Source organism: Macaca fascicularis, chromosome X, assembly GCF_037993035.2.
Source record: "Macaca fascicularis isolate 582-1 chromosome X, T2T-MFA8v1.1".
NCBI classification, from domain to species: Eukaryota; Metazoa; Chordata; class Mammalia; order Primates; family Cercopithecidae; genus Macaca; species Macaca fascicularis.
In genome coordinates, this window is record NC_088395.1 from 100,083,281 (window position 1) to 100,155,369 (window position 72,089).

General features: G+C 37.1%; 1 long non-coding RNA gene across 1 annotated transcript; it reads right to left on the reverse strand.

Moving 5' to 3' along the window:
• Positions 1–20,637: 20,637 nt before the first annotated feature.
• Positions 20,638–44,978, reverse strand: LOC135969048 (uncharacterized). Its single transcript, XR_010584113.2, has 3 exons — positions 44,630–44,978; positions 22,445–22,572; positions 20,638–21,528 (listed from the first exon to the last, which is right to left on the reverse strand). It is a non-coding gene; the product is annotated as an uncharacterized lncRNA (long non-coding RNA).
• Positions 44,979–72,089: the final 27,111 nt, after the last annotated feature.

Genomic DNA, 72,089 nt, shown 5'->3' on the forward strand with positions numbered 1-72,089 from the left:
GCTTGTATCCCCAATACTCAGCAGCTTATATACCTGAATCTCAGCAGCTTGCATCCTCGACCACTTGCATCAGCTGCTTCTGTTGCCCTGCCCGCTGAAATATTTTTATGGCCACAGGATAGGAGTGGGGTGGGCCAAAAAGGCAATCATTTGGGTGGAAAAACAAGGTTAAATGTTTTCACTTAGGGCCGAGGTTCCAGGTGTGATGGGGTTTAGCTGGAAGCCCAGCCCTTCAGGGTCAGCTGTTTTCACTTAGGACCAATGTTCCAGACTTGATGGTGGGGGTGGGAGGAGATTTAGCCGGGAGCCCAGCTGTTCTGTATCAGGTAGGCAGGTATGAAAGTGACTTATATATGTAAATAGGTTGCTGTTATTTTCTTCTAAAGTTTAAGTTGTCTAGCTTCAGTTTGTAGGGCTTTATGAAAACACAGCTTAGTTTTCAGTGACTCCAAATTAGAAAAAATGGGGGTGGGGAAAAAGGAAAAGAAATTGAAAACATTATTTTGAAGACTTGTAACCCCGCCAAAAAAAGAAATTGGTCCAAACTGTAGAAAATAATAAAAATTGAAAAACGTTAGGCAAGACTAGAATTTAACAACAGGTATACTATAGTTTTTGAAACATAATTTCTCTCTCTCCAGTTTCCCATTTTTACTAAAGACAAATCATGGTAGCACTGATTTACTTTATTATACTACACCTGATTATTTGTATACTGTGCAGCAAGAATAATTATTTTTTACAAAGGCTTTTAAATTGGCTTTGATGGAACTTTATTCCATAGAAGAAATCTCAGATAAGACATTGTTAAAGCCAAGCCCAGCTATGGATTTGTGCCATCAAATACCTATGTGTTGGATGAATTTCTCTCTTCTTAAGGTCCCAAGATAAACTTGGGGCTCATGAGCCTGTCAGAAAATGACATTTTTTACTTACCACAGGTTAGGAACCCTGTATGGGAACTGTGTAGACAAAGGTATGAGGTCATTTTTCCCAAGGGGCTTTTATTTTCTCCATAAGTCAAATTGGATTCCTTAAAGAAAAGCACACCATTCCAGTCAAAGTCTTGGTAAAATTACCAGTTTCTCCAATTGTGTCCTATTACAAATAAAAACATATTCTTACTGTACTTATGCAAATCTGTATTGCCATAAGTTAAGAATACTCACGTATAGTTTTCAAGTTCTAGAGAAATTAGGTAGAAATATTCTCCAAATTGTATTCATGGGAGTATACTAAATAGTTTAAAGCTCTCAATAGCTCAAAAGAAGTTTGCTTGACTCTGAAAAAAAAAAAAAAAAAAAAAAAAAAAAACAGAAACAAATAATCATTTTAAGCAAAAAGTCAAAAAAATTACTTCAGCCTTCTATTAGTTCATACAGTTAATTCCTGTTCTGCTTGATATTCATGAATATTTCAGCTCTCCATGAGTCCTCAAAGTTTTTCCTCTATTTTGATGTCACAATCTCCAAAGTTATCAGAAACCTGCATTCAAGAGCACATGTCACAGTTTTATAGCTGATTATACAACTACCATCTACAGAGGACTAAAAGAAGAAAACAATTATCTGTGGATGACAAAAAGTTTCAGGGAAGTCATAGTCAAAGACAATATTGACAAGGAATTTTGTTACCTCTTTGGCACAAAATAACATAACAATTTTAATTATTACTGATAATGTACACTAACTTATAAGAGAATTATAGGAGTTTCCTATAATTTTAGAGCACATACCAATAACATATTTTTATTTAATTATTTATTTTTATTTTCCCATAAGTTATTGGGGTACATGTGGTATTTGGTTACATTAGTAAGTTTTTTGGTGGTGATTTGTAAGATTTTGGTTCACCCATCACCCAAGCAGTATACACTACACCATATTTGTAGTCTTCTATCCCTCCCCCCCTGACTTCTTCCCCCCAAATCCCCAAATTCCATTTCATTATTCTTTATCTTTAATTTTATTTTTATTTTATTTTATTATTATTTTTTTTTTGAGACAGAGTTTTGCTCTTGTTGCCCAGGCTGGAGTTCAATGGTGTGAATCTTGGTTCACTGGTTCAAATGATTCTCCTGCCTCAGCCTCCCAAGTAGCTGGAATTACAGGTGCCCACCACAATGCCCAGCTAATTTTTTTTTGTATTTTTAGTAGACACGGGGTATCACCATGTTGCCCAGGCTGGCCTTGAACTCCTGACCTCAGGTGATCCACCTGCCTTGGCCTTCCAAATTGCTGGGATTACAGGCATAAGCCACTGCACCCGGCCTATTGCATTATTTTTGTGCCTTTGTGTCCTCATAGCTTAGCTCCCACATATTATTGAAAATATACAATTTTTTTTTTCATTTCTGAGTTACTTCGCTTAGAATAATAATTTCCAAACTCATCCAGGTCACTGCAAATACTGTTCATTCATTCATTTTTATGGCTGTGTCATATTCCATCACATATATATATCTATATGATAGTATATCATTATATATATATTCTATATATGATATATAAATATTTATAAATATGCATATCATATTGATATATATTTATATATAAATATATATTTATATATTTATATATAAATATATATTTATAAATATTTATATATTTATATATCAAATTATATCAATTGATATATTTATATATATTTTATTTATATATTATATAAAAATATATTTTATTTATATGTTATATTATATATATTTATATATAATATATATTTATAAATATAAATTTATATAAAATATATCAATATATAAATTTATATATTTATATATTTATAAATTTATATATAAATATACATCAATATATAAACTAAAAGTTCTACTTTTAGTTCTTTAAGGAAACTCCCATGATTTTGCAACTGTGAATTGTGCTGCTACAAACATGTGTGTGCAAGTATCTTTCAAGTAATGATACCCAGTAGTAGGATAGCTGGGTCAAATGGTAGTTCTGCTTTTAGTTTTCGAAGGAAACTCCACACTGTATTTCATAGTGGCTGTACTAGTTTACATTTCCACCAACATTGTAGAAGTGTTCCCTGTTCACCACATCCACATCAGCATCTACTGTTTTTTAATTTTTTACCTTGGCCATTCTTGCAGGAGTGAGTGAGGTGGTATCACATTGTGGTTTTCATTTGCATTTTCCTAATCATTAGTGATGATGAGCATTTTTTCATATATTTGTTGGCCATTTGTATATCTTCTTTTGAGGATTGTCTATCCATGTCCTTAGAGCACTTTTTGATGGGAAAGATTGTTTATTCTTACTGATTTGTTTGAGCTTGTCGTAGATGCTGGATATCGTCCTTTTTCAGATGTATAGATTGTGAAGATTTTTCTCCCACCCTGTGGGTTGTCTGTTTACTCTGCTGACTGTTCCTTTTACCATGCAAAGGCTGTTTAGTTTAATTATGTCCCGGTTATTTTTTTATTTATTTATTTATTTATTTTTTTGAGACGGAGTCTCGCTCTGTCGCCCAGGCTGGAGTGCAGTGCGCGATCTCGGCTCACTGCAAGCTCCGCCTCCCGGGTTCACGCCATTCTCCTGCCTCAGCCTCCCGAGTAGCTGGGACTACAGGCGCCCACAACCGCGCCCGGCTAATTTTTTGTATTTTTTTAGTAGAGACGGGGTTTCACCGTGGTCTCGATCTCCTGACCTTGTGATCCGCCCGCCTCGGCCTCCCAAAGCGCTGGGATTACAGGCGTGAGCCACCGCACCCGGCCATATTTATGTTTGTTTTTATTGCATATGCTTTTGGGTTCTTGATCATAAAATCCTTGCCTAGGCCAACATCTGGAACAGCTTTTCTAATGTTACCTTTTAGAATTGTTACAGTTTCAGGTCTTAGGTTTAAGTCCTTAATTTATCTTGAGTTGATTTTTATATAAGGTGAGAGATGAAAATCCAGTTTCATTCTCCTACATGTGGCTAGCCAAATATCCCAGCACCATTTTTTGGAAAGGGTGTCCTTACCCCACTTTATGGTTTTGTTTGCATTGTCAAAGATCACTTAGCTGTAAGTATTTGGGTTTATTTCTGGGTTCTCTATTCAATTCCATTAGTCTATGTGCCTATTTTTGTACCAGTGCCATGCTCTTTTGTACCAGTGCCATGTACCAGTGCCACTCTTTTGTACCAGTGCCATGTACCAGTGCCATGCTCTATGGCCTTATACTATAGTTTGAAATCAGGTAGTGTGATGCCTCCAGATTTTTTATTTTTGCTTGGTATTGCTTTGGCTGTGCAGGCTGTTTTTTGGTTCCATATAAATTTTAGAATTGTTTTCTCTAATTTTGTGAAGAATGATGGTGGTATCACCAATAACATATTTATACAAATACAACCCCAAAAAACCCAAACACCATTTCATATTTGACAATGCTTCCTGTATAATTTATATGCCACATAAGCCAAATTACATCGGTTTTTTGACTTCAGGAAACCTAATATCTTAAAGGATTAATTAGGTCAGAAAAAGACATAATGAATAATCTGATTTTGGAAAGTTTGTCAAATATCAAAGTTTTAAAACATTTGATATCACAGGTCATTGTAAAATAAGTCATTCATTTGACCAAGGTGATAACTCAAGGATTTCAAAACAAGGCAAAATCCTTTATTATTTGAGAGAGGAGAAACAATATTCATAACAGTAAGCTCAAATAAAAACAGGATAAAAGCCAGCTAGATTTGTTTTTCTAAATTTTATATACAATCTATAAAATTTTAATCTTGACCATAAGATATAACTTCCAAAAGGTGGTTATAACTTTTATAACCTTTATTAAGGAGTTGGCTAATCCTTCAAGAAAACCTTGTTAATCTGACACAAGATGCCCATATGCTGGTGTTACATCAGTATGCCTTTGACCTTAATGATTAATTTATGGAGAAACTGAACTTATTTTATCTCTCAAATTCAGCCCTTACAATCTCACATGCCTAACTGTTCCATAGTAGTCCCTGGGCCTTGAGGAGAAGAATAGCTTTAATTTCTGGTCGTGTGTCTCAGGAATGCAGTTTCATTGGCATCTTCTACTGAGCCTGAAGATGAGGCTTTAATTGCTGTCAGCGTTTAAGATTTAGGAGTACTTGGCGTCCTTTTTAGACCCAGGAATCATAGACCTGTAACTTAATGCCACAGGGACTTTAAAAGCACATACAGAAAAAATAAATGGATGTAGTAACCTTAACTTAAAAAAAGTCACTGTTTTATTCCTAAGCGTATCAAAATTTAATAGTAATGGCATAGAAATTATTTTGATAAAGTGTAAAATCTGTTAGTCCAATTAAAAGGAAACGACCTTCTACACTACACAGAATATTATGTTGTAAGAAAATATTTCTTTTATACCTTTAATAAAATATTGTTAACATCAGGCCACAGCAAACAGAACTCGAGGAAAAGACTTATATGCACTAAAAATGAGTTTAAAGAGAGCATTACTATTTTGCATTCTTTAAAAGAGGAGAAAAAGCAAAAATGGCAACATGCAATAAAAGTTGAACTTTTGGTTAAAAAATTGAAATCTCATAATTTATTAAGAGTAAATCAATTTCTTAAGAAAATTTCATTGCTTTAACCAATTATTTAATGTATAATTGCTTTTCTTTTATACATCAAGCCCAATCTCTTGAAAGACCACTATAATTTTCCTTTATAGACAACTTGATCATATAAAAGAGTTTTTGTTCTTTTTTCTTTTTTGTAAATGCTCTTACTGCTATTTATACAAATCATTCATGACATGCTTGAACTTTCTGGTTTGCCCTGAACATCCCTCTTTCTTAAACAACCAGTCACTTTATTCTAGGACTAAATTTACATACAAAATTGTTTTTTCATTATTTCTCTTTAAACTTTCTTATCAACAAAACCCTTCTTTATTTTTATAACTTTCTTAAATCTCTCTTATTTCCTGTTTCCTTTTACCTTGTTTTATATGTGACCTTTAAGCAAGATTTATGTTAGAGAAAAATTGTTCATCTTTAAAAAGAACACACTTTTTTCTTAGAAAGAATGTTTTCCTACAATATTTTTATTGAAAAATACCCAAATAATCAAATATCCATTATTTAATTTGATATAACTTTAGATTCCAAATTATAACAAGTTTGTATACAAGTATTTATTCCATTATATTTGCCTATTTATTTTAATTATTTACCTAGATTATTTATTAAAACTGTGATAGTCATCATTTACAATTATAGAACCACCGTTGCCAAAATTATAGCTGAGATAGTAGAAAAGATCTGACCTAACTGACTCCATGTTGCTTCTAACCTCAAAGCTGTCCTTGTTCATTCCCAGGTGTAGGCCGAACTAACTTGGGAGGAATTTAGTTTATAGTTTAGGTTTGAAATAAAGATGATAACAGTCCTTTCCTAAAACAAAGCTCCTTACTACATGTGGACTAAACTGCCTAAAGCCACAGGATTAAAAGTTATGGTAATCTTACTAAATTGAAAATACAGCTATTGTCATTAAACCAATATCAGTGTCTTCTTTTTAAACATTACTAAAGCACATGTTATGCTGTTTTGCGCTGGGTTTATAGTTCTGTAACCTCTATGCCAAATTTTGACACCTTATAATATTTGGCAGGGATAAGTATAAAATTGCTTGATTAATAAATGCAAACAAAAATATATGCTGGTAATTCTTAAGACATTTCTATTATTACTTTACAAATATTTTAAACCTAGCTTATTTATTAAACATTTTACTAAAGTTATGTAAACTTGAAAAAGCATTTAACTATTACTTTCTTTTTTCTAATAAAATATTTGATTCAAGCCATTTTCTTTTCTTAAGCCAATTAATTAGAATTCATGTATATATTTTCAGTAGTGGAACATTGTGTACACAACACATAAATACATAGATCTATTAGGCATGCCAATAGAAGTACATCTCATAGATTCATAAAGATCTTTTTCTGTCTATCTTGGACTTTGAAATTCGTTTATTTATTTATTTATTTATTTACTTATTTTTTTGAGATGGAGTATCGCTCTGTCCCCCAAGCTGGAGAGCAGTGGCGCGATCTCCACTCACTGCAACTCCTCCTCCATTCGTGCCATTCTCCTGCCTCAGCCTCTCGAGTAGCTGGGACTACAGGCGCCCGCCACCCCGCCAGGCTAAGTTTTTGTATTTTTAGTAGAGATGGGGTTTCACCGTGTTAGCCAGGATGGTCTTGATCTCCTCACCTCGTGATCCACCTGACTCAGCCTCCCAAAGTGCTGGGATTACAGGCGTGAGCCATGGTGCCTGGCCCTGGAATTTCAAATTCTTAATAACCTGTTTCACTACCCTAAGCAGTTGTCAGCTAAATAGCTTTAAATTTGCATATAAAGAAAAAAACTCAGGTAAAAATCCAATTGCAAAATTTGCAACATAAAGTATGGAGAGAAAAAGCCTGGGGTGCTAGAGGAATATTAAAACTGATGTAGTTGCCTATTAAGCATAAAATTATAGAAATTGTAAAGGCATTTTAAATACACACACACACACACACACACACACACACACACAAAGATCCTATAGTTTTTACTTCAGAACTTTAGCGGTGAGATAAATACAAATTCCCCAGCTTGAAAAAAAACCCTGTTGGTTCCAAATAGTGGTTTTTATCTTAGCAGAAAAATAACAGCACATGTAAATCAGGCAGAAAAGAACAAAGAGAAAAAGAGAACTTAGGAACTGTATAGTTTGCAGGTCAAACTTAGGGCTCTTTTTCCTTAATGTCAATGTGCATAAAGATCATGTTATTTCAATTTTACATAAACTCTGGCAAGTAGAGGTGCAATAAAATGTACAGAGTGCTTGAAAGGGGGTATCATCCTTATCTTCTCTTCATTCTCAGATTATTTGTTTCCCACCTTTTTTCTTAAAAGGAAGAACTGAGTTGTGGCTAGGGTTTTTGTGTGGTGGATTGATGTGTCCTGCTTGTGGACAGGACTCCACAGTGTGTCACCACTGAGTCATTTCCACCCTCTTACATGTCTCAGTTTCCCTCCAGAAGTCTATGTCCTCTGAGATGGCTCAAAACACTGGGCGATCAGCCCTTACATGTGTTTCTTGGAGGAGCCTTTTTAAAATCAAATTTGTGGGGATGTCCCTGTAGGACTGCTGCATGTCACAGGGGTTCAAGTCCCCAGATGCTCCCACAAGGCTCCTGGTCACCCAGCAGCACCTTTCAGCTGGGAGAAGCAATATATCCTTTCTCTTCAGAGCTGAGAAAACCGAGTCTCTCATTTACCTATGAAAACAACAGTTCAGTTCCTCATGCAAGTGTGCACAGACAAGCCCAATCAAGATTAATTTTGGGAGAAAAAGCAATAGAGGAGACCCATTAGAATGCATCTCCACACTAGAATTAGGATCCTTAAACAACAACTTCCGAGGAGGAAAAAATAAAAATAAAAACAGCCGAGACCACTTCCTGTAAAATGCTCACAGCCACCCCTAACCTTGTAGCTCTTGTATGCCATTACACAGGCCAGGGTCAAATCCTCTTATAATACAAGGTCACCTCTGGTACCCCCCAAATCATAGAGGTCAGGTCATGCAATAAAATAAAACTAGCTTTAGACCTAAGAAGAACCTGCCCATGGCTCTTGAAACTCCACAAAGAAAACAGAACAGGCCAAAAGGGGTGAGAGGCACGTTTGCTTTAAATTCTTTAAAGGGGTTCAAGTCATTGAAAGTCTTCTCTAGATTTTTTTGGTACTGCAGATGGCAAAGGGAGAAGGAGGTATAGGTTGGAAGAAAAGTAAACAAAATAACTTTTTTTTTTTTTTGAGACGGAGTGTCGCTCTTTCGCCTAGGCTGGAGTGCAGTGGGGGAATCTCGGCTCACTGCAAGCTCCCTTTCCGCGTTCACACCATTCTCCTGCCTCAGCCTCCTGAGTAGCTGGGACTACAGGCGCCCGCCACTACGCCCGGCTAATTTTTGTGTTTTTAGTAGAGGGATTTCACCTTGTTAGCCAGGATGGTCTCAATCTCCTGACCTCGTGATCTGCCCGCCTCTTGGCCTCCCAAAGTGCTGGGATTACAGGCATGAGCCACCGCGCCCGGCCAAGAACTTTTTTTTTAAGAGAGGAAAAAAACACAGAAATCAAAGTACATGTGTTTTATTTTGTTTTGTTTTGTTCCCTCTTTTGCAGCTGCGAGGAATTTTGCCAAATTAGAGAGGATTTGTTACCCATAATTTGGAATTCTCATTCAGATTTGATCAAGTCAGGTAGAGTTGGTCAAATCTAATGTGAGAAAGACCGGAACAAATAACAACAGGAAACCCCAACAGTATGATCACTGGGCGCTCTATTTGTAAGGAGAAATTAAGACCAGCTGGTTGTTAACTTTAGCCAAGGCAAAATCCCAATTCAGCTACTTACTTGAAAATGGGTCTCAGGATGAAGTCTTTCTCTACCATCCTAGAAACAAACAAACAAACAAACAAAAAATGTCAAACTTGGCTTCTCTGTTGGGAGTGAGCTCAAACTCCATGAAGGAATTTTCTGCCTTTCATCATCATGGAAGGAGAAAATCTTGTCTGCCTTCTGGGAAGTAAGTAAAACTCCAAAAAGGGAGTTGTACAGCAAAATAAACTTTATATCTCAACCCAATTTTGGGAAATATGGCGGGGGGTGCTCCCAGACCTCAGCAAATTGTCCTGTTGGTTTTAGCCATAAAGTGAGCTCATGCTGGTACCAAGAACCAATAGGAGATTTGTCAAAGGTCAGGGACACCTTTACTCAGAAGCCCTTCATGGTTACCAAAATCTGATAACCCTGAATATCTGAGACAGGTCTCAGTTAATTTAGAAGTTTATTTCACCAAAGTTGAGGATGCGTGCCTGTGACACAGCCTCTGGAGGTCCTGATGACGTGGACCCAAGGTGGTTAGAGCACCGTTTGGTTTTACACATTTTAGGGAGACATGAGACATCAATCAACATATATAAGATGAACATTGGTTTGGTCTGGAAAGGTTGGATAACTCAAAGCAAAGTCGGGATGACTCAAAGTCAAACGGTTGTACTCTTCTGAGTTCCCGATTAACCGCTCCAAAAAGAGGCAAATAGATATGCATTTATCTCAGTGAGCAGAGGGGTGACTTTTCATATAATGAGAGGCAGGTTTGCCCTAAGCAGATCCTAGCTTGACGTTTCCCTTTAGCTTACTGATTTGGGGGCCCTGATACTTATTTTTCTTCCACAATAGCAATGTAAGATGTTAACAGTAGAGAAAACTGAGTAGAAAACATATGGAGTCCCTTTGTTTTACCATTGCAATTTTTCCGTGAATCTAAAATTAAAAACATGTATTCGTTTAAAAAGGAGGCAGTGCAGATTCAACGCTCCCCATGTCATGAGTTATACATTTGTCAGTGGTAATTGTAGCCAGGAGACAAACACTTCTTCATATTTAATCCTGATCATTTTTCAATATTAGCTAGTGAATTCAGTATGATTTAGAAGAAAATGCTAACTTTGTTCAGGGTTTTAAGGAATACTGAAAAAATACAATTTTACTGGTTTGTCTCTGATTTTCTAGTTTCTATGTTTGTGTTTATCCATAATAAAAATATGCACGTGATGATGAGTATGTTCTATTTTAAAAATAATCTGGAAGGAGAGTTCTGTGCTATCATAAGAGCATTTAATATATATCTGGCCCATGTGGCCAGAAAGCTTACATAAATTGTTGCATTATTTTAAAGTTCTCCATGGACCTCCATGGAGGTGGGTGTTACCATCATCACTGTGGAGATAAAGAGAATGAAGCCTCAGAAAGGTTTCGGTGCTGTGGTAGTCTGATAAATAGTCCCACACTTCCCCCACCACCCCCACCACATATATCTGGTCTTAATCCCTGGAATTGGTCAATGTTACTTTACTGAGTACTTGTAGATAGGATTAGGATTCTTAAAATCTTGCTCTTTTCCAGCTGGAACCATGGAGGGTGTTGAAATACGGAGGGTGTTGAAAAGAGGAAGAAAAGGTTCCTTCTGTGCCAGAAACCCTTAACAATAAGTAAAAGGAATTTTTTGTAGTTGAAGATCAAGCTCCAGAGAAAAATATTGGCCCAAAAGATGCTTTGAAAGGCAAGGAGAACAAAAGCAAGCATGCTTTGTCTGTGAAAAAATGAATTACTATCACAATGACTATAGGCAGATGTACAGAACTGAAATATGAATGGCTAGGATGTCAAGAAAAGCTGGAAACTTCCATGTACCTGCTGAATCCAAACTGGCATTTGTCGTCAGGGTTAGAATTATTAATGGTGTGAGCCCAAAGGTCCAAAAGGTGTTGCAGCTTCTCTGCTTATGTCACATATTCAATGGAACTTTTGTTTAGCTCAACAAGTCTTCAGTTAACATGCTGAGGATTGTAGAACCATAGGGTTACCTAAACCTGAAATCAGTAAGTAAACTAATCTACAAGCATAGCTATGGCAAAATCAGTAAGAAGCAAACTGTCGTGACAGATAACACTTTGATTGCTCAATGTCTCAGTAAATAGGGCGCCATCTGCAGGAAGGATTTGACTCATGGCATCTATAATTTTGGAAAATGCTTCAAAGAAGCAAATAACTTCCTGTGGCCCTTCAAATTATCCTCTCCAGAGGTGAAAAAAAAGACACATTTTGTAGATGGTGGAGATGCTGGCAACAGGGCACACCAGAACAGCAGGTTTATTAGAAAGATAAACTAAAGTGTTTACCATGATTATTTTTGTAACCTGGTCAGTTAATAAACAGTAATTGCTTTCAAACTGAAAAAGAAAAATATTTTGAAGATCTTGAGAAGGAGAGATAATCTTGTATTATCCAGGTGGGCTCTAAATTCAATCACAAATAGAAGAGAAGACAAGGTGACCACAGAGGCACAGATTTAAGTGGTTCAGCCGCAAGCTGAGGAATACTGGTAGTCACCAGAAGCTGGAAGTCAACAAAGCAGGTTCTCCCCTAAAGAAAAACAGCTCTGCCAAAATATGAATTATAGCCCAGTGATATTAATTTCAAACCTCCAAACTCCAGAATTGTGAGATAATAAATTTCTTTTTTTTTTTTTTTTTTTTTTTTTTTGCTTTAAGCCATGAAATTCATTACAGCAGCCATAGGAAATTAATACAAGGGCCTCTTCCCAAATTCACACAGTGAGCAAATGATGAAGCTGGTTTCTCAACCAGGCTTTCTGTCTCCAGAGCCTATGTGCCTAATTACTATGCTATACTCCTTCTTATGGTAGCTAAAGGCATAATATATTAAGTGGTAAACAACTTGGCTACATAGAAAAGCTAGGGTCCATGTGATATTTTACTTACTCTCAGGACCCCTGTGTTACTCATATTGTTTAACAAGTAGGTACTGCTTTAAAGTGCAAAGAAAATACATTGCCAAGAGGAAAAACTTTTTAAGAAATTGCCAGAAAGAGATTTCAATTTTTACCTACTCCCAGTGCTTTCCGATTTTCATATTGTATTACTGTATATCTACTAATTAGTAACAAGAGAGCAGTTTTTTTTTTTTCTTTTGCCTATAGGTATGTGAAGCACATTAAGTCAAAATGTCAACTTTTTTCCTACTAGAAACCTGTACTTGGAATTTTATATGTATAAACATCACATTTGCTCCCAGAAAATAATGCAGGTAAAGATTAAGTTTTTTCATTTAAAAATAGTTCAATAGGTCATCTTTTAATTAAATAAAAAATATTTCATTGAATACAAATATTGTTGGCTGACTCTCATGAGTTTATATAAAAAATTAGCAAATTCCTCCAAAATTTATTTGAATCTGTTGTGTTTAAAATACTTAAATCTGGCTGGGAGCAGTGGCTTACACCTGTAATCCTGGTGCTTTGGGAAACTGAGTTAAGAGGGTTGTTTGAGACCAGTTCAAGACAAACCTGGGCAACATTGTGAGACCCTGTCTCTACAAAAAATACAAACTAGCCAGATATGGTGACAGGCACCTGTAATCCCACCTACTCAGCAGTCTGAGGCAGGAGGATTGCTGGAACCCAGGAGTTCGAGTTTGCAGTGAGCCGTGATTTCACAACTCAACTCACTCCAGAGTGAGATCCTGTCTGTTATAAAATATATATTACTTTAAATTATATTCTGCATTATAAATATTTTAATTATATATTATAAATACTATATTGTTAATATATTTATATATACTTAAAAATACTTAAATCTTGTTACTTTAATCATTACCACTTCATAATTACATAGTATTTTCTAAATTTTACAGACATTTTACATGTTCTTATGGCTTGAATATTTGTCCTGTCCAAAATTTATGCTGAAATGTAATTGCCATTATAACGGTATTAAGAGTTGGGATCTTTAAGAGATTATTAGACCATGAGGTCAAATCCCATCCTCATATGTGTAGGATTAATGCTTTTAGAAAAGTGTGATCTTGGCCCCCCTTTTTTTTCTCTATGCTTGTCTACCTTACTCTATGTGAGTACACAGAGATCCTCTCCCCTGAAGGACACAGCAAGAAGGCCCTCAGAAGATGCTGGCACCCTGATCTTGGACTTCCTTGCTTCCAGAACTGTGAGAAAATAAAATTGTGTTCTTTATAAATTATCCACTCTCAGCTCTTCTATCATAGTAGCAAAAATCGACTGAGACACATATCTTATTTGATCCTCACAACAAACTTTTAGGTAAGCAGTGAAGACAAAATACATTTATTTTAGTCTATTTTTCACATATACCTATCTACTTTTTATGGGTAATGTAAGACTAATAAAATTTAAGTTATGTGTCCAGGTCATATGGTTATTATGATACAAAATTGGGACTATAACTCAGGTCTTCTGAATCCTAAAACAGTTCTGTTTTTATCACTATGAAAACGACTGCCTTAAGATAATAAAACACTGATTAGCCAGACCCGAGGAATTGTAATTCTTAGTAATCGCATTTTAATTCTGTTCTCCAGTTCCTATAGGAGGAAGAGGAATACTGATAACTAGAAAATAAAGATATAAACCACAATAAAATATTCTCTAGTAGATGCTGAGATCTAAAAGTTACATCTTCAGACCAAGTCTCTTAAAACAGTTTTATTTACAAGTAAAATAAAGTCATTTTTATAAATGATTTATTTTAAGAATAATGCCTGAAGGTCCTGAAAGATTCTCAATCACCAAAGAATGAATTACCTTCACCAGACTACCATTACCGAGGCAGCAAAGTGGACTAACACAACTAAAACATGTTTAAAATGTTTTCAGCAGAGGAATGAAACATAACTGTTTCATTTTAAATACTCACGTAGGCAAAAGCTATGTAAACCAGAATGCTCATTTTCCAGCATTTTGTTACATTGAAATTTTACTATAATACTTTTCACATAGTATCCCAAATTTATCAAAATCTTAATGGCAGACAGTTGGGAATGACTACTAATTTCTTTAAAGATGCTATGTCCAAATACAGTCACATTCAAAAGTGCTGGGGACAAGGATTTCAACATATGATTTTGTAGAGAGGCACAACCCATAACAGCTTCCAAACTTTTAGACAAAATTAAGTAATAAATTTCAAATGAATTTGAATATGCTTGGTTCATTATGAACTGAGGTCTGAAGTATTTGCCTTACAGTTGTAAATTAGCAGTGCTAATTATAATTTTTTTTAATTTCTATATCAAATAATACTGCACCTCCATTTATGTTATCCCTATTTAACCTCTTAATATGAAATAAATTCAGATTTATAAAAATTTTCCAATAGTCTACCACATTCCCAGGTACCCTTCATTTAGCTTCCTCCATTGTTCACATCTCACATAATAATAGTACAATAATAGAAACCAAAAAATTAACATCTACTTAACACAACTAAATTACAGATATACCTCATTTTATTGTGATTCACAGATATTGTGTCTATTACAATTTGAAGGTGTTTGGCAACCCTGCATCTAGCAAGTCTATCTGGACCATTTTGCCAGCAACGTGTGTTCACTTCATGTCTCTGTGTCACATTTTGATAATTCTCACATGTATCAAACTTCTTCATTATTATTCTATCTATTATCACGATCTATGATCAGTTTTTTTGATGTTACTATTGTAATTGTCTTGAGCTACTACAAACCGTGCTCATATAAGATGGTGAATTTAATTGGTAAATGTTGTGTGGATTCTGAGTGCTCCACTCACGGGCTGTTCCCCCATCTCTTTCCCTGTCTTTGGGTCTCCTATTTCCTGAGACACAACAGTACTAAAATTAGGCCAGTTAATAACCATACAATGGTCTGAAAATGTTCAAGTGAAAGGAAGAGTTGCACATCGCTCACTTTAAATAAAAAACCAGAAATGACTAAGGCATGATTTCGGCCTATGTAGGTTTTGACATGCCTTCCTCACTTGACATGTGGGCATGTCAAAGGCCACATATGCCGAAAGTAAGGTCTCTGGCACCAAACAGCCAAGTTGTGAATGCAAAGGAAAAGTTCTTGAAGGAAATTAAAAGTGCTACTCTAATGAACACACAAATGATAAGAAAGCAAAACATTCTTATTGCTGTATGGAGAAAGTCTTAGTAGTCTGAATAGATCAAACCAGCCACAACATTATCTTAAACCAAAGCCTAATCCAGAGAAAGGGCCTAACACTCTTCAATTATATAAAGGCTGAGAATGGTTAGAATGACTCAGAAGAAAAATTTGAAGCTAGCAGAGGTTGATTCATGAGGTTTAATGTAAGTAGCCCTCCTCATAACATAAAAATGCAAGGTGAAAGCACAAGTGCTAACTGAGAAGCTACAGGTTATCCAGGAAATCTAGCTAAGATAGTTGATGAAGGTGACTACACTAAACAACACATTTTTAATGTAGATAAAGCAGCCTTATATTGTAAGATGTCATCTAGGACTTTTTTAGCTGAAGAGAAGTCAATGCCTGGTTTCAAAGCGTTAAAAAGCAGTCTGACTCTATTGTTAGGGGCTAATGCAGCTTGTAACTTTAAGTGGAAGTCAATGCTCAATTATCATTATGAAAATTGTAGGGTCCTTAACAGTAATATTAAATATACTCTTCCTGTGTTCTCTAAGTGGGACAACATAGACTGAATGACAGCACATCTATTTACAGCATGATTTACTGAACATTTTAAGCCCACTTTTGAGACCTACTGTTCAGAAAAAAAGAGTCCTTTCAAGGTATTACTGCTCATTGACAATGAATCCATTTATCTAACAGCTCTGATGAAGATATACAAGGAGATTAAAGAAAATTTATTTGTTTACATGCCTGATAACACAATATTCATTCTGCAGCCCATGGATCAAGGAGTAATTTCAAGGCAAAAAAATGTATTTAAGAAATACATTTCATAAGACTATAGCTGCCATAGATTGTAAATTTTCAAATGGAAAAGTAAATTGCAAACCTGGTAAGGATTCATTATTCTGGATGTCATTAAAAACATTTGTGATTTATGGGAGCAAGTCAAAATATCAACATTATGAGGAGTTTGGAAGAAGGTGTTTCCAACCCTTCTAGGTGACTTTGAGGGGTTGAAGACTTAAGCAGAGGAAGTCATTGCAGATGTGGCAAAAATAACAAGAGGACTAGAATGGAGCCTGAAGATGTGACTGCATTGCTGCAATCTCATGATAAAACTTGAATAGATGAGGAGTTGCTTCTTATGGATGACCAAAGAAAGTGAGATGAGATCTACTCCTGGTGAAGATGCTGTAAATATTGTTAAAGTGATGACAAAATATTTAAAATATTATATAAACTTAGCTGCTACAGCAACCACAGGGTTTGAGATGATTGGCTCCAATTTTGACAGACATTCCACTGTGGGTAAAATGCTGTCAAATAGCATCTCATGATACAGATGAATTTTTCGTTAGAAGAAGAGTCCATTGATGTTGAAAATGTTATTGTTGTCTTATTTTAAGAAATTGCCTCAGCCACCCCAACCTAGAGCAACTACCACTCTGATCAGCCAGCAGCCATCAACACTGAGGTAAGACCATCTACTAGCAAAAATATTACAACTCATTAAAGTCTCAGATGATTATTAGCATTTTTAGCAATCAAGTATTTTTAAGTTATGTTATGTACATTGTTGTTTTACATAGTGCTATTGCACATTTAATAGACTCTAGTTAATATGGTTTGACTGTGTCCCCACCCAAATATCATCTTGAATTCTGACTTTCATAATTCCCACATGTTGTGGAAGGCACCTGGTGGAAAATAATGGAATCATGAGGGTGAATTCTCCCATACTGTTCTCATGGTAGTGAATAAGTCTCACAAGGTATGATGGTTTTATAAGGGGTTTCCCCTTTTGCTTGGCATGCATAGTTTCTTGCCTGATGCCATGTAAGATGTACCTTTTGCCTTCCGCCATGATTGTGAGGGCTTCCCAGCCACATGGAACTGTTAGTCCATTAAACCTTTTTTTTTTTTTTTAAATAAATTACCCAGTCTCAGGTATGCATTTATCAGCAGAGTGAGAACAGACTAATACCGCAAATTAGTACCAGTAGGGTGGGGTGCTACTGTAAAAACATGAAAAAATTTGAAAGTGAGTTTGGAACTGGGTAACATGCAGAGGTTGGAACAGTTTGGAGGGCTTAGAAGAAGACAAAAAAATGTAGGAAAGATTGGAACTTCCTAGAGACTTGTTGAATGAGTTTGACCAAATGCTGATAATGATATAAACAGTGAAATCCAGGCTGAGGTTGTCTCAAATGTAGATGGAGAACTTGTTGGGAACTGGAGTAAAAGTTACTCTTGCTATGTTGTTCTTGCTTTGTTTTTCTGGTGGCATTTTGTCCCTGCCCTAGAAATTTGTGGAACATTCAACTTGAGGGAGATGATTTAGGCTCTCTGGCAGAAGAAATTTCTAAGCAGCAAAGCATTCAAGAAATGACTTTGATGTTGTGAAAAGAATTCAGCTTTAAAAGGGAAACAGAACATAAAAATGTGGAAAATTTGCAGCCTGATGATGTGATAGCAAAAGGAAAATCCATTTTCAGTAGAGAAATTTAAGCTGGATGCAAAAATTTGCATAGGTAATGAGGAGCCAAATGTTAATCGCCAAGACAATGGGGAAAATGTCTCCAGGTCATGTCAGAGACTTTTGTGGCAGTGCCTCCCATTACATGCCCAGAGGTCTAGGAGAAAAAAATGGTTTCATAGGTGAGGCCCAGTGCCCCCCTGTGGTGTGCAGCCTAGGGACTTGGTGCCCTGTGTCGCCGCTGCTCGAGCCATGGCTAAAAGGGGCCAAGGTACAACTTGAGCCATAGTTTTAGAGGGTGCAACCCCCAAGCCTTGGCAGCTTTCACGTGGTGTTGAGCCAGCAGGTACACAGAAGTTAAGAATTGAGGTTTGGGAATGAACCTCTGCCTAAGTTTCAGAGGATGTATGGAAATGCCTAGATGTCCCAGCAGAATTTTGATGCAGGGGCAGGGCCCTCATGGAGAACCTCTGTTAGGGCAGTGCAGAAGGAAAATTTGGGGTTGAAGCTCCCACACAGAGTCCCTACTGGGACGCTGCCTAGTGGAGCTGTGAGAAGAGGGCCACCATCTTTCAGACACCAGAATAGTAGATCCATCAACAGCTTGCACTGTGAACCTGGAAAAGCTGCAGACGCTTAATACCAGTCTGTGAAAGCAGCTTGGAGAGAGGCTGTACTCTACAAAGCTGCAGAGGAAGAGCTGCCCACGGCCATGGGAACCCACCTCTTGCATCAGCATGACCTGGATATGAGACATGGAGTCAAAGGAGATCATTTTGGAGCTTTAAGATTTGACTGCCTCACTTGATTTTGGACTAGCATGGGGCCTTTAACCCCTTCATTTTGGCCAATTTCTTTTATTTGGAATTGGCGTATCTATCTGATGCCTGTACCTCTATTGTATCTATGAAGTAACTAACTTGTTTTTGATTTACAGTCTCATAGGCTGAAGGGACTTGCCTTGTCTTATATAAGACTTTGGACTATGGACTTTTGAGTCAATGCTGAAATGAGTTAAGACTTTGGGGAACTTTTGGGAAGGCATAATTGGTTTTGAAATGTAAGGACATGAGATTTGGGAGGGGCCAGGCCTGGAATGATATGATTTGTCCATGTACTCATCTAAATCTCATCTTGAATTGGAGCACCCATAATTCCCACATGTTGTGGGAGGGATCTGGTGGGACATAATTGAATCTTGGGTACAGTTCCCCCATAGTGTTCTTGTGGTAGGGAATAAGTCTCACAAGATCTGATGGTTTAAAAAGGGGTTTCCTCTTTCACTTGGCTCTCATTCTCTCTTGCCTGCTTCCATGTAAATCATGCCTTTTGCCTTCTGCCATTGTTGTGAGGCCTCCCCAGCCATGTGAAACTGTGTGTCAATGAAACCTCTTCTTCTTTATAAATTACCCAGTCTTGGGTATTCCTTTATCAGCAGCATGAGAACAAACTAATACAATATTATAGTGTAAGAATAACTATTATATGCACTTGGAAACAAAAAAAAATTGTGTAACAAACTTTACTGTAATATCCACTTTATTGCAGTGGGGGGTCTGGAACTGAACCTGCAATATATTTGAGGTATGTTTGTACAGACTTTATTCAGATTTCACCAAGTCTTCCATTAAAGTTATTTTCCTGTTCCAGAATATAATCCAGGATCCCACATTGCAATTAGTTATTAAGTCTCCTTGGTCTCCTCTAGTCTGGCACAGCTCCTCAGTCTTTCTTTCTCTTTATGAGCTGGAATCTTTTGAAAAGTACTAACCAGTTATTTTAAAGAATGCTTCTCATTTTATATTTTCCTGATTTTTCCATATGATTCAATTCCAATTACATATTTTGTACAAGAATGCAAAAGTAAAGAGTCTGTGCCCCTTTTCATGAACCTTACCAGTAAGTGGGTACATGGTGTCCCTATGTCTCATCACTGGTGCTGTTAACTTTTATCTCTTGATCAAGGACTTACTATTTGCCAGGCATTGAAACAAACACATTGCATAGATCATTTTGCTTAGTCTTCACAATCCTATACATTAAACACTATTACTACACACAGTTCATATTTAATGAAACTGAGCCTTTTAGGGGTTGAGGAACTTGCCCAATTACACAGTTTGTAAATAGTGACAGCTAATAAACTTTGATTCTGAGCAGTCTAGCTTTTGAACCTCCCCTCTTAATTTCTATGTATACTGCCTCCCTACACTTAAAAAGTGGGTTTGCCCTTTGTTTAAAACTCATACCATTAAGTTACTACTATTATTTCCCCTACAGCTCATCACTACATACATTACTACTAGTCAGTCATGAGTTATGGTATCTGCAAGTCCTTCTCTCTCAACTCAAAGAGGCATAACAGGTTGAAATTGGGTTTTGAGAATGTTTCACAAGACCCTTAAGTGAACTCAAATGTTTGTCTATGTGCATCTGTGCACTTTAATGCAATCCATATATAAATATATAAATGCACATATTTCTGTTATCAGTGGTACATATCTGGGTTACTGGCAGCAAATCCTTATGGGTCTGCAACAACCTCAATTCTTGCCTCCTCAGAAGAAAGAATTCAGTTGAAGGGCATAAGGGAAAAAATCAGACCAAAGCAAGCTTCAGAGCAGGAACAGAATTTTATTAAAAACTTCTTTCCTTGCTTTAGAGCAGGAAAGAAAAGAAAGTACACTTGGAAGAGACCTGAGCAGGTGACTAGAAGGACAAGTGCTGGGTTTGACCTTTTGAATTAGAGTTTTATATGTTAGCATATCTCTGGGGTCTTGCATCCCTTTTCCCATTTTTATTCCCTTAGGGTGGGCCACCCACTGTGTGGTGGCCTAACACTTGGAAGGTGAACATGCGCAGTGTGTTTAAAAAATTATACACGTGCCCACCAAAGACATTCTTCTCTTTCTGGTGGAATGCCCCCAGTCATACTCTGCCATTTTGTCTCCTAGTATTCATGCTCGAGCTCACTTGTCCAACTCCTGAAAGCTGCCAATTACTAGTTACAGTTGTTTCTAGTCTATATAGGGAGACTTCCTTTCCCTGGTGCTGACTGTAACCAGTTATTATTTTAGAGAGACAGTTAACAACAGCCTGACCATCACCTGACATTCACCTGACTTTCCTGGTGGGGGAGTAGGGGGCCCATCTGCTGCCCCACTCATGGCTAACTACCGACTGTAATATTTTTTCTCCAAGAGTCCAAGACCCCAAATTTTTGGTGTGAATGAATGAAGGCCAGTGTTCTGTAACTACTCCCTGCTGACAGAGAAGCAATGGTGGTGGTTCTGTGGGTCTTGGCCTCTTGCTAGCTGTCAAGGCAGGAGGATGGCTCTTTGGGTTGGTGAAAATGGTATCCAGCCAGGTCCAAGGAAGAAAGGGGTAGGATTTCACCTCTGTCCTATCTCACCAATAGGCAGTCCAAGGATTCCCTATAGAAGGATGTCTCTTGAATATTGAGAGGACAGTATTCCTCACTGAGTATCATCTGGAGCTTGATGCCCTGAAGATGAGAGGAGATAAATCAGGTTATTAGATTTAGAAGAATGTTAAAATGCAAAAGGGGGATGAGGGCAGTTCTAAAAATCCCAAGGCTGCCAACACATCAAGGTAGCTGATGGCTACAGTCATGCCTAATAAGACACTGGGTGCATGGGGTTGCTAGCCACTTCCTGTGTGCCCAGAATTAGAATATTGATCCAGATTTTTACATTACACATCCCTTTTGTTCATTCTGAGTTGCAGCCAGAGATCACTGGCTGGTTCACAGGAATAATCAGGGTTAGTCTAAAATGCAGACAAAAACTTAAAACCTGCTGAGACTAGAGTCTAATAACAGGTGTGCCATAATTTTTGAAATATAATTTGTCTCTCTCTAGTCCTCATTTATTATTGAAAACAAATTATAGGACGGATTTGTTTGTAAAATAAACTTTAGTCTCATTATACTTGGCCTGATTATTTATATAAAATGCAGCAAGAATAATTATTTTTCATGTAGGCTTTTAAAATTTGCTTTGATGGAAACTTGTTCCATGAGAAGTCTCAAATAAGATTTCTTTAAAGTCAAGCCCAGCCATGAATGTGTACCCTCAAGTATGTATGAGTTGGGTAAATTCTTCTCTTCTTGAGGTTTCAAGGTAAGTTGGGGCTTCTGGGCCTGTTAGAACGTGACATTCTTTACTTACCATAGGTCAGGTTACCCTGTACAGAGACTGTGGAGACAATATGAGGCCGGTTTTCCCAAGGGGCTTTTATTGGCTTTGTAAGTCAAGTTTAATTCCTTAAAGGAAAGCATGCCATTCCAGTCAAAGCCTTTGAAAGATAACCAGTTTCTCCAATTGTGTCCTGTTTCAAAAGAAAACATTCTTATTGCACTTAGGAAAACAACTAGATTCCCATAAGTTAAGAATACTCACAAATATTTTCCACATTCTAGAGAAATCAGGTAGAGAAGAACGTATGTGCTCCAAAGTTTGTCCACAGGAGTATACTATACTCAATTGTTAAAAGCTATAAATAACTCAAAGGAAAAGTTTTCTTGGCTCTGGAAAAAAAAAAAAAAAAAAGAATCAACATCATTTTAAGCAAAAAGCCAAAAAAAGATTACTTTAGTCTCCTATTAGTTTAGTCCATTCAGTTAACCCCAGTTCTTCTTGATATTCACTAACATTTTAGCTCTCCATGTAAAATAAGTGAATCCTGAAAGTTTCATTTATTTTAATGTCATAATATCCAAAGTTATCAGCAACTTGCATCCAAAAGCACCTGTCAAACTCCTATAGCTGATTATAAACCATCTTTTGAAGAGGATTAAAACAAGGCAACAATTGTCAGTGAATGATAAAAAATCTTAGGGCAGCCACAATTAAAGACACAATTGACATGAAAATTTGTTACCTCTGTGGCACACAACAATTTTATATAACAATTATAATTATGAATAACATAAAATTAAGTGATATCAGAATTTCATACTTTTGGAACACATACCAATAACATTTATACAAATACAGCCCAAAGAAAGCCAAACACCATTTCATATTTGACAATGCTTCCTATATGATTTTTATACAAAATAAACCAAATATGTAATTTTTGGACTTTAGAGGACACAATATCTAAAAGATTAATTAAGTTAGAAAAAATATATAATTTATAATTCTGTTTTGGAAAATTTATCAAATATCAAAGGTTTAAAAACCTTAATATTATAAAATCAAATCCCAGGTTACCATAAGTCATTTACTTAGCCAAAACAATAACTTAGAAATTTTTTTAAGGCAAAATCCTATACTCATTAAGAGGGAAGCCAGCTTTCCAAACAACCTGTCTCTTTTTTCCTCTTCTTTTTCCTATAGTTTACTCAAAAGGCAAACAAAAATCTTCCATTATTTCTTAATATTACACGAAAATCTTGTTCAAGAGAGAAAATCAAATTTTACATTTGCATTAGTATACTTTTGATGTTAAATCCAATTTTTAATAAAACCTTGCAAGCAAATCTATTCAGTTTAAAGCAGTTTGATTATAAGGTAAGATTCTTATAAACCTTTTATACCCCTTTACAATATTTTGTTAAAGAGTAGGACAGAGTTTTAAGAAAACTGTGTTGTGTGTTTATTCTGATATTTACTATACGAATAAACTGAATAATGCCCCTTTAACTTTAGCCAATATGTTCACAAACAGAATTTCTTTTACATGACTAATTTGTTTCTTATAAACCTTCCATAACATGTCCACCCCTTCAGGTTTATCCTATCGAACTTCAAACAATCCTTAACCCTTTTAATCTAGGCAAAACAATCCACAGTCCCATGACTTCTCATAATCTTTATCAAAAACTTTACTTTTCTCACATACCTTGTGTGTAAAACTGTTTCTTCAGTAGTCTCAATTACATGTTAGAATATCAACTCAGCAACTTTTATTTTCAGTGAAAAACATGGTAAGTAAACGATTTTAGTTATGTACCACCCATGGAGCCTAGGACACCAGACAGAAGTGTCAATAAGGTCTGACTCTTTCCCGCATAGCCAGAGGCTATGGCTAACTCCATATGTCCTAGGCTTTACCTAGAATCTAATGGCTCTAAAGCAGGTAAGTTGAACAATTGTCAAGTTAAAGAAGCAGTTTATAACATTACAGCATTTGGCAAACCTAATATTTGACCTGATTTAGACCAAATGTCTAAATGTTGAAGACATTTCTTTTTACCAATAATTTTTAAAACTGTCTTTATTGGCTAAACCTCAACTGTGAAAAGCTATGAATTTTACATGAGCTAAAGTTATGTGAACTAAAGGCATTACAGTTCTTATTTTTCTAATGATATTTGATTTAAGTGCTTATTATTTTGTAAACCAATTAATTAGAACTCCTTTATGTAAACAACGGACACAACACATATAAATACATAGACGGACAGAAGATTCAATAGTTGTAAGATTTTTCATTTGCCAGTTTTTAAGTTTCCTAATTGTATTACTGGCTTTAGGCTGGAGCCCTTTGAGAAACAGGGCTGGGAAAACATGCAGTTTCCAGAACCTGATAAGCACAGCTGGAAGACAAAACAGATCTCCAAACATTGAGGGTCCTTTTTATACCAGATCCTAGATCCCCAAAAGGAGAATCAGCACATTTTGTACGGGAGTCTTATCTCTCAATGGGAGGTGGGGTGTCTCTACATCCTCCAGGTGGCCAAGAGCATGCTTTTCTAATCTAAATGCCAAAGAACCGAGTATCCCCCATAACTGCCGTTAGTCATCCATAAAAGCATATTTCCTACTTAGTTATTACCACAATTCTGTCATAATGCTAAGTAATTTCTGATACTCCCGAAAGCCAAAAACATCAGTCAGCACAATGCAAAATATAACAGAGCCATAGGTTTTGAGAAGAATCTATCCACTTTTAATTTCTGGAGTTCCATGAGGAAAACAGAGGTTTTTCCCTGAACTGGGTCTGTGGTACCTCCTCTGTCTTTCCCAAGGAGTCCCAAGCTGTTAGAAATTATTTTGGGTCCTCTCGTGTGTGCATCAAGAGTGGCAATAAGATGAAATGGAAAAAAAATTAAGTCAACTGAGAAGAAAAAAAACTCCTTTATTCAGAAAAGTAAGATTCAAGAAGAGAAAAAACAAAGGCCTTTTAAGTATATGTATAGCTGGTATATCTGCTTTTAATGAAGCTGACTTTTTTTTTTTTTTTTTCCTTTTGAGATGGAGTCTCGCTCTGTCGCCCAGGCTGGAGTGCGGTGGCACAATCTCGGCTCACTGCAAGCTCCGCCTCCCGGGTACACACCATTCTCCTGCCTCAGCCTCCCGAGTAGCTGGGACTACAGGGGCTCCCCACCACGCCCGGCTAATTTTTTGTATTCTTAGTAGAGACGGGGTTTCACCACATTAGCCAGGATGGTTTCTATCTCCTGACCTCGTGATCCGCCCACCTCCGCCTCGCAAAGTGCTGGGATTACAGGCGCCAGCCCCCGCACCCGGCCAATCAAGCTGACTTTTAACCATAGAGCTCTTAAAAAAGAAGTCGTTTTAAATCTCTTGTTACCCAACTTTAGCCAGGCCAAAAATGGCCAATATTTCTGACCTTTGAACTTTACCAAAAGTTGCCTCACATATGAAACCAATAAGCCTTGACTAAGGTTATGACTTAACCATGAATGTACAGGGTAGAGGTGGTAAACAGTTTTTATAAGATTTTGAGTCTACAAAGGTGGCTAAGAGAAAAATTCAAGAAGGGCAGTCAGAAGTTGTCATGGAGGGGCAGAGGATACAGTGGTTTATAACATTCTTACAACTGCTTTGTACAGAGAGAGAAGCCAGAAGTATGGTATGAAATTTTTATCCTTTTGCCAGCATGCCAGGCTTCTGGGTTCCCTTTCCCTGAGCAGTTCTAGTGATCCCGCTTGCCACTCCATAGCCTTCGTGGCCAAGCCGCAACACAATGGAAAAATCATTTTCCATTTCACAGAAGGCTGTGTAATTCCTGTAAAAGGGGAGCAGATAAAGTGCTTTATCTGAATACTTTAGAAGTTATCCCTCCTCAAGAGATTGCTCAGTTAGATTTTTGCTAGGGCTTTTCCAATGAAGTGTGGGCTATTTCTAGACCCCTGGGGGAGGACTGCCTAGGTTAAAGTTACTGGTTAACAATTTTGGTAGCTTTCCCAGGGGGAATTAGGGCTATTAGAGAGAAAGATGAATTCTGAGGTTGGGTAAATAATAAGTGAGCACCGATCTTGGAAATTACATTTTTACCCCAAGTAGGTGTGGGGAAATAATGACCAGGGACCAGTGGGAGAATGGTAATTGGGCCCTCAAGTAACATAAAGGGGTATGAATCTTTTCTTTTGAAGGGAGGGGATGCCATTTGCCCCACCGAACAGAATTTGGAGGAGGGTTGCTCAGAGAAGGGGGTTAGCACAGAGTAGGCTGCTCTTGAACCTAAAAGGGAAATTTATCATTTTACTTTCGTCCTCCAGAGTTACCTTCAGCTTTGTACTGTAGGAGTGTCTTTAGGGCAACCTGGAAGGGGCTAGCCAGCTTTTAAAGCAGCCAATAGTTGAGCCTGCCTCTTGTCCTTGCATTTCTCCTTTTTCTTAGCCCTGTCCTCCTTATTCTACCGTCCGTTATAAAAGACTGAAGAGGCTACTCTGAGGACCTCCTGCATAGCAGCACAGGGTCCCAAGACTGACATTTGTCATCTTCTCCCAGTTCATTTTAAGTCAGACAATATTACAGGAGAGAAAGCTCGTTTTTTTAAGGTTCAGGGAAATCAAACTTTTCCCCGTTTGGGGGAATCCACCCAAGGGGCATGTCCTGTGGTATGGAGATGCAATGACCTATCTGCAAAGAGAAAACAGAAGAGAAAAAAAGGCAAAAGAAAATAGAAGGTGTCCCCCTTTTTTTCCTATTATCCTGAATGGGGAGTCCCACATTGTCCTGGGTTCCAGAATGAACCAGTCTTACTGTGTACCCTTGGTCCCATATAATCACCATTACCCACTTGAGAACAGAGAAGATATTGAAGTGAACACTGGGCCCCTGTCCATCCTTGAGGTTTCAAAATTACCCGTCTTACTGATGGCAGTGGGGGACCATCTAGAGTGGCCACTGACATCATGCTGGGTGCAGTGGGGAGGCTTGAGCAGTGGTGGCAGGAGTGGCTGCGGGAGCAGCAAAGGCGGTGGTGAAACTCCTGTGCCACATGTCTCCTGTGCCCTGAGGAACCCAACTGCATGACCCGCATTCTTGTGTTGCTGGGTGGGACCCACTCCCAGGCCCAGAGCCTCCACCGCTCCAGACCCTGATCCCCTGTTGCTACTCTCACCCGCTGCTGCTGCGGAGAGGGCATGGAGAGGAGGCAGACAGTCTCTGGAGCCCACTCCTAGGAACCTTCCGGAGACCCCCCTTCCGGGGGCCACCACAATGGGGCCAGGCCAAATCACTTGCTAGTGGGGGAGCAATGCAGTCGGGAAGAGAGAGACCCCAAAATGAAGCTGGTCCAGGGGCAGTGACACACTTGCACATGGAGCATGGGGGCCAGGCCTGGGGTTTGGAGCTGGGGCCATGCTTCAGGGGCCCAGGATGGGAACTGGGAGCAGTGTCCACTTCGGGGACCTGGTCAGTGGCACAGCCACAACATTCACCCCACTGAGGGCGCTGGGTTCCTGTGCCTCGGAAGGAGGCTCTGCATGGGGCTGCCAGGGGCTGCATCCCCAGGGTCTGCCCTGTATCAGGGTGACTACCAATCCTGGCACTCCTGACCGCCGGGACCAGGGCCCACGATTCGCTTCTAGAGGCACTCCCTGGGGAGAACCATGAGCCAGATGAGGGGAAGCCCCAAGCCACTCCTGAATGTTGGAGATTGGTAGGAGCTCACGGTGACATTGCCCCTGCCCTGGATGCCAACCTGGGTCCACTGAGGACCTGGAGCCCCTGTCCCAGGCTGTGAAGGGGCATGACCAGGGCTGCATGCACCAAAGAACCAGCAGGAGCTAGGGACAAGTGAGAGCCCCACCATTCCAAGTTGGTGAATCAGGAGCTCCCCGGGTGCAGCTACAGCCACCCTGCCATGGCTGTGGCCCCAAGTATCTCTGCACTCTCAGAAACCTGGGAAGGCCCCTCTGCCCCCTACGTGATTGAGGATGCCTGCTTCCACTGCCTGGCTTCTCCCTGCTGTCAGCATCTGCTCCATTCTTGGAACAAGGTTAGGCCTGAGCCAGAGTACTGTTGCAGCCTGGCTGGGTCTGGACATGCTCAGTTTAACACTGACATGACAAGCCCCTGCCACCTTGGTCCCCTCCAGACACTGAATGTCGACAAGCACAGGAGGGAGGCCAGGAAGGTGCTGAGGACTGCCCCGGGCTGGCCTGCAGGTGCCCCTTGGCATGAACAGCCTGGGCACATTGAATAACGGCATGAGGCAGACAAGCTTTTAGGCAGAAAGGGGTGGGTCCCTGCTGAAGCCCCACCTTCAAGCCAAAGAGGACCTAAAGCCTGGGTGCCGGGCCACCAGTTCCATGGACCATAGGGGGAACTTGTAGTGCTTTTCCCTGGGCCCTCCCATGGCTGCCCAGTGGGAGGCGTCAGACTCAGCCACACTTGAAGACAGGATGGAGAGGCAATGGGGAGATAATGGGATGACCTCACTGCAGACAGGAGCCACCCACTTTAGGGCCTCCTCTCTGCTAAGAGCTGCAGAGATGATGGGATGACCTGCTTGTAGAGAGGAGCTTTCCACTCCAGGGAGTTGAACACTTAATGAGATGACCTCTCTGCAGAGGGGAGCTTCCTACTCTAGGGTCTCCTCTCTGCTAGGAGCTGAACACACGCCGGGATGCCCTGACTGTAGAAAGGAGTTATCTACTGCAGGTCTCCTCTGAGGTGTTCTATCGCTCAATAATGCCCCTTTTCGTCTTGCTCACCTTCCACTTGTCTGCATACCTCATTCTTCCTGGTCACAGGACAAGAACTCAGGACCACTGAATGATGAGGCTAAAAGAGCAGTAACACAAACAGGGCTGACACATGCCCTTGCTCACCACATTGCGAGAGAAGATAAAAGTTGGGGCCCTTTGGGGACCCCAGATCTGGGAGCTCCCCAAGCCAGGGCTGTGACTCCCTCTTTGGGTCCCTACAGTTCCTGGTGTCTCCACGCTTCTGGACACCACTGCATTCCATGGCGCCAGCCTAGGAAGCTGCGTGTGGTGCACCTGGTCCAGCCACAGTCTCTCAGACAGCCAACACTCGTGTCAGCACCTGGAGCTGCCTATCCCACAGCAGTAGCCGGAGTGTCTCACTGGGCAGTGGCTGGACCCCATACTTGCTCACACACCCCTCGCTGCTCCACACCTCACTTGCAGTCTCCCTTGAAAGTGTGGGATCCAGGCTGGTAGCATGAGATGAGGGCAGATCAAGTGGGCGGAATGGGCCCAGTGGGCCCGAGCAAAACTTGGGCAAAGGCGCCACCAGTCACAGAGATTTCTGGCCAGAAAAGTAACACCCCAAAACCCCATAACTTTACCTTGTACCCCATAACCTTTCATCTCTGTTTCAATGGTAATCTGTTAGCCTGGGACAACCCTTAATCTCTGTCCTATGGATCTCTTGTGTCTTCTGCCTTCGTCCAGCCTATATCCTTGTTTCCATGACCTTATAGTGACTCTCACTCAAAGCATTTTAGTAATAAAATGATTATCTTTTTTCTTATAAGTCTGCTTTTCAGCTAATTACTGCAAGGGGGTGGACTTCCCTCCCCCTCCCTTAGAATATTACTTTGAAGCTCTTGATGTATCTTGAGAAGGGTGCGGAGGTAATTAGAGAAATGGAGGCTATAGGAGGAATGGAAGGAAACAAGAGGAATACTCATGGAAAGCCTTCATATGCTCATGAAAATAGCGGCCCTTGGATGCAAAAGGGCAAAGTTTATTCACCCTCTGGGCAGAAAATAGTAACCTCTGGAAGGCACGGGGCTGGCATAAGAACTTGCAAATAAAGGACAAATTCCCCCTCCTCTCAAAGTGGTGCTTACTCAAAAGAAAAAAAACAAAAAGAAAGTAGGTGGGATCCTTAAAGATTCAGAGTGAAGCCCTATGCAGGTGAACAAACTGCTTTTAAAAGTCACCAAAAACTTGACCCCAGGGCATAACAGAAATAAAAAGCATATGGCAAGTTATAAGATGCTGGTAGAGCTAGAATTCCACTTAGGGTCTGTCTAGGCCATACACCAGCAGACAGAAGAGTTGGAGGTCATCTGAGCTGGTAAAAACAAGTTAAAATCTCAGGGGATATCTTTAAGGGAGTCCATGTCTTTCCTGCCACAGAAATGCAGAGAGTAATGGCGAGTGTGTGTTTAAGAAGTCATGTGGCATGCAAAGTGAAAGCAAAGAGGTGGACTTGCGCCTGAGGCAGATGGTCTGTCAGGTGCACAAGGACATTTCAGAACACACATAGAGAAAACGGGAGAATGGGTCATTGGGCCATGCAGGGTTTTGGAAAAGAGCTAATTTTAGTCAAAAAACAGAGGAAACCCCAAGACATTGCATGCTTTTAGATCTTAGCCTCACCACTCTTTTGAGCCTCCTTTCCACAAGGGTCATCAGTGCCTCAGATCTACTTGGTGTGGACCCTAAGGTCCTTCCTACCTCCAGGAGCAACTCATCATGGTGAGCTGAGAAATTAGCTGTGGGAAACAGAGTTACTTACGGCCAAGAGGAATCGTTCTGGGGGATGGTTAGTGAGCAGGAGAGAGAGAAAGGGGAGAAGAAAACAACACACGGGGGTCAAATGCCTCCAGCTGATGAAGGTGAGGCATAGAGATCTCTTACCACTAGGGAACAATCCAAGCCAAACAGCATCAAATATGTTAAGGGTGCAAGGTATCCAAGTCACATGGTACCAATACGTTAGTGGTGGAGAATATCTGCATTACCAGTGGCACATTTTTATGTATCTGCAGCAATCTCAATTCTTGCCTCCTCAGAAGAAAGAATTCAACTGAGGGGGCATAAGGCAGAAAAAGACATGGAGGAAAGTTTCAGAACAATAGCAGAAGCTTATTAAAAAGTTTAGCGCAAGCAAGAAAGGAAAGTACATTTGGAGGAGACCCAAGTGGTTGACTTGGAGGACAATCGTGGTGTTTGACCTTTCGACTTGGGATTTTATATGTTGGCATACTTACGGGGTCTTGTGTCTCTTTTTCCATGATTCTTCCCTCAGGGTGGGCAACCTGCATGTGTGGTAGCCTGGACAGAAGACCCTGAAAGTATGCCAACATATAAAACCTCAAGTCAAAAAGTCAAACACTACACTTACCCTTCAAGTTGCTCACGTGGGGTGTGTGTTTAAGAAGTTTTATGCATGCCCACCTGAGACTTTCTTTTCTTTTCTGGTAGAAAGACCCCGGAAGGTCATACTCCATCATTTTGTCTTTTAGCGTGCATGCTTGAGCTTATTCGCCCGACTCCTGAAAGGTGCCAATTACCAGTTACAGATGTTTCCTATCTATAGGGAGACTGCCTTCCCCTGGTGCTGGTTGCAACCAATTATTATTTTAGAGAATCAGTTAGCAACCACCTGGCCATCACCAGATGGTCACGTGACTTTCCTGGTAGGGGTGTAGGGAGGGCCTTCTCCTGCCCTGCTCATGCCTGACTAACTACCTACTGTAACATTCCCACTTAATTCCAAAGGTATATTTGAGAAAACATCAGATACTCTGACTACAGAACCCATGCTCTTAACTACTGCTTAATAATTAGAAGTTAGAATTGATAGTCTCTTAATGTTAAGGCCCCTAACCAAAATCTATGTTTGAGTGAATGATTTAACCTACCTCCGCAACTGGGTTGAGAAAAAGGTACTTGTGAACTGGAGTAGAGTTTTGAGTTTTTTGTTTGTTTTACTTTTACTTTTGTTGTTCAAGGTATAAATATTACCAAGATAAAAGGGCAATTAAGACCCAAGAGGTTTATACCATAGTGAGAATGCAATACTTTTGACTTGTACATTTTATCAAAACAGGTATTTTTAGTCATTTAAGAGAGTTATAGAAAGCGATCTAAGTCATCACGCATTGAACACAACTTCAAGCAGTAATCACTCCTCAATGCTAGTTTCCTATGACTGCAGTAAAAAATGAACATAAACTTAGTACCTCAAAATAACACAAATTTCTTATCACACAGTTCCAGACATCAGACATCAGGCCTGGGTTAAAGTCAAGGCGTTAACAGGACTGCATCACTTTCTGCAATCTCAAAGAAATAATCTGCTTTCTTGTCTTTTCCTGCTTCTAGGGTCCACCTGTAGTCCTTGGCTCATGCTCTCTTCCACCATCTCCAAAGCTAGCAATTGCATTCTGATTTATATTTCCATCATAGTATCTCCTTCTTTGACTCTTCTGCCTCCCTCTTTTATCTTTCAAGACCCCTTGTAATTGGATATAAGGCCCACCTATATAATACAGAATAATCTCCCCACATCAAGATCCTTAACCTAATTACACATGCAAAATCGCTTTTGACAAGTAACAAGTCACAAATTATTAGGATTAGGATGTTGATATCATTGGAGGACTACTATTCCGTCTTCTACATAATCTGACAATTAACAACTACACAAAAAAATATGAATCAAGAGGAGAATTATTGGATTCAATTAATCTTAAGAGACTAATGATTTTAAGAAGCAAAGCAAGATATTTACCCACTCTAGATTTTGTTCTCTGAAAAAAACGCAAGTTAAATTCCAGTAAATTTCCTGAGCAGACTCTAACTTAGTCTGATTTTCAATAAAAACAAGACTCAATTATCAGTTATATGGCATTCGCAGTACATTAACCAACCTTCCCAGTGAGAACAAGATAAAGTGATAATTTCTTTAAAAAATATATTTTATTTATTAAAGGAGCATGAAGGAATTAAGAAATATTTAAGTCAAATTCTAAAATCCTTAATTATAATTATCAAATAGTTCTTACATTTAAAGCACCAATAAATATGAAGACCATATGAAAAAATTGCAAAATTACATAGAATAAAATAATTTATGAGTAAAACCCAGTAGAATAAATAAGACAACCAAATAACATGGCACTGAGTACCGTTAGAAGGTAATTTTCTCTCCCATTGGCAACATCAGTGAGGGCCAAGTGAAAGTCTTTACTAACACTCCCCAACAAGCCATGTCGAATTACCTAAAATTCCACTTCCATGTTGGTACATTATAACAAAAGACCAAGTAGTGAGTCTAGACTTGCACCCACTTCCAAGTTCTATCAAAAGGGGCCCATCTCCCTCCCAAATAGAGAGTAAAGGAAGGATATCAAAGATAAGTGAATTGGAGACAGGGATCCTTTATATCTGCATAGGAAGTACTGAAAAGACCCTGGAATGACTCACACCTTAATGTGACTAGTATCAACACACAGAAAGGTTTGAGAACTAAACTACAGTGTAGAAAATCACTCTTTCAGAATGCCTCACAAGTGCTACACAAAGTAAACCAAAATAGCACTGCAAGGGCTGTGGATAGTAAATTGTTATTGGAAACACAGCTCAAAAGAGGAGACCAGACTTGCACACTAAAATAAGATGAATCGCTAGTAAAACAGAGGATTTAAATAGAATCTGAAGTCTCATATGCCTAGGACACAATAGAAAATTACTCATCATATCCCATAAAATGGAAAATTACAACCTGAAAAAACAACAGAGGTCAAAATGCAAATGACTTAGATATTGCAATGATCTGGCAAATATTATGAAGCAGAATTTATAAAAATGCTCCAGTGATCTATTATAAATATTGTTGGAACTAATGGAAAAAATATATAATCTTGGCAAAGGAGTGAAAGAAATAAAATAGAGCCAAGTATAATTTACAGAACTAAAAAGTACATTACCTGAGACAAAAATTCACTACATTAGCTCAACAGTAGATTAAAAAGAAAAGAGAAAAGAATCAAGAAACTTGAAAAAAGAATAACAGAATTTATCCATTATGAACAAGAGATAAAAAAATAGACTGGAAAAAAATGAAACTAGCCTTAGAGTCCTGCAATAGCAAAAGACCTAACATCAAAGTTCCAGAAGAGATAGAGACAATACCAGTAGATCATACTAAGTTATAGAGGTATATTGTCATACTTAGAACAACTACTAAGATAAACAAAGTAATGTATAGAAGGGTACTGTAAGTAAATCAAGATAGAATTTTAAAAGTATTCAATTAAGAAAAGAGAAATATCAGAAGGAGGAACAGAAGAAATTATTTGTGACTTGTTACCTTAGTTGGCAAGAGTCTTTGCATATGTGATTAGGTTAAGGGTCTTGATGTGGAGATATTATTCTAGATTATCTAGGTAGGCCTTAAATCAAATTACAAGAAATATTATAAAACACAATAAAATGGTAAGGGGTAGAATCTCAGGCCCGGTAGAATGAGAAACTTGGTTAACTTGCTCTCCCTGTAAAACACTGTAAACACGGTCATGCATCACTCAGTGACAGGGATACATCATAGAGTGTACTTACACAAACGTAGGTGGTATAGCCTACTACACACCTAGGGTATATTGTATAGCCAATTGCTCCCAGGCTACAAAACCTATATGCATGTTACTGTCCTGAATACTGCGGGCAATTGTAAAACAAGAGTAAGTATTTGTGTATCTAAATATATCTATACCCAGAAAAGGTGCAGTAAAAATGTGGCATGAAAAATTAAAAAATGTAACACCTGTGTGGTGCATGTACATTAATGGAGCTTGCAGGACTGAAAGTTGCTTGGGGTGTGTATTAGTCAGGGCTCTCTTAGAGGGACAGAAATAATAGGATAGATAGATAGATATGATATACATATTGTATATATCTATATATCATTTATATCATATATATCTGATATATCATATACCATATATAGATATATTCATGTAATATATATCTATATGATATATAGATATATGTGATATATACTATATATAGATATATCTATATGATATATGATATGATATATCAAAATATCTATATACAGTATATATCATATATCATATAGATATATCTATATATAGCATATGTCATATCTATATATCTATATCATATCATATATAGATATATAAGATATAGAGATATCATATATAGATATTTACCTATCTTATATATACATAAATCTATATATATCATATATATCATATATGTATATCTATATATCAGACAGATCTATATATCTATATATAGAGATACATAGATCTCTATATCATATATCTATATATTTATATCATACCATATAAGATGATATATAAATATGCAGATTATATAGATATATACAATATAGATATATGATATATGATATATAGATATATGATATATATGATATGATACATAGATATATGATTATATGATATATATAGATATGATATGTATATCTAGATAGATGGTAGTGTAAACCTTCTGTGCAGCCAGTCTATATCTATATATAGATATATGATATATATGATATATAGATGTTTTTGATATATATGATATGATATATCAATATATCATGTCTATCTATAGTTATATCATTTATAGCTATATATAATATGATACAGATATATAGACATATATGATATATGTGATATTATATATAGATATATATGATACATATGATATGATATATAGCTATATCATATATGTTATATAGATATATAGAAATATCAATATATCTATACCTGATATAGATATATAGATATGATACATATACAATATGATATGATAGATATATCTGTAATATATGATATTTCATATACATGGGAATTTATTAAGTATTAACTTACAGGGTCACAAGATCCTGTAATAGGCTGTCTGCAAGCTGAAGAGCAAGGAGAGCCAGTCCGAGTCCCAAAACTGAAGAACTTGTAGTACAATGTTTGAGGGCAGAAAGCATCCAGCACGGGAGAAAGATGTAGGCTGGGAGGCTAGGCCAGTCTCCCCTTTTCACATTTTTCTGCCTGCTTTATATTTGTTGGCGGCTGATTAGTTTCTGCCCACCAGATTAAGGGTAGATCTGCCTTCCCCAGTCCACTGACTCAAATGTTAATCTCTTTTGGCAACACCCTCACAGACACACCCAGGATTAATACTCTGTATCCCTCAATCCAATCAAGTTGGCACTCATTATTAACCATCACAGGGTGAGTCAGTGAATTGCTCATCAATTAATGTGAAGGCCCAGGATATTACTGTATACTACTGTGGACTTTAAAAGCACTGTACACTTAGGCAACATTAAATTTATTTTTAAAATATTTTTCTTTCTTCAATGATAATTAAATTTAATTTTCTGTGACATTTTTACTTTATAAACTTTTTAAATTTTTTAACCCTTGTTTTTAAATAGCACTTAAAACATAAACACATTGCATGGCTGCACAAAAATATTTTCTTTTTTATATCCTTATTCTGTAAGCTTTTATCTATTTTTATTTATTTGTTTATTTATTTTAAGAGACAGGGTTTCACTGTATTGCCTAGGCTGGCCTCAAACTCCTGGGCTCAAGATACCTTCCAGCCTCAGCTTCCCAAGTAGCTGGGACTACAGGTGCATGCCACCATACTTAGCTTTCTATTTTAAATTTATTTATTTACTTACTTTTAAGACTTACTGTGTAAAAACTAAGACACAAACACACACATGAGGCTAGGCCTACACAAGGTCAGAATCATTGGTGTCATTGTCTTCCACCTCTACATCTTATCCCACTGGAAGGTCTTCAGGCGGTAATAACATGCATAGAGCTGTCATCTCCTATGATAACAATGCCTTCTTCTGAAATACCTTGTGAAGGACATGCCTGAGTGTTCTTCTTCAGGATGTATCACTCTTGTCAGAAATATGTCCATGGTTAGTTGTTTGGTTTATTTCATTGTTCCATCACAGATTTGCTTAATGCACCATAAACATTCCTCTCTATTAATGGGACCTTTTGTTGTTGGGGGTCCCTATAACATTTTTAAAAATCTTGTTGAGGTCTTCAAAGGCTTCTGCTAAGCCCTTCACTGCCAGTTTTCTTGGGGGGTCTTCATCGTTTTTGTAGTATTGCTTTCAATGCAGCAGATCCTTCAACAGCTTCCATCACTTTCTTCTTGTTCTTCAAGATCATACATCATGGTGGAATGGGGTATGTGTGACTGGAGAGCAATAACTATCACTGAGTTTTCATCTTTGGAGCTCTTAATCACCTTTTTATTTATTTATTTATTTATTTATTTTGAGATGGAATTTCGCTCTTGTTGCCCAGGCTGGAGTTCAATGGAATGATCTTGTCTCACTGCAAACTCCGCCTCCTGAGTTCAAGTGATTCTCCTGCCTCAGCCTCCTGAGTAGCTAGGATTACGGGTGTGTGCCACTATGCCTGGCTAATTTTGTATTTTTAGTAGAGATGGGGTTTCACCATGTTGACCAGGCTGGTCTCGAACTCTTGACCTTAGTTGATCAGCCCACCTCGGCCTGGATTACAGGCATGAGCCACTGCGCCCGGCCCTTGATCACTTTTAATTTTGATTCCAGGTCAAGCTCTCAACCGTGGCTCTTACTGGCAACATTAGCAGTGGATTTTCGACTCTGAAGGGCCATGATGAACAAAATATCAAGAGATTTAAATCAAGCGCAATAGAAAATGACGAAATTAAGAGATTCAGTAAACATAAGATGTAAGAGGTTGCTGCCTGCATAACACAGCATACTGCTTTACAGTACACTTTTTTAATAAGTAAAAGAAGTACACTCTAAAATAACAGTAAAAGTATATTAAATACGTAAACCAGTAACTAATTGTTTTTATTATCAAGTATTAGGTACTGCACATAATAGTATGTGTTATCATTTTATATGACTGACTGCCCAGTAGGTTTGTTTACACTAGCATCACCACAAACACCTGAGTAAAGCATTGCACTATGATATTAGGATGGCTGCAATGTCACTGAGCAATAGGGATTTTTGAGCTTCATTATAATGTTATGTGACCACTGTTGTATATGTGATCTGTTGTTGACCAAAACATCATTATGCAGTACAAGACTGTACAACTAAAACAACCTGATAAACAACTATTTTTATTGCAAAACCAATGAAAATAAACCATTTCAGTACTCTAACAATTAAACAAACCCACAGAACAACCTAAAAAATTGTCTATAAAAGAGAAACTATTGAACCTCAATAAGACAAGAGCGGCTGTAACATTTTTACCTGAGGTTATTTCCACCCTCCCTCTCCAGTTCAGTGGTGCAGGAGTCATAACTGAATGGCATTTCCAACAATGGAGAGCTCTAACTACTTTTGGAGTTCTGTTAGTGCACAATCCCCAGAGAACAGTCAATAATTTATCGGAACTCACAGCTCCCTTAGAAATCTCCGTTCTCAGAGTGGGGTGGGTGCTTGACACACAGCTCAGCTTAGTGAGAAAAAAATGCTATGCCTAACCTAGTACATCACACACACACACACAAAAATCATAAACTGCTGGCAACATCTCAGCTATCTAAGGCTGTGATATCGATTGAGGCAAGTAAGTACCTGAATGAGAATTGAAAAGCAAATCCTGGAGAATTAAATGACCATAGGAAAAGCTCCAAAAGATTCCAAGGGATTTAAAATGATGCATATATGTATGACAATATGTACATGCCCAGAAGAGGGCAAAACACAAGTCACTCAACTCTGACTGACATTCCCACCCTGTAAAAGCGGGAAGTGAAAGCTAAAGCCTTTTTGAAAGCTCCCTAAAGTGTGAAGACACACTTTCTCACACAGATTCTCTTGACAAAGGGTAGAAGTCATTTGGGAAGGGCATTTAAGGAAATCTGGCCAATCACTGGCTGACCACTAAATTTACAATGACCCAGGTGTGATCACTAGGAATCCAGGCTTAAAATAAAAATTAGTACTTATAAAAAAATCTGGCAGTAATCCCAGAGGCCATACACTAGAGAGAATATATAATTTAGAGAAATGGTGCAGGAGAGTGCTAAACAAATAAGCATGAACAAAAAACAATAGCACAACCATAAGAGCAAAGCCAACAATCACTAATCTTGGGGACATAGGAATAAGATACCAGAGTTGACATAATATATACTTAAAATTTTCATTTCTGAATAAAAAATTACAAGACAGGGAAAGAAAAAAATATACACCACAGACTAATGGGTATAAAAAGCCACTAGAAAATGGCAGTAAGGGATAGCTAGATTTTGGACTCAGTAGACAAAGGCTTTCGATCAGCTAATATAACTATCTTCAAAGACTTCAGGAAATCATGTTTAAAGAATTAAAGAAAAGTATGACAAAATGTCTCCTCAGAGAATATCAATAGAGATAAATTATTTTAATAGAATCAAATAAAGGTTCCGGAGTTAGAAAATACAATAATTGAAGTTAAAAATGGACTAGAGGGGCTCAAAAACATATTTGAGTGACAAAAGAAAGAATCAGCAAACCTACCTGATGGACAAAAAGAGTAAAGAAAAAAACAGCACATCAGAAACCAGTGGGACACCATCAAGAATGCCAACATATGCATAATGGACACACAGAAGGAGAAAATAAAGAAAAGGGGCAGATTAAGTATTTGAAGAAATCATGGCTGAAATTTTGCTAAGTTTGATGAAAAACACTAATCTACTGGTCCAAATAACCCAACAAATTCAAAATAGTATAAACTGAAAGAGAACCACACCAAGACATACTACAGTCAAACTGAAAATGTCAAACAGGGAGAAAAATCTTGAATGCAGCAAAGGACAATAATTTAACAGAAATGAGTTTTTTCAATAAGATTGGCAGCTGACTTCTCATTATAAATCTTGAACAACATATGACTATTGTGGGGTGATATCATCAAAGAATTGAAAGAAAATGACTATCAGTCAAGAATTATAGAAAATTTCCTTCTAGAAAATCTCCTTTATAAAATCTCATTCAAAAATGAAGATGAAATTAAGATGTTGTTAACATATCAGACTTACAGGAAATACTAGAGATAATCCTTCAGACTGATGTGCAAGGATTATCCACATCAGCCTGATTTCCTTGGCTTCTGGTGAGTACCTCAGGTTGCTTCTACTCCTGGCAGGGAGGTACATATCTGACTTCTAACATACAGAGATCGCGTGGTGATAGAAGAAGCAAAAGAAGGGAAAGGTGCAAGGCTCTTTTTCTCAAGCCGCTCTGGGTGGGGGAGAATGGGTGCAGAGTAGGGGAGGGTGCGAGTATGATCTCATGGGAGTTAATAGAATGAGAACTTGCTTATTATCACAAGTACAAGGACGATAGCATCAAGCCATTCATGAGGGATCCACCCCCATGACCTAAACACTTCTCACTAAGCTCTCTTTCCAACACTGGGGATCAAATTTTAACATAAGGCTTGGAGAGCCAAATATGCAAACTATAGTAATTCCTTACACATAAAAATCTGTGAAAGGGAAATGAATAGAGACAGGAAAGATTAGTAATTGCTTAGGGCTGGTGAAGGAAAAGTAAGATGGAGGGTGTTAGAAAAAGGGTATGTGGTTTCTTTGTGAGGTGATAAAAATGTTCTAAAATTCACTTTGGTAATAGCTGTACATATCTGTGGATATTCCAAACCCAATTTGAAATGTACACTTTAAGTAAGTAAATGGCATGGTATGTAAATTGTATCTCAATAAATTTGCTACAAATTAAATTTAAATTAAAAGAAAAAAAAACTAAATCCTGATTGGAAGACATCTGTATTAGTTTCCTTTTGCTACTGCCACAAAATTATACCAAAAATTTAGTGCCATAATACATCACAAATTTATTATCCTGCATTTCTGGATGTTAGAAGTCAGATATGTGTATCCCTGGGCTAAAATCAAGTTAACGACAAGGTTCTGTTCCTTTTGGATTCTTCAGGAGCAAATCAATATCCTTGCCGTTTCCAGCTTCCAGAAACTATCTGTATTCCTTGGCTCATGTGCCTTCCTCCATCTTTAAAGCCAGCAATCTCATCACCTTGACCTCTACTTCTATAATCACATATCCTTCTGTGACTCTTGCCTCTCTCTTACATTTTTAAAGGCATCTTGTGAATTAATTAATACATTAGCCACCCCCCCACCTTCAGATAATCCTGGATCATCTCCCATCTCAACATCATTAACCTAATTCCATATCCAAAGTTCCTTTTACCACGTAGGATCACAAATTCACAGATTTCTGGGATTCACAGAATAGCGCCCTCTACCCACCCCACCAAAAAAAGTGGAAACTATTCTGCCTACCATATCTTCTAAATATACCCTTAATAATTAAATTTTTCACCTTATATATAAGCCATTTAATTATTAGAGGCCATCTTCAAAAGGAAAGAACATGCTTTTATTTGTTTGTTTTGGAGAACTGTTTATTTAGCCATTCGATTTTGACAACAATTAAACAAAAGGCCCAGTCGTCTATCAAGACCTATCAAGAATAATATGTGATTTTTATTTCCTAGGTTTTTAAATACTTTTCTTCCTTAATTAAGCAAGTATTCTTTATGTGATTTGTAACATTAATATAAAGGAAGAGAGTGAGAGAAAGGAACAGTTTCAGTCAACCTTAATTCTCAAAGCAGGATTAAAGTGCAAGTTTTATATCAGCATCAAGCAATTACGGGTCTGTATTGATGTCATATAGTTCAGCCTATCACTAGTTCTTTTCTCCAGTCAAACAAAAGCTACAGTCTTATGTGGTTACTAATAGATTACTTGGAAATGGTAAATAAAAGAACTCCAATTGGATATTAAGACCTATTGATTCTACCTCCTGGAAATCTCTCTACGGCATCCACTTCTGTCCTTCAGTAATGCCAACACTATAATCCAGGTCACCCTCCTCTCTTACCAGAGTTATTGTAAAAACTTCTTAATTGGTCTCTTTTGAAATAGGCTGAATAAGGAGAGCTATCATTTATGGAGCAATTACTATGAGTCAGAAACTCTACTAAGTGCTTTGTATTTATCAGCTCCTATAATCTCCATCACAACCCTATGAGGATGATGCTATACCCATCTGCATTTGACCAGTGAGGAATCTGAAGATTTCTAAGAGATTTAGCCACTCTGTGTAAATTGTGGAGAGCAATTGTCTAAAGCCAAAGCACATGCTCCTTAACCTTATATTACAGCCCCATAATCCCAACTACCCCTCCGCCTTGCCTTGCAAGCCACACTGTAGCTGGAGCGATGTTTCTAAACTACCAGCCTTCTTAACTTTTTGCTTAGATTTTTCCAGAAGTGCATCATTAACCTCAATGTAAAATCCAGATGTTTCCAGAAGTGCATCATTAACCTCAATGTAAAGTCCAAAACCCTTAATATAGCACCCAAGGCCTGATATTACCCATTCCCTGCCTACATTTCAAGCCTCCTCTGATTTCTCTCCCTATATCACACACACAGAGCTCTTCTTGTTGAACACATTGGGTTCCTTAATGTGACTATGCCTTCTTGACTCCACACCTTTGTTCATGCTGTCCTTGCTGTTGCATGTAATTCGCTCTCCTATTCTGTCCCCTCCACACATACCACTCTTACTTAGGTCAAGTTACAATTCCTTTCCCAGATATCCAGGCAAAGTTATGCACTTCATTATCCACAATATTTAGTCAATCTCCTATGCTAGGATGTGCTTTTTGTAGTAGGTTTCATTTACCTTTTAGTCGCCTCCACTAGACTAGAAGGACCTGCAGGCAGAGATTTGTTTTACTCACATTTACGTCAACAGTATATTGTATGATGTGTGACACATGGTCATCATATAAGCATGCATTCTCAAAAAGCATGTCATCTAAGAGTAACTGGTTTAGGTTACCTGGACATCTATAGATATAACCAAGTTTATAATGTATACACAACTTCAAATAACAAACATTCTAAGAATGATATTTTAACCTTCTCATCCCTTCATTTGTGTGTACACAAATGTGGTAAAAAGTCTCTATGATGAACCCCAATATTCTCCACTTCCTAGTATTCTGGCCTTGTGTCATTATGTCCCCTTGACTGTGGGGTGGGCCTACACAGACATGCTTCTAAGGAAAAGAAATAATGGGATTTCACTTCCAAGAGTAGATTATATAAAAATAAAATAAAAATTCTAACTTGGATTCTTCCAATCTCTCTTCTCTCTTCCTTTTCTTTTCTCTCTCTCTCTCTCTGAATTAAAGAGCCATTTGTGAGCATCCCAATGGAGCTGATATCTTCAGCCAACAGCCACATGAGTGAGCTTGAAAGTGGATCATCTCCCAGTCAAGCCTTTAGGTAACTGCAGCCCCAGTTCACACCTTGATTGAAGCCTTGCAAAGGACTCTGTGCCGGAACCACTCAGCTAAGCTTCTCCCAAATTCTTGACTTACCAAAATTGTTAAATAAAAATGTTTATTATTGTTTTCAGCCACTAAATTTTGAGGCAACTTGTTATGCAATGTTATAACTAATGGAGCAGATATGAAACCCGAGGACCATCTGTCACAATCTGTGGGAAATGGTGAATAGAGGAACTTCAGTTGGATAATAAGACCTATTGATTTTATCTGTGGGAAGGAGACTGAGGAAATAAGAACAAACGGAGTGGAGTAGTCCGGGAAAAAAAGGTAGGTAGGGCAATTTAGAAGTGCCAGGTAGAAGACTTTGCCTTTGAAATCTTCTTAAAGAATAATTTATTTTGAGACAGTTTTAAAATTCTAACAAGTAGATATTAATGCATTTGTTCTCTTTTAAAATATAAAGTTCCTCTGGGGGAGCTATCAGCTATTTAACCTCTTGGAAGGAGTGATCTGATTAAATAGTAAAATGGGCTCTAAAATGTGACTCAGTATGAAGATAGAGTGGAGAGAGGAAGAGAGAATTTGGAAGCATGAGGAGATTTGGCCTGGATGAATGATATCATTGAAAAGTTTGGGCAACGAAAGGGGAATCAGGTAGACGGGGGATGAAGGGAGAGAGCACCAAGTGATGGGAGAGACACTTTGTTCACTGTATGTATGCACTGGAGAAGGTCGTTTTGATATACCCCATTTTCCAATGTCTCCAGAATAAGTTTTCCTTTGATTTTGAGCAACATAAATAAGTGAGCTATTTTATGCATTCAAGACATTGGTTTGTGTAAGAGTCAGTTTTTGAAACTAGTTTGAGTTAAGAGCTCTTGATCTACATACAAAGAATTCCTAGAAGGGGCTAAGATTCCCTCTATGACAGTTAATTTTCCCTTATGTTCATAAAGATTCTAAACTCCATATGGCTTGCAATTTGATTCATAGGATGAAAAAAATCAGATAGGACCAATTTCGTCTCCATTTTTAATCATATATTCAACTTTATTCTAAGCCAAAGAACAAACTCACATTGGTAAGAAAATGAGCATCTTAATTTATTACTTTTTTACTGGGGTGGTGGCACTATCTTATGCCACATCTCTATAAGTAGAACTGCTGTATTAAAATTTACATTTGGATTTCCAACAAACTACAAAACTATAATCATCTGTTAAATTATTTAAAATAAGTAACGAAATAACATTCATTAGGAGAAATGCACTCACCTAGAGAGGGGCTAAATACTTTGAAGCTGATCATCCAATGTATCGACAGGAGACAAACAGTTCTGTGATGGATATATTCTTGTTGACCTTGTAAAGTGACTGCCACTAAGCCTCCAAATGTAAATATGCTCTTCTTTACTCTTTTTCTAAACAGACAGAAACTAATCTGTCAGCATGTCAGCTTTAACTAGCCTAGATGAAGCCAAACTAATTTAATAGAAACTGTTCAATAGCTTTGACCGACCTCACGGTGTCAGTTAAAGTGGCTCTATGCCCCACTGTCTTTCATTATTCCCAATTCTTTCATTAGAATGCTTGAATACCAAGTAAAAGAATATGCTGAGTAGTCAATAGGCCCTACGTTTTTCTCAAGGACATTCTTTTGGTTTCAAAAACTGTCAAGTGGAAAAACATGTACTGTGAAGGTGAGAGGACACTAATTAAATATACATAGCTCTAGCCGGAGAAGCATGAGGCACAGCTTGCGGAATGAAAACACTGCCTGCTTGACTGAGGTCACAGCTGTTTACTGGCCTCAGTTCCTAAGCTGCAGTTTTCTCTTGGATATCATTTAACATTCCTGGATTTAGATTAGGCACAGGCCGTCTTCAAGGAATGCTTCACAGTTCCAAGTGCAAATATTCTTGTTCAATTAAACATATTTTATCCTTAGGTCACTGAACTTCTCCACCTCTTTAGATTCAAGTACTGTTTTTAAAGTATTAGAAGTTATTCTGACCTGTGCTAGACATGTAATGAGAGCAAGAAATAAACTTTGGTTGGGTAAGCCAGAAAATAAAATAAAGGTTGTTCTTTGGCGGTACTTATAGGGAGGGATAATCCTCCTTATCCATGGGTTCAGTATCTTTGTATTCAACAAACCATGGATCGAAAGTACTGTTAAAAAAAAAAAAAAAAATCACAGAGTTCCAAAAAGCAAAACTTGATTTGCTACACACCAAGTACTGTGTTGAATTCATGCAAATGAAGTGACGTGTAGGAATTATACTAGGTATTATACGTAATCTAGAGATGATTTAAAGTATATGGGAGGATGCACATAGGTTATATACAAATACTCCACCATTGTATATAAGGGACTTGAGCATGTGCGGATTTTGGTAACCAAGGAGTGTCCTAGAAGTAATCCCCTACAGATACTAAGACAGGATTTTATAATGTAATGATGCTCTAGAGTCGAGCAAACTTCTTTTGAAACCCTTAATAATATTTAATCATGGGCATGTTATGCCTCAGTTTCCCCATTTTTAAACAGGCTAATGGTAATAAGTTTCCTTACCTCTCAGAGTTACTGTGAAAACTAAAAGAGAAAACACATGTAAAACTTTTAGCACAATGCCTGGCACTTAGTATGTTCTCTAAAAGCTGTAACTACTAGTATAGGTTGGAATTTAAAAACAGCACCTTGAAACAGGACATTCTAGATGGCCCTTCCTCTTTTTAAATTAAATCTACCTTTCACCTCTGCCTTAAACACTCCACCTTTGGTGTAACTGACCTAAAAACAGTTGGTTTGATCATCTTTAAGCATCACAGGCCAGTGGCTTTTTTTCAACTTAAAATAGCTCCTAAAATTTGACCATTTTAGAGGCATAGCAATCTGACTTCATAAAGTATATTACAGAAGAGTGACTTATAGGTGAAAATAAGATATGGCTATGCTAGACATTTTGATTATATTTATACTCTCATTCTCAAGGAACAAAATATCTTTAAAATAAGCTCTGTATTGAAGAAACAATACAAATTATCAAACACAAAATACATTTCTGTGCTCCGGAAGCCAAGTATAGCCAAAATACGATTGTATAGATTATGTCTGTCCATTTTCAATTCAGGGTAACCAACACCAACTATAAGCAAAATACAGCCAACACTTCCCAGTCCTCCTCCCTAAACTCCCAAATGCACACTGGATATTTTACAAACCATTTGCCTGTTATTTAATGTATCCAAATATAAACCCCTTTATCTGTTAGGTCAGCATACATTGCCATGTTATTTATAAAGTTGATCCCTGGAAAAGACATTCTGGATGAAGAAGTATATCATAAGAATGTGATGTTTTGACTAACAAAAGTGGCAGATATAATTTCTCATAAAGGATTACTGTAGTTTACTTTAGACAAGTGGTGAACATTTACTCTCTTCTCTGATTCTTGAATTAGGCTTTCTTTTTTTCCCAAAGTATCAATGGTTTTCTTATTTAAGAAGAATGCAGAGTTTTATCTGTATACTCTGAATTTTAAAATATTGCATAAATTTTAAGAAATAAGAGTAAATAACTTAGAATATGCCACTCAGAGCACTCAAAGTTAAATGCTGTTAACATCTTAGTCATTTACCTTCCATATTTTTTAAAGATACATTTACATGTAAAAATACATTTGCAGAGTTTAAACGAATGTGCTTATTCCATAAATATACATATTTTAACTTTTTTTTTCAAATTAACAATAGACTTGAGACATCTTTTCATGACTGCACTCACAAAACTACATGAGCACTTTAGCCCTTTACTTTTTTTTTTTTTTTTTGAGATGGAGTCTCGCTCTGTTGCCCAGGCTGGAGTGCAGTGACCAGATCTCAGCTCACTGCAAGCTCCGCCTCCTGGGTTTACGCCATTCTGCCTCAGCCTCCCGAGTAGCTTGGGACTACAGCGCCCGCCACCTCGCCCAGCTAGTTTTTTTGTTTTTTTTTTTTTTTTTTTTTTTTTTTTTAGTAGAGACGGAGTTTCACCGTATTAGCCAGGATGTTCTCGATCTCCTGACCTCTTGATCCGCCTGTCTCGGCCTCCCAAAGTGCTGGTATTTTTTTTTTTTTTTTGGACACAGTTTCACTCTTGTTGCCCAGGCTGGAGTGCAATGGCGCGATCACGGCTCACCGCAACCTCCGCCTCCCGGGTTCAAGTGATTCTCCTGCCTCAGCCTCCCGAGTAGCTGGGATTACAGGCATAGGCCTCCACGCCCAGCTATAAGCCTTTGCTTAAAAAGATATGTGGAATACTAAAAAGCTGAACTCATACAAGTAGGGAATAGAATGTGGTTGTTACCAGAGACTGAGGGATGTAGAGGTGGTTGGGGCAAGGAAAGACACTGATTATACGGAACAAAGTTTCCATTTTAAACAAGGGGAATAAGTTCTGGTGATCTATTGCACAACATGGTGACTACAGTTAAAAATAATGTATCGGCAAGGAGCAGTGGCTTGCCCTTGTAATCCTAATACTTTGGGAGGCCAAGACGGGCGGATCACCTGAGGTCAGGAGATCGAGACAAGCCTGGCCGACATGGTGAAACCCCATCTCTACTAAAAGTACAAAAATTAGCCAGGATTATGCCTGTAATCACAGGTACTCGGGAGGCTGAGGCAGGAGAATTGCTGGAATCCAGGAGGCAGAGGTTGCAGTGAACCGAGATTGTGCCACTGCACTCCATCCTGGGCAACAAATCAACACTCTGTCTCAAAACAAACAAACAAACAAAAAAAATTATGTATCCTGTATTTCAAAATTTAATGAATTTTAAATATTCTCACCACAAAGAAATAATGAGTATGTGATGTGATGAATATGTTAATTAGCCTGATTTGATCTTTCCACAATGTATTCATGTACCATAAATATATAAAAGTATTATTTGTCAATTAAAAATTAATTTTAAATAAATAAATTAGAGAACATACGGCTTCTTATTTTCAAGACTATGTTTCAAAATATTCTCCACTCCAGCCTGGGCAACAGCGTGAGACTCCGTCTCAAAAAAAAAAAAAAAAAAAAAAAAAAAAAAAAAAAAAAAAAAATATTCTCCTCCTAAATTTCTGATGTAATTTCTACTTTCTGTATTTTATATAGTTCACATCTCCTTTACTTTTATACTCTAACACTTTGGCTATGGCTAAGGTTTTATAAATCAATACCCAAATATAGACAGAACCCTAAACTAATTTTAATATCAGTAAAAAAATTAAAAACGTATCTGTCATGTATTAAAACAGCTAATTAGATTTTACTATGTAGCAAGTACCATGCCAAAGTTTTTCATGGATTAATTCATTTAATCTTTTCAACAGTCATGTAAGGTAAGTAGTATCCTCATTTAACAGATGAGGAATCAGAGTTTAAACAACTTGCCAACAGCCAGATGGCTAGGAAGTTGTGGAGCCAGAATTTAAACCAAAATAGCTTGAATTCAGAGCCCACATGCATAACAACTCTGCCTTAGTGCAAAAGATAGCTGCACAACAGTATGCAAATGAATGATGTATGATCTGCAATATAAAACAATAAGTGGTAACTGAACATGGTGGTGCGTACCTGTAGTCCCAGCTACTCAGGAGCCTGTGGTAGGAGGATCCCTTGAGCCCAAGGGTCCCAGGCTAGCGTGGGCAAAATAGCAAGACCCTGTTTCTAAGGAAACAATTTTTAAGAGTCAGTAAGTGGTATTGTGAAGTCCACTACAGTGGAATTTCAAAGAAGATTCCGTAATGTGTCATAAAGAATAATAACATATTAGATGCAAGTTTTCTGAAGAACAAACAGTACCTATCTCATTCCTGCTTTGCCCTCATAGTAATGCACTGTTTCTGCTCATGTGTGAGTTTCCAAGTTACAGGTTGGTTTTTGGTTTGTTTTGCAAGAACAGCTAATAGCTGCCAACTTCTCGACTTATCAAAATTGTATATTTTAGGTATCTTGGTTGGCATATAGCAAGCTTAAGAAATAGGAAGAAAAGGGATTTATATATTTTGTGTTAATATCATAAGTGAAAATGCTGCTGTATACACTGCACATTGAAATCTAAGTGCCTCAACAAGATTAGAGTACACAGTTTTAATCATCTACTTTTAATTTTACTAATAGTTCTCTTTATTTTACTGTAGCTGAAGTGAAATGCGCTATTATTTTTCACACTTGATAGCTAAAAGACAAAGAGACAAGGGAGGAGAAATTTCAATAAGATTTCAAGAAAATGCCTAAAATTATGACCTCCAATACTTATATTAAATATTCTAACCCCAGTACAAATGAACACATTTTTTTTCTGGATGAAATCTGATAGCCTCTAGCTATTACTAAAGCTTAGCGGATATTGGATGTATCAAGCATGTCACTGAGATCTGTGAATAATAAAAACAGGATGCAGATACAGAAACATTAATGAAAAAGCCTATAGCAAGATTTTTCTTAAAAAGATAGGCGGTATAATTATAAATAAAAAATGAAATATGGGCACAGTTAAAGAAGATATTAGAAAGGTTTTTTAAAAACCTTATGTCAGTAAACTTGAAAAGTTAGATGAAATGAAAAACTTCCTGGAAATATATAAATTACCAAAACTGACTCAAGAAGAAATAAAAGTGTGTGAAGATTTAAGTTAGTATGACAGAAATTAAAGCAGTTACTTAAAAACTTCACGCAAATTAAGCACCAGGCCCATATAAAATTTACAAGCAAAACTTTCAAGGAACTTTCCAATATTATGCAAACTCTTCCAAAAAATAGAATAAGAAAAAATATTACACAACTTATCATGTAGGCTGGTATAATCATGATAATAAATTCAAAGAAGGATAGGAAGATAAAACACAATTATACGTGATTTCAATTATGACTACAGATGCTATAATCCTAAACAAAAAGATAGCTAAATCTTAAAATGTATGAAAAAGAAAACACACCATGATCAAACAAGATAATACATAATATTATATGTAATAATTAGAGGATAAACAGTAGTTTCCAATAGCACAAAAATATGCGTTAGGTAAAAGTCTAACAAAATACATGCAATAGCTACATGTTAAAAAACACAAAACATTGATGAAACAACCAAAAATACCTTAAAGTTGTTCATATGTTGGAACACTCAATATTTTCAAGATGTAAGTTCCCTAAAAGTGATCTGTAATTGCAATGTGATTCTGATAAAATTATTTGAAAAAATATTTATAGAAATCAACAAGCTTATTCTAAAATTGATATCAAATAGCAAAGGAATTAGAATAGCCAAAAAATTTTTGAAGTTCATAAAGTTGGAAAATTTTAACTGTCTTATTTCAAGACTACTATAAACCAAAGTAATCAAGACAGCATGGTGTTGATGAAAGGAAAAATACGTAGATTGATGGAGCATAATAAAGATTCCAGAAATAGATTCACCGGTAAATATCCAATTAATTTTTGACCAAGGTGCAGCAAACAGTGTTTGAATTATTGGAAAACCATATCCCAAACAATGACCCTTGATTCATACATCCCACTACATATAAAATGTAAGTCTAAATATATAACAAACCTAAATGTAAAACCTAAATTATAAAACATCTAGCTGAAAATATAAGGGAAACTCTTCATGATCTCGAGTTAGGCAAAGATTTCTTAGATATGACACCAAAAGCAAAATCTATAAAATAATGGATACACTGGATTTCATCAATATTTGAACTTTTTTCCTGTATTGGGGTAAAAATAAATAAATAAATAAACAAACAATCAGAAAAACAAATAAGTAAAAGATTTGAAAACTTCCACTCTTTGAAACAGAATGAAAAGATAATACAGACTAGGAGAGCAAATTTGAAGAACACATAACTGATAAATGACTGGTACCTAAAATATATAAAGGATTTTTAAAATTAAAAAAATTATAAAACATAAAGAGGAATGAAAAGTGGGCCAAATATTTGGACAGATACTTCAGCAAAGAAGATAAATAAACATCAGATAAGCACATAGCTCTGCTTTGGTTGGTTTTACCTCTCCAAATCTCATGCTATAATTTGATCTCTGATGTTGGAGGTGGAGACTAATGGAAGCTGTTTTGGTCATGGGGCAAATCTCCCATTAATGGCTTTGTTCAGTCCTTTAGGTAATAAGTGAGTTTTCACTCTACTAGTTCCCTCAAGAGCTAGTTGATAAGAAAGAGCCTGATATCTCCTTCCTCTCTCTTGCTTTCTCTTGGATGTGATCTCTGCACACGTGGGCTCCTCTTCCTCTTCTGCCATGAGTGGAAGCAGCCTGAGGCTCTCGGCAGATGTATATGCTGGTACCACGATTTTATACAGTCTAAAGAACTATGAGCCAAGTAAAATGTTTTTCTTTTTAAATTACCCAACCTTAGATATTCCTTTATAATAACACAAATAGGACTAAGAAAGACATGAAAAAAAAAAAAGTTCAATATTGTTAGTCATTAGGAAAAAGCAAATTAAAACTTCAATGAGAAACCAGTACATGCATATTAAAATAAAATTTAGAAATAAAATAGCAAGTGCTAGTAAGTATTCAGAGCATATGAAATTCTGTCAAAGATGAAGTTAAAACATTGAAACTAGGTTTTATTCAGCAACTACTAGAGACTGGGAGAAAGAGTCGACCTGTCTTTAAATTTTTCCAGAGGTGACTGGCCTTTTAAAGGAACAACAAGGCAGTAGGGATGGGAGAGAGATCAGGGTTGAAGTGAAAAACAACCAGGGGTTGTTCTGTGTAAATGTGATTTGGCCAGCTGTGTCTGCTAACTGGCAATTATGGAAGTCAGGATTCTATCCTCCCATAGAAACTGAGAGACAGAAGTTCCATCTTTCCTGATGATTACATTTCAAATGATTAGCTTTCAGATCCTTGATAAAGACATTCTAGCGATACATATACATCTCAAAGGGAGAGAGAAAGGATTCACAATTTTAAGTCCTTTTTAGTAAATGCTCTAAGAAGGGAGGTCAAGGGCATATCATCAACTGTTGGCTAAAAAATCAGAAAATTCTGAGCTTTCTCAGGCAGGAATTTTATTGTGGGGCTGGGGTTATCTTAAGGACATAACTTTGCACTGCTAGAAGACATGCTAGAAAGCTGGTCATCACTTAGTGCAGAGGTTTGGATGAAGTCATGTGCCCTGAGTTAATGCAAAACTACAGTCTCCTTGGAAAGCAGTTTGACAATTTCTTTATAAAGTTGAAACATGCACTATTCGTTGGGCATGGTGGTGCACGCTTGTAATCCCAGCTACTCAAGAGGCCCAGGTGGAAGGATAGCTTGAGCCTCAGAGATCTAGGCTGCAGTGAGCTGTGATTGTGCTGCTGCACTCCAACCTGGGCAACAGCATAAGACCCTGTCTTTAAAAAAGTGAAATATACACTTACCATACAACCCTGCAATCCTACTCCTAAGTATTTACCAAAGAGATATAAAATATATTTTTGTTAAAAAACCTGCATGTGAATACTTTAATGGCTTTATTCTAGCACAACACTAGAAACAATTGGTAAATGAATGAGTATGATGCATGGTACATCCAAACAATGGAATACTACTCAGCAAGAAAAATGAAGGCACTACTGTTGCACACAGCAATGCAAACAGACCTCAGATGCATGTTGCTAAGTGAAAGAAACCTGACTTAAAAGGCTACTATATGATTTCATTTAAATCATGTTTCAAAAAATGCAAAATGATAAGCCTTCTGGTTTCCAGAAGCAAGAGTTGATTGTAAAGGGGCATATAAGGGAATTTTGGAGGGTGATTGAACTCTCTTATATCTTAATTTTGGTAGTGTTTTTGAAAACTCATAAAATCATATAAGGGTGGATTTTAATCAATGTCATTTATGCCTCCATAACCCTGACTGAAAAAAGGGTGAATTTACAAATGTCAATTCTACATTTGCACACATGCATAAACAACTAGAAAGTACAATTTTCTTAAAAGACAATACTTACAATAGCAACATAAACTATAAAGTACTTGTCAGTAAATCTCACAAAATATGTGCATGTCCTAAATTTTAAAAAGTGTTAAAAGGCATTGAAATATATTACATAAGACAAACAAACAGAGAAATATCACATGTTCATTAATTAGAAGACATCCTTGTAGGTATGTCTGTTCTCTCCAAATTTATCTATAATTGAATTTTAATGCAACTCCATTCAAAACCCCAGCAGGGTTTTCCTGTAGAACTTAATAAGCTTACTAAAATTTAAACACACATAGAAAGAGTAAGAATAGAGATAATACCATACCAGATGTTAGGTATAATTATGATGCTATAATAATCAGGACACTGTGGTGTTACTGGAACAGAAAATTTTCCAAAGGAATATAATAGAGATCCAAAAACAGACCCATGCATACATGGAATGGTGATTTATGACACAGTTAGTGTTTAAAGATAAATTTAGGTGACCAGGTGCAGTGGCTCACGCCTGTAATCCAAGCACTTTGGGAGGCCGAGGTAGGCAGATCACAAAGTCAAGAGATCAAGACCATCCTGGCCAACATGGTGAAACCTCATCTCTACTAAAAATACAAAAATTAGCTGGGCATGGTGGTGTGCGCCTGTAGTCCCAGCGACTCGGGATGCTGAGGCAGGAGAATCACTTGAACCCAGGAGGCAGAGGTTGCAGTGAGTCAAGATCACACCACTGTTCTCCAGCCTGGTGACAGAGAGAGACTCCATCTCAAAACAAAACAAACAAACAAACAAACAAACGAGAAGATAAATTTGGGCACGTTTAAATGCTAAAGAGTTTATTTGAGCAGACCAAGATTCATGAATTGGGCAGCACCAGACCACAAGCAGTTGGGGCTCTGCCAAAGAGGTACAAGGGGAAAACTTTCATAAGGTAGTCTGCAAAATAAGATTTTAAAATATATATATGTATATATATTTCATTATTTAAAGTGAGACAGTAGCCTTAAAATCCCAAGTGAGAGGTTAGTTTATGATTGGTTCAGCTTAAGTTTTCTTGTCTTAGGCTATGACCACCTACACTGAGATGAGCACTGATTTCTTTACATATAAACCAAGAGTACTGGAGCCACCTCAGCCTCATCACCTCCCAATTAATTTTTTTAAACAGTTGCATAGAAGTCCAGTGGGGAAGAAGAAACCATTCAATAAATGGACCTGAAAAAGACTTATCCATGTGGAAAAAATGAAATTGCATCCTGTCCTCATTCTATAAATAAAAATAAATTTCAAATGTATTTCATATGTCATTGTCAAAAGCAAAATTTTAAAACTTTTAGCAGAAAATAAGAGTAAAGGACTTCGTCTTTTAACTTCAAGCATTTCTTATATATTGCTCAAGAGAGTATAAATAAGTATACATGTAGAAAAAGATCAATATTACCTTGTAAGTTTAAAATTCACATACCAAGCAATGCAGCAATTCCATATATACACATTTATACGTTCACACATATTATACAACAGCAACATTTCATAACTAGTGGTATTTGAGGAGGTTCATTTAATTATTGTTAATTTTAAAAATAACATTTCATTAAAATATTTCCCTAACAGCTGAAGACCCCATGTCAATATGGAGTAAGCATATGTGGCAGTTAGAGGAGAACAGATAAGCATATTCATCACGTCCACAAACCAGATTATTGAAAAGTTTATCATACATTTGAACAATTCTTGCTTTGGCAATGGTTTTGGATGTTGTTTTATTTTAAATGTTTTTTTATTCTTAGTCACATTGTTTTCAAAAATTTGAACTTATATTGGCCAATACTTACATACATGTAGCATAAGAATCAGTAGTGTTCAAAGGCAAAGGGAATAGGGAGCATAATACTGACAACAGGTATATAAATTTGCTTTGGGATCATCTCCATAAACCCATACATTGAATCTATCTAATTAAAATTCTTATTCAGCAGGTTAAGATACTTGAAAAACATTTTTAGACACACCCTGAGCAGAAAGGGAACCCACTGCCTTGAAGGGAAGAACCCATTCCTGGCAGGAAAGGTTACCTGCTGAGTAAAGAGCCCTTGAGTCCTGAACAACCAGCAGCCACAGGGAGTATGCAATGGGCCTTGGGCTCTGAGACATGTTGGCTTCGGGGGGTACCTGGCACATTCCAGGCTGTGGCGGCTATGGTGCAAGCTCCTTTTGTTTGAGAAAAACAAAGAGAAAAGTAAAGGAGACTCTGTCTTGCACCTTAGGTACCACCTTGGGCACAGTGGGGTAGAACAACAAGTAGGCTCTTAAAGTCCCTGAGTCCAGGCCTTGGCTTTTGGACAGCATTTCTGGACCTGCCTTGGACCAGAGGGGAGTTCACTGCCCTAGAGGGTGAGTCCCAGTCCTGCAAGCATTCAACATAAGCTGATGGAAGAACTCTTGGTCTATAATCAAGTGTCAGTGGTGGCCTGGTAGAACACCCTGTGGACAGGTGGTGGTGGTGGCCATAGGGAGAGGCCTGCAGGAACTACAGGGAAGAATGGACAAAACTTTGCATTGTGGTCTGAGTGCCAGTTTAGCCACAGTAAAATTGAGTTTTACTCAATTCTGGTAAATTCCTAAGGTTTTAGACTCCAATCCCTGGTTCTCAGAAATAGTTTTGGACAGATCCAGCACCTGGGGGAGCTCACCAATCTGAAGAGAAAGGTCTTGGCTAAGGCACAGTGCTGTGTTGGCTTCAGGTCTGACCCAACACAGTCCCAGTTGTGGTGGCCACAGAAATGCTTGCATCACCATACCATTAAGTCTAGTGGCTCAGCAGAAAGACAGGCTCTATTTTTTGGGTGGAGAAAGGAAGGGAAAAGAATAAGACCTGGTAAGTCAGAGAATTCTTTGAGATCTTATCCAAGGCCATCAAGATGGAGGTACCTCTATGAGTCTGCAAAAATTGGGCTTGGGGCCCAAGTCCCTGTGAATACCGGAAAAGTCGTCCCTAGAAAGACAGGCACAAACAAGCCCAGCCTATAAAGACTACAATAAATACCTAACCCTTTAATGCGCAGACACCAAGGAACATCTACAGGCATCAACACCATACAGGGTGATCTAACTCCAACAAATGAACTAAACAAGGAAGAAGTGGCCAATCTTGAAGAAACAGAGATATGTGACCTTTCAGACAGAAAATTCAAAATAGCTGTATTGAGGAAACTCAACTCTAAGATAACACAGGGAAGGAATTCAAAATATTACCAGATATATTTAACAAAGAGATGAAAATAATTAAGAAGAATCAAGCAGAAATTCTGGAGCTGAACAATTGAACTGACATACTGAAGAATGCATCAGAGTCTCTTAATAGCAGAAATGATCAAGCATAAGAAAGAATTAATGAGTTTGAAGACAAGCTATTTGAAAATACAGTCAGAGGAGACATAAGAAAAAAGAATAAAGAACAATGAAGCAAGCCTGCAAGATCTAGAAAATAGCTTCAAAAGAGCAAATCTAAGTTATTGGTCTTAAAAAGGAAGTAGAGAAACAGGTATAGGCAGAATGTTTATTCAATGGGAATATCTCAGAGAACATTCCAAACCTAGAGAAAGATACCAACATTCAAGTGCAAGAAGGTTGTACAACACCAAGCAGATTTAACTCAAAGAAGATTACCTCAGGGCAGTTAATAATCAAACTTCCAAAAGCAAAGCTGATGATAATGAAAAGACCCTAAAAGCAGCAAGGGAAAAGAAATAAATAGCATACAATGGAGCTCCAATACATATGGCAGCAGACTTTTCAGTGGCAACCCTACAGGCCAGGAGAGAGTGGCATGACGTATTTAAAGTACTGAAAAAAATTTTATTCTAGAATTGTATATCCAGACAAAAATATCCTTTAAGCATGAAGGAACAATTAAGACATTCACAGACAAACAAGTCACAGAGATTTTGTCAGCACCAGAACTGTCTTACAGGAAATGTTAGAGTTTTGTAATCTAAAAGAAAAATACATTAATGAGAAAGAAGAAATCATCCGAAAATAAAAAACTCACTGGTGATAGTAAGCACAGAGAAAAACATGAAATATAATAACACTGAAATTGTGGTGTGTAAACTACTCTTATCTTAAGTACAAACACTAAATGAAGAACCAATAAAAATAATAACTACATCAACTTTTCAAGACATAGTACAATAAGACACAAATAACAAAAAAGATGAAAAGCAATGGACAAAGTAAAAGTGTAGTTTTTATTAGTTTTCTTTTTGTATGTTTGCTTGTTTATTTGTGCAATCAGTGTTAAGTTGTTGTCAGTTTAAAATAATGGGTTATGAAATATTTGCAGGCCTCAGTGTAACCCCATATCAGAAAACATAAACTGGATACACAAAAAATAAAAAGAAAGAAATTAAAACATAAAAAATCACTTCACTAAAACAATAAGAAAGAAGAGAAGACTGAAAATAATAAAACACAGAAAACAAATTAATAAAATCACAAGAGTAAATCCCTAATTATCGATAATAACATTGAATGTAAATGGATTAAACTCCACAATCAAAGGACATAGAGTGACTGAATGGATGAAAAAACAAGACCCAATGATCTGTTGCCTACAAGAAATGTACTTCACCTGTACATCAAGAGTGATATAGAAAAATGTGTATAGCTTTGCTCAGATAATAAATACTTGAGACAATCTAAATATCCTTCAACAGTGAAACACATAAATTGTGGTATATTCAAAAAGCTGAATATGATAGTGAAAATAAATTACCTCTATATGTATTAATATGGATGAATTGAAATAACATATTAGTCAAAAAAGTAAGCCACAGAGGAATAAATAGATGTGATATTTAATATTATATGTCAAATTAGCTGGGCCACAGGGTGATCAAATATTTGGTCAAACATTATTCAGGTGTTTCTATGAGGGTACTTTTGGACATGATCAACATTTGAATTGGTAGATTTTGAGTAAAGCAGATTGCTTTCTGTAATGTGAATGGGCCTCATCCAATCAGTTGAATGTATAAATAGGACAAAAAGGTTGCCCTCCTCCAAGTAAGAGAAAATGCTCCAGCAGAGCAGACTGTCTTCAGACTTCATCTGCAGCATCATCAGTTCTTTCTGGTTCTATGGCAGATGGCATTCAGACTCAAACTGGAACATCAGCTCTCCTGAGTCTCCAGTCTGCTGCTATTTAGACTGAAACTGAAGCATTGGCTCTCCGGGATTTCCAGTTGCTGGCCCACCCTGCAGAATTTGGGATTACCAGCCTCCATAATTGTGTGAGTCAAATCCTTATAATAAATTACTTTCTATATAAATTCATATCCTATTAGTCCTGTTTCTCTGCAAAACCCAGACAAATAAAATATAGTAGGATTCCATTTATACGAAGTCCCAAAATAAGAAAAATAAACAGTATGTTATTTTGGGATATATACACAAATGGCAATACTATAAACAAAAACAAGGCAATAATTAAAACCAAATTCACAGCAGTGGTTACCTCTTGGGGGAAAGCAGGAGGATATAATCAGACATAGGCCCACAAGGGCCTTCCAGAGTACTGGTAATACTCCATTTCTGAACCTGGGTGTCAAGTACATAGTCATTTTTCAATATATTCTTTAGCTTATAGAGTTTTATTTCATACAGCGATACCCCAATGCACACACGCTCACACAAGCATGCACACACACACACACTTTTAAAAAGCATATATAAGGAAGCATTACAAGAAAATATAGGATAAAATTTTTTGTAATCCTGGGATAATCCTGGGATAGGGAAGATTTTATTAAACTAGACAATAGATCCCAGAAACTGTAAAGGAAAGGGATAAAGGACTTGAATATATAAAACTGGTAGATTATTTATGATATTATACACTGTTGGTGGGAGTGTAACTTAGTTCAACCATTCTGGAAAGCAGTGTGGTGATTTCTCCAAAACCTAAAAACAGAACTACCATTATACCCAGCAATCCCATTACTGGGTATATACCCAAAGGCATATAAATCATTCTACCATAAAGATACATGTACACATATGTTCACTGCAGCACTATTCCCTATAGCAAAGACATGGAAACAATATAAATTTCCATCAATGGTAGACTGGATAAAGAAAATATGTACATGTGCACCATGGAATGTTACCTGACCATAAAAAAGAACAAGATCATGTTCTTTGTAGCAACATGGATGGAGCTGGAGGCCATTAACCTCAGCAAACTAATGCAGGAACAGAAAATCAAATACCACATGTTCTCACTTATATATGGGAGTTAAATGATGAGAACACATAGACACAGAAAGGGGGACAACAGACACTGGGGCCTACTTGAGGGTGGAGAGTGGGGGAAGGAAGACAATCAGAAAAAATAACTATTGAGTACTAAGTTTAGCACCTGAGTAATGAAATAATCTCTACAACAAATCTCAATGATCCAAGTTTACCTATATAACAATCATGTGCATGTACCTGTGAACCTAAAATAATAATTTAAAATATCTCTGTGATTTAAGATATCTATTTAATTTTCTTTTTTTGACAAGACTAATCCATAAAATGTGCAACATGGAAGTATTTGAAATATAGCTCACAATAGAAAAAGAATGGTTTCTTTTATTTGCTAATATACTAAAATGAATAATAGTTTTAAAAAGAAACAAAAATAGCATGCATTTAACCTAAAAAAGAAAAAAAAAAAAAGAAGAAGAAACCAGAGGAAAGAGAAGAGGAAGATACCTTTACTACAGAGGAACAAAGATAAAAATTACAATAGGCTTCTAATATAAAACTCTGCAAGCAAAAAGAGAGTGAAATGAAATATTGAAAATGTTGAAAGAAAAGAAAAATAATAAAACTATTTTCAACATATATATTACAGCTAAGCATCAAAGCTTAATATCCTCAAAAATAAGTAAGTACCTACAAATTGATGAGAAAAAACAAGCCATCAGGAAAAACAAATGAACAAAAAACATAAATAAGCATTCTAAAGAAAAATACACTTGGCCATTAAAGATAGGAAAATATGTTCAATCTTACTAGCAATCAAAAGAAATGCAAACTACAATCAGATAGCATATGTTTGTTTTTTTCCTTCTAATTGTAAAAACTGTAACAATATTTCAGTTGGCTAGGTTGTACAGAAATGGGAATTTCGACACAGTACTTGTTGGGGTATGATTTTGAAGGGCAATTTGTCAGTATCCTTTAAAGTTAAAAGTGGGCATACCCTTAAGCCCAGCAATTCTGCTCTTGAGATTCTATTTTATGAAGAAATGCTTGCACTGTGTCCAAAGATACATTTACAAGGTTGTTCACTGCAGCATTCATTGTTTTTATTTAACTTTTATTTAAGATCTGGGGCATATGTGCAGGCTTGTTATACAGGTAAATTTGTTTCACGTGGGTTTGTTGTACAGATTATTTCATTACCCAGGTTTTAAGCTTAGTAACCATTAGTTACTTTTCCTGATCCTGTCCCTCATCCCACCTTCCACCGTCAAGCAGGTTGCAGTGTGTGTTGTTCCCCTTTATGTGTCCATGTGTTCTCATCATTTAACTCCCACTCATAAGTGAGAACATGTGGTATTTGGTTTTCTGTTCCTGAATTAGTTTGCTAAGGGTAGTGATTTCCAGCTCCATCCATGTTCCTGCAAAACCATAATTGTGTTCCTTTTTATGGCTGCATACTATTCCATGGTGTATATGCACCACATTTATTTATTCAGTTTACCATTGATGGACATTTAGGTTGATTCCATGTCTTTGCTATAGTGAGTAGTGCTGCAACGGACATATAGGTACATGTCTCTTAATAATACAACAATTTATATTCCTTTGGTATATGCCCAATAATGGGATTGCTGGGTCAAATGGTAGATCTGTCTTTAGGTTTTTTGGGAATTGCCACACTGTCTTTCACAGTGGCTGAACTAATTTACACTCTGAACAACAGTATGTAAGTATTACTTTGTCTCCACAACCTTGCCAGCATCTATTATTTTTTGACTTTTTTTTAATAATTAGCCATTCTAAATGGTGTGAAATGGTATCTCATTGTGGTTTTGATTTGCAGTTCTCTAATGATCAGTGATGTTGAGGTTTTTCTTTTCATATGCATGTTGGCCACATGTATATCTTCTTTTGGAAAGTGTCTGGTCATGTCCTTTGCCCAGTTTTTTTATGGGGTTATCTGTTATATTTTTTTCTTGTGAATTTGTTGAAGTTTCTTATGAATGCTGGATATTAGACATTTGTCATATGCATAGTTTGTAAACTTTTTCTCCCATTCTGTAGGTTGCTCATTCACCCTGTTGATAGTTTCTTTTGGTGCACAGATGCTCCTTCATTTAACAAGATCCTATTTGTCAATGTTTGCTATTGTTGCAATTATTTTTGGTATCTTCATCAATAAATCTTTGCTCATTCCTATGTCCAGAATGGTATTGCCTAGGTTGTCTTCCAGGGTTTTTATAGTTCTAGGTTTTACGTCTTTAATCCATCTTGAGTTTTTTGTTTGTTTGTTTTTGTATATAGCGTAAGGAAGAGGTCCAGTGTTAATCTTCTGCATATGGCTAGCCAGTTATCCTAGCATCATTTATTGAATAAGGAAACACTGCTACATTTTCCCAAATAACTTGCTTTGTGAGGGATGGCTGAGAATGAACCTTTTGGGGATTTTAGAAGGGAAGGAATAAATAACTTACAGTCCTGTCTTTGACACCTGAGTTCAGGAACAAGTGAGAGAAAGAGATCACAATCATGTCTATTCATGATAAATGCGGAGGACAGGACTTGACTTACATAAGCGGTCATAATGGACTTTCTAATATTTTATTCCTGAGGAAGATAAATCAACTGATCCAGCCACAGTCGCAGCTAGATAACTAAAGGCCTCCACACATGCACACACCAGAGAATACCGCTATGGAAAATCGGGTCCCAGAAAGCATTAAGTCAAGTATTTGTTTCTTCTTGTCAATTCACCAATCAGGGAAATCACTCCACCTCCTCTAGGGAGGAGCAAATGAAAAGGTAAAGAGTGTACTTTCTGTGTTTCCATTTAGAAAAAGAAGAGTGGAAAGTTATTCCCTTCTATGATACTATGAGGCCTGGGGAATAAGGGTTTCACTTGCAGATCTCTCCAGTGAGTCTTGATTTGGTTGTGTACTCTTCTGTTGGTTAAGCATGCTTCTCTGGTGGTAGATGCAGATGCAAGTCTACCTTGGTTTGGAGGAACTTCTACTTAAATGATCAGTTATCCTCAAAACCATTCTGAAAGGTGTGTAAGATATTCATATTATTTCCATTTCACAAATAAGGTATTAGGGGTTCAGAGACATAGAATAATTTACTGTGTGACAGGATTGGAACTAGACCAACAGACTCCTGTGTAAAGCTTTTATGCAAATGCATGAGTTATTTCATTCATTTAACTTCCCACTGTCTTACTTATTCACTCTGATTTATTCACTTATTCATTTATTTATCACTTTTTAATGTGTCAGACATGGAAGCACATATTAGATTTATTTTGTATGTATTTCAATGCAGAAATTTGTTGTGTTAAATGTTTGTGACTTGACTATGTAGGTTATCAGTTTCTATTATGTAATGAGTTAATGTGTGCTTTAAATTTCACAGACTTTGATTTTACACCAGTAAGCTGAGATTTCACACATTATAGAGATTTCTTATGTTAACATTTGTGAGAAATAGTAACCGTAGTTATTTCTCTGGCTTACAGGAGTATAAGCATTTTCTCCTTTCTCCTTTTGTGTGCTTTCCAACTTTTTCTCCAATGTACAAATATTTTTATAACATCCATGAAAATATATTCTTTTTGAAGAAGGATCTAGACATAGGAGTCATTAGCATTTAAGCTGCATATTAAGTTGGGTATGTGGATGAGATAGTATATGAGAGTGAATTAGATGAAAAGTGAACTAATAACAATCTTGAGGAATATTCATGTTTAGGAACCCAGATGAAGAGAAAGCCCACCACACACACACACACACATACACAAATTCTGATAATAAGCTGTCAGAGTGGTAAAAGAAATAGGAGTGATTCCTTTCATCTAAACTAAGGGAAAATAAGACTTTCAAGAAGGGAAGGATTGAGGGTATCAATCTCTACAGAGCAGCAGTCAACTATAATAAATACAGGAAATTGCCTATGAGATTTGGTGCTTCTGGGGTCACCAGTGACATTTTCAAGAGCAGCTTTAATAGACTGACTGTAGAAGAGGCCAGGCTGTTGTGAATTGAAGAGTTAATGGGAAGTAAGATGAGGATAGTAGAGAGTTTTTTTGTTTTTGTTTTTGTTTTTTTAATGTGGCTGTGCCTTCTCTAGAAAGAACTTGTTACTTAGCAGCTATTTAACCTACCTTCATAGAAAACAAATAAAAGTTTCCTTCTTTCTCCTTGGAAATTTACAATTAATTTTTAGAATGGAACTAGTTTGCTCATCACGGAGATTTGCTCAGCAAGAATTACAAGGATGAATTAAATAAAATATGAAAATGCCTAACACGGGGCCTGATACACAGGAGAAACCCAACCAATGTTAGTTTTCATAAAGAAATGTATCAAAACAATAGCAGTGGTTATGTCAAAGAAAGGATAAATGCTTTTCTCTTCTGTTTTGTCCAGTTACTTTTTAATTTTGATGTTTTACTTTTTTGCCTTTCAGAGAACCCAATTCAAACCAACTGCCAAATTGCCAACACTCAGAGGAATAACAGGGAGTCTGGCTTAACTACATCAGAGAGTTATTTTTTTAAACCTTCTTATCTTCTCGTTCATTCTTGTGCTCATTAAGTCCTGGTCACCAAGGTCCCACATCAGTTTTATATTAACTTCGTTTTTCCTTATAATCATCTCTTGAAATAATAGGGTCTCCAAGACCTATTGGATCAGGTCTGTTCAGGCAGCTCTTCTTTTTTAAATTTTGAGAAGTAAATCTTATTAAGACATACAGCTGGGCCAGGTACAGTGGCTCACGTCTGTAATCCCAGCATTTTGGGAGGCCAGGATGGATCACCCGAGGTCGGGAGTTTGAAACCAGCCTGGTCAACATGGCAAAACGCCATCTCTACTAAAAATACAAAAATTAACCAGGTGTAGTGGCACGCACCTGTAATCTCAACTACTTGGGAGGCTGAGGCAGGAGAATCACTGGAATCTGGGAGGCAGAGGTTGCAGTGAGCCGAGATCACACCACTGCTCTCCAGCCTGGATGACAGAGTGGGACTCTGTCTCAAAAATAAATAAATAAATAAATAAATAAATAACAGCTGAACTCTCATTTATGTTACCATCTATGTCTATTATTGGTAGAGATATATTTATTGCAGGTTTACCCAGTTCCCTGTATACTCCCTTTAATATTTATACATTTACCAATAGAAATGATTAGTACATATTTTCACTTCATATAGTCAAATATATGCTTTAAAGAGTAAGATTATACCAGGCACCCTGTTAAGTGATTTATTTACACTGTTTAAGAGAATTGGATCCTTGATCTCATTATCATTGTACTATAAGTAAAGAAACCTAAGTTCGGGGAAATCAAGTAACTTTCTCAAGGTTATACAGCTTGAAAAATGACTGAAGCATGAATTGAATTCACGTAGGTCTGGCTGACTTTCAAGCTCCTATTTTTAACCACTGCTTAGGGTTTCAGGTTGTAAAATTACTTTGGGGAGTTTTCTTTTGTTCTTAAGTTTTATCTTGAATGCGTTTTCTGAAAAGTTGAATTTTACAGTGAACACCGATACAGCCACCACCTAGGTTCTGCAATTAACATTTTATAATACTTATTTTACCCCATATCTGTCCACTTACCCATCCTATTTGTCTGCCACTTCTCATTTTTATGCATTTCAAAGTAAGTTGCAGATATTAGTACATACTCCCCAAATACTTCAGCATGTATATCATTAACTAGAGCTTAATATTTGTTTATAGATTTTTTTCTATTCAGTTAAAATTTACATACAATGAAATGCATAAAACTTAAATGTACTATTCCACAACTTCCTCCCTAAGTCAAAGCACACACCTGTGCAGCCCAAACTCCTGTAAAGACACAAAACATTACCATCACCCTAGAAGGTTTCCTCATGTCTGTTCCCAATAAATCCCCACCTCCAACCCACAGAGGAAACCATTGTCCTGGTTTGTTTTCACAACAGATTACTTTTGCCTTTTCTATGACTTCATACAGTAAGTACTTTCCTGTAAGATTTTTTTAAATGCAAAATAATATTTCTATGATTTGTCCATGTTGTGTCTATCAGTAGTTCATGCCGTTTTACTGTTGAGTAGTATTTCATTGTGTGACTATATCACGTGATAGTCTATTTATCCATAGTGTTATTGTTGAACCTGGGCTGTTTTCATATGTTGGCTATCAAGAATAAAGCTGCCATAAAATTGTGCAAGTATTTTAGTGGTATTCAAAACATCTTACTAAGTAAGGCTCATGGTCTAGAAAGAGAAAATGCAAGCAGACTTAGAAAACATGTGTGAGAGAGAAATATAGACTTGGGGGTTAGGAAAACCGGGACATTGGTTTTCAAACACAAGATGAGCTGTCACAGGAACAAAGTGAATCAGGGTGATGTGCTTATTCAGTGCTCAGTCTCTGTAGCCCTGTTATCCAACTGTAGGAGCTTACCTTCTCCAAGTCTTAGTTTTCTCATCTGTCAAGTTGGGTTGAAAGTACATCTCTCCCAGAGATTTTATGAGCATCAAATTAGATAATGCATATGAAGTGCTTCACCATTGTTTTTGTTTTTATTAAATTATTCATTTTTATTTTTAAAATTCCTGGAAAGCTACTTCTGTGCTGCCATGTTTATGAACTAGCTTGATCTGGGATTATTTATAAACTCCAAAATCAGGACAATTAATATACAATAACTGAGGGATGACTTTGTGATTAATCCATAAACTTTCCTAATTAGTTTATCCAAAGTTCTGTTTCATTTATGACCACCTACTATACCCTAGACCCTATTCTAGGACCTGGGTATGTCACAGTGAATAAGGAAGACACATCTCAGCCTTCCTGGATTCTTAATTGGAAAGATACCTACAAATGCTTATAAATGAGAGGTGGTTAATTAAAAAGCATAGAGGAGGCTTTGGAAAGCACATTATCGGTATGACCCAATGTTCAAGTCTCATAATTCTAAGAGTCAGTTGCCTTTCCTAGTACTGAACAAAAAAACCAGGCCAGGGATTATTTTCTTGTCTGAGAATGACACATAAAATTATGTTTCACCCTTCATTGAATGCACATGTTTCTTAATGCATATTCAAAGAAGCCATATGCCTGGAGACATGTCAATAAGGTTATAAGCCCACCTGTGCATTCTAAACCTAAAACAATTACATCTCGCTAATACACTATTTACATACGAATAGAACACCAGCGTAGAATACCATACCCAAAGGAGAACAAAACATACAAATATGTAAATATAAATACATAAAATATGTTTACTCATTTTAAAATATATGGTCATAAATATAGCCATATTTATTTCTTACTTCCCATTCTAATAGAGTCTTGAGTTTTGGCTGCTGAAAGTGAGGGAAGGAGGAGAAAATAGGGCAAACTGTTGTTAATTAAGGGATCTTTGGAGCATGAGGAGTCTTATCGTTTCTTTGTCGTTCATGTGTTTTCAGAGGCTTTCATTAACCCTTCGGAATCCCAACATTTCTCTAATAGATGATTTGGAAGAGGAGAATGGCAAAGAGAAGAGGGTTGGAGTGAAAATAGGAAAAAATGAGTAAATATATTGCACATATTTATATTAAAATATTTGTATATTTTGTTCTCCTTTGGGTATGGTATTCTATTCTATTCTAATTCTAGTAGAATAGAACACGCTGGTGTTCTATTCATATGTAAATATTGTATTAGTGAGATTTAATTTTTTAGATTTAGAACATACAGGTGGGCTAATAGCCTTACTGACACATCTCCAGGCATATAGCTTCTTTGAATATGCATTAAGAAACATGTGTGTTCAAAGAGGGATGAAACACAATTTTATGTGTAACTCCCAGAAAAGAAAATAGTCCGTGGTCTGGTTTTTGTTCAGTAGTAAGAAAAGCAACTTCTTGTCCTGCCCCTGCTCCATCTGCTGTCCTTAGCCCTTGCACACAATCACATAAGTGCATCTTTCTATAATGCACAGAGTCTGTTTCTCCCCTTTTAAAAAATATAACAGAAACAGGTTTTTCACATTCATTCCACTTTTGTTTACATTTTCTTTTGTTCTATTTTTTTGTTACAGGTCTCCAGTCTATTCAAAATAATCCCATTAATAAGCACGTCTTGCGTGTCAAGCATGTTTATGGGGAAAAAATTGCAGGAACCTGATTTATCTATTGGAACCCTTCTAAAAGACCAGAGGGGTTTCAATCTCATTAAAGATTTTTTTCATCAGCCAGGCAGAGCTAGACCAATCAGAAGGCAGAATATATCACCTAGGGAAGAGCATCAACTCATTTGTACCATTTTAATAAGACTAATTTTAAAGTAATGCAAAAAGCACTCAGGCTTTCAACTTACTTTCAATAGTGCTTCCACTTGTTAGAGCCCTTCAAAGTCATTAGTAAAATCATATCTAGTGTATTTTTTTGAGGCTTCCAATCTTTTGAGGTGAGTTACTTCATATTTCCTAAAACAGCTACCATTTATTTAACAGTAACTTTAATAGGCTTTTTTGTATATGTGCACTATTTCATTTTATCCTCACAATATTACTATGATAGGCATCTTTAACATTTACAATTTAAAGATGGGGATACAGACTCAGATACGTGAGATAATGTTCCTAAAGTCATATGGTCAGTAAATGGTGGAATTGGGAAGTTGAACTGAGAGCTCTCTGATAATAGGGCCTGAGCACCTGGCCACTATATTGTACTAAATAAATGAGATTCCTGGGTTCCTCTGAAGTATGACCATACACATTCAAATGCAGAAACAAGAACATACAAACAAAAACTTCCAAGGTGTGGTGGAAGAGAGAGGAAAATACCTGATATTCTCTGAGCTCTACTTCCTGTAAGCATCGTCAAAGAGGTAACAAGTCCTGGAGGGGAATAGCTGTAGAGTGTGAATTAGACACTTGACACAAGAAGTTAAGCCCCAGCAAAGATTCCTGTATCTAGGTTTGGCACAAAATCAACTGTGTATCCCTACACCTGACGGACTCATTCAGGCTGAGATAATGGTCATCTCTGTGGTAACTGCATGGTCAGATATCTGAAGACCAAAATCTCTCCCCTAAAATATTAGTGTAGTGTGAGATCCTAAAAGTGTAGCATAAATTCTATAGGGTAGAGAACACCGAAAATGAGAGTTTAAATTTCGATCATTCCTCTAAAATGGAGACTAAGAAGCAGAAATTACATTATTATAGAAAATGAAGTGATATTTCCAGCACACCTGAGTCCATCCATGCCTTCTACACTTCTACCTGCACTTGATGTCACAGTCTATCCTCAGTTAACAACACAGTATGTGAAGCACTTAGCAGCACTTAGCACAGAGCTTGGCACATAAGAAGTGCTCCATAAATGTTAGGTGAGTGCGTATTAGATGTATAGAAAATACCTTTCGTCTTGAACTAAATGTATGGTTCATACGAGCTGTTTAGTATATCCATTATATAATTCAAATTATATTATTTAAATTAAATAATCAAATTATTTTCAGTGTAATATTACAATTCTATATATTTTAAAGGCAGTTTTAAAGCAATGGACAACTTTTCATTATAATTGCAAAATTGGTTTTTCTTTCCCAAATTCACAAATTTGATGTCACATCTAGTATGAATACATAAGTTCTTATTATAAATATTTTTATTAATAGGAAACTCTTAGCAATGAAATTTGGATCCATTTGCAAGTCTCGTTTTTTCTTTTTTTTTTTTTTTTTGAGACAGAGTCTCACTCTGTCGCCCAGGCTGGAGTGCAGTGGCACGATCTCGGCTCACTGCAAGCTCTGCCTCCCGGGTTCACGGCATTCTCCCGCCTCAGCCTCCCGAGTAGCTGGGACTACAGGCGCCCGCCACCACGCACGGCTAATTTTTGTTTTGAACTTTTTAGTAGAGATGGGGTTTCATAGTGTTAGCCAGGATGGCCTCGATCTCCTGACCTCGTGATCCGCCTGCCTCGGCCTCCCAAAGTGCTGGGATTACAGGCGTGAGTCACCGCGCCTGGCCTACACGTCTATTTTTTAACCATGTTAAATTCGACTCGGTCAACCTAAAATGCATATGTATGTATGTATATATATGTATGCATATGTATGTATGTATATATGCATGTATGAATATATATGCATTTTAAGTTGACCAACTCGAATTTAGCATGTTTAAAAAATAGATATGTAAACGAATCCAAATTTCATTGCTAAGAGTTTCCTATTGATAGGAAATGTAAAAGAAAGCTAACAGATTAATGTCATATAGTGTGCAGCAGACTTACATTCTGGCAACATAAAAAGATATGGAGCGGCCGGCCGGGCGCGGTGGCTCAAGCCTGTAATCCCAGCACTTTGGGAGGCCGAGACGGGCGGATCACGAGGTCAGGAGATCGAGACCATCCTGGCTAACACGGTGAAACCCCGTCTCTACTAAAAAATACAAAAAACTAGCCGGGCGAGGTGGCGGGCACCTGTAGTCCCAGCTACTCGGGAGGCTGAGGCAGGAGAATGGCGTAAACCCGGGAGGCGGAGCTTGCAGTGAGCTGAGATCCAGCCACTGCACTCCAGCCTGGGCAACAGAGCAAGACTCCGTCTCAAAAAAAAAAAAAAAAAAGATATGGAGCAATTACGTATGTTTGTCCACATTATTTTAGACTAGTGTGTTGTATGAGCTGTAGAGGTGTTCATCTCTTGGAAACTGTGATGACAGATGTTATTGCATGCATATTCTTCTTTTCTATATATTTGTGTTTCAGAATTTTAAGATAAACTGAACATAATAGTTGGGTTACAGTATTTTTTTCTTTCTTGCCAGAAAGAGTTATAAACTTTCCGGTCCATTATTAGGTCCTTTTTAAGTCAAAAAGAAGCTGGTTAGAGAGTTTTAAAACAATGAATATTAGCAATATGCATCAACGGGGGAAATGCCCAATATATTGTGATATAAAAGAAAATACATATATTTTTAAATAAAATGTTTGAAAGGATTAATCTGATTAAATGGAAAAATGCTATAATGGACTTCGTATAAAACTTGCTCTTCTCTATCTGTTTATATGTGGCATTCTCCCATCCTTAAGAGTAGGTACCATGGATCTACTATATTACAACAAAGTTTTTGCTTCCAGGGTTGGAATTTACCTCTAGAACTTTTAGTATCTTTCATAGGTAGTAACACTCATGAAGGTTTAACAGACTATAAATGTGGGCACAAAATGTACAGAATAACAAATCTTGTTCCTGTAATTTATGTGTACAGAGAAAATTGCCAGATTTATGTTATGCTCTATTTGCAATTTATTGTACACATAAATCAGTTTGGATACATTCTTATTTATTTTATTTACCAAACTAAACCTTTACAGGCTGGTTTTACTCAAGTAGAAATGAGGGCTGAAAACCACCACCAACAACAGCCTTACTGTAGCTGATGATGAAACGGAATCCATTTCTTTCTAGTTTTAACTTTCATCCTCTGTGATAGTTTTTTTTTAACCATATAACCACTAGAACGTTCATATTCAGTATTGAAACATGTAATTGAATTATCTTGTATATCTGCTACTGTTTCAAATTTTAATATTCTGGCAATTATGTGCAATGTATACTTTCAGAGGGAAATTATGCTTAGGTTATGAAATTCTCAGAATATTATTTATTCACAGGTATTTATTCCATAATATTCAGTTATTCTTTATTTTTAGAATAAGTAGGCTAACCCAAGCTAGTTTATGAATATAATAATAAAGCTAAGATAAAACAGACTTTTTTCAGTATCTGTGTCTAGATATTTAGAGAAAATATATGGAAAAATTCTTGAAATTCATCTAACTTAAATTTTGTTTCAACAGACTGCAGTAGAATTTTGTTGTACTGAATATTGATTAAAATAAATGAGTCCTTGGCTAAGACTTAAGTTTTTAAAATCATATAGACATTTTTTGTTGTTGTTGAAAAAGATGTCCTGGAATAAGAGTTAACCTTTAACAGTGACATCTGTCAACAGAATTATCTAGGACATGCAACAAGCCTGACTTCTCGCTGTAAAATTTGTAATATCAATCTATGTATTTCATTTTCCCCACAGGCAAATGAGCTGACAGTGGGGACTTTGGGGAGATTCAGCTGCGAGACTTAGATGAAAGGTGTTCTGGTCGTCAGAGGAGCTGGTCAATGAGAGAGAGAAGCAACCGGATCCACACAAAACATTCTGGGCACACTAGAAATTGAAGCATTATTTTTTAAGACAAATAATACCGTAGACTACCTAAGGCAGGATGAAATACATCACGTTTGCTTATGCAGGCTTTCCAAGTTACATCACCGCATCCTGCCCTGCTTTTCTTACACGGACTCCTGGAGACACCCCTTTTATCAGTACAGAGCCAGCACAGAACCCTAAGTGATTTAATAAACAGGACTCTCGAATTCTATCTCTGCTCATGTGTGTTTTCTTGCACAGCATGTACACACCCTAATTA